This window comes from Tachypleus tridentatus, chromosome 2 (assembly GCF_004210375.1).
Source record: "Tachypleus tridentatus isolate NWPU-2018 chromosome 2, ASM421037v1, whole genome shotgun sequence".
NCBI classification, from domain to species: domain Eukaryota; kingdom Metazoa; phylum Arthropoda; class Merostomata; order Xiphosura; family Limulidae; genus Tachypleus; species Tachypleus tridentatus.
This window is the reverse complement of record NC_134826.1, coordinates 154,889,692-154,947,768: the sequence shown is the minus strand read 5'-3', so window position 1 is coordinate 154,947,768 and position 58,077 is coordinate 154,889,692. Positions and strand designations below refer to the sequence as shown.

General features: G+C 34.4%; 2 protein-coding genes across 8 annotated transcripts in view; one reads left to right on the top strand and one right to left on the bottom strand.

Annotated features, from left to right (window-relative positions):
* Positions 1-4,089: 4,089 nt before the first annotated feature.
* Positions 4,090-46,708, top strand: LOC143245416 (translation factor GUF1 homolog, mitochondrial-like). Of its 5 annotated transcripts, none has more exons than XM_076491748.1 (17): positions 4,090-4,535; positions 5,561-5,603; positions 8,344-8,449; positions 16,836-16,984; positions 18,219-18,299; positions 19,526-19,687; positions 21,401-21,465; positions 23,289-23,492; positions 26,262-26,391; positions 32,784-32,893; positions 34,162-34,289; positions 40,183-40,253; positions 40,378-40,479; positions 40,993-41,126; positions 41,483-41,528; positions 43,287-43,499; positions 46,482-46,708. In XM_076491748.1, exons 1-17 carry the CDS (start codon positions 4,348-4,350, stop codon positions 46,521-46,523), a joined length of 1,974 nt encoding a protein of 657 aa, XP_076347863.1. In that variant the 5' UTR covers positions 4,090-4,347; the 3' UTR covers positions 46,524-46,708. The 5 variants fall into 5 exon arrangements, with proteins under 5 accessions (XP_076347863.1, XP_076347861.1, XP_076347862.1 ...); XM_076491746.1 differs by having other exon boundaries at positions 4,092-4,535; positions 46,496-46,708; XM_076491747.1 differs by lacking the exon at positions 18,219-18,299 and having other exon boundaries at positions 4,092-4,535; positions 46,496-46,708.
* A 1,743-nt stretch (positions 46,709-48,451) lies between these two features.
* Positions 48,452-58,077, bottom strand: part of LOC143245418 (methionine adenosyltransferase 2 subunit beta-like) — an 11,067-nt gene continuing 1,441 nt past the window's right edge. For all 3 annotated transcript variants that reach the window (XM_076491751.1, XM_076491752.1, XM_076491754.1), the window contains exons 2-6: positions 57,102-57,296; positions 56,490-56,604; positions 54,248-54,400; positions 53,562-53,755; positions 48,452-48,942 (exon numbers count right to left, since the gene is read on the bottom strand). In XM_076491751.1, coding sequence (XP_076347866.1) covers positions 48,676-48,942; positions 53,562-53,755; positions 54,248-54,400; positions 56,490-56,604; positions 57,102-57,290 — 918 coding nt within the window. In that variant the 5' untranslated portion in view covers positions 57,291-57,296 and the 3' untranslated portion in view covers positions 48,452-48,675. The remainder of the gene's footprint in view (positions 48,943-53,561; positions 53,756-54,247; positions 54,401-56,489; positions 56,605-57,101; positions 57,297-58,077) is intronic.

The following is a 58,077-nucleotide window of genomic DNA, read 5'->3' as shown; positions in this document are numbered from 1 at the left end:
ATGTTTCCCAATGGAATTTTAGAACAAAGATTTCTGTTGTAACCAAATTATTACAGCAATAACATTCACTTTGACAGGTTTCTCTGACTGATCACTTTATATGTTCATTTATAACGTTTTATACTTGAGATTTAATTCTTAACCATCTTGGCTATATTGTTTGACAGTTGCACATCATCATGTTTGGTTTACCAATTACTTCTGAAGTACTATTAGTAAACATGGATAATACATTTGTTAAGAACTACTTATTTGGAAACTTCACGAATGTGCTTGACTTTATTCCAGTGCCTAAGACCTCCTTGCCTGACTAAACTTTTATTTCAGGAGAACACAACGATGAAGAAGCATTAATGGATGACATATCGGAAATGAGTGGTCTGAAGTCACCAGGTTCACTCAGAAGTTCCCAAACTCACCATATCTCTAAATTAGAATCTGAAAGAGCTGAAAACATTGACTAAATCTAGGCCATTTGATGGCCAGCTTTGTCCTATCAAACCAGGGATATCAATGCAGGAAGTGAGATATAATGTCCAAGCAACACTCAGTGACCATGACTATGAGTTATTCTACAAATCCATCTTTTGAGGTTGTGGTGTAAAAAAGCTTCAATAACATTTTTTATCTCCACCTCTGGGCTTATAATCACAGCTCCCATCCATAAAAGACGTTTTCAGAGCTCAAGTCCTTCAAGAAGCTGTGAAATGTCACTGAAAGCCCACACCATTATAACAATGGTAATGAATAAATCAGTGAGTAAGGGTGTTTCTTTGACAATGAGACAGCAACAGGAGAAATGCCAGTGGATGAGGGCTCTAATGCAGAAGAAAGTAAAACTGTCTAAAATATTTTGAATCAACTCACATTGTTAAAGTTCATATTTTAAAGTACGTTGCTAGGAGTAGGTAACCAAATGATCATAGACCAGGGCATTTTATAACCGTGAAGAAGATGATCTGTTGTAACGTAGAAAGGCTCAATCATGTTAACCCTGTGAAAAACTGACAAAGCGCTTTTCAAAATCACACTAGATCCTTTTCTGGATCACTACAAGGCACCAAAAGCCCACTAATGTGTTGGGGCTCCCAAAGGTGTCACTTGGCACTGATCTATATCCCTATTTTATATGATGTCTTGAAAATTCAGAATAGAAAACTATGATTGATATCGTACTGACAAGCCGAAAAATTACGCGCCTAAGGGTCCGAGATCCGAATCTTTTAAGAGCTCAGTAATACCTCTGGGAACTCCTATTGGCAGTGCTTGAAACAGGTCAGTGCTCGCCGATACTCCTCAATTTTAAATGCTTGGATGGCAGCACTTCATAACTTCAAACATTTGTGCACAAGTACTTAGTTTAAAAGTCCACTTTGGTGCAATGAGTTTGCACTTTTTTAATCTTCTCTGTTATTACGTTTTTTTTTGTTTTCAAATGTTTTGTAAATATTTTAAAACCTTTATTAATGTGATACATCTTCACAATATCGTCCAGAAATGATTAAAATATTTAGAAATGTGTGTCAAATATGTGTTTTTGATGGCAAAGCCATATCTCGCTATCTGCTGTATGCATCAAAGGGAATCAAACCCTTAATTTTATCGTTGGAAATCCATAAACTTTCTGTTGTGTTATCGACAGACATGGATTATGTAGCATCTCATATCTCCCCCCCTCTTCCAAATAAAATGTTTGAATATCGGTACTTTTTCAATCCCTGAACCATGGGTAATGATTTCTTCCATCATTGTAAATTATATAATACGTATACTCACTCATCTGTGTTGTAAAGTGTTTTAATTAAGTTATTTGGTAAATTTACACACACGTGTGTGCACATTTCAATAAAATGGTTTATTTATGTACAATTGTCTCTGCTTTATTCGTCTATTTTTACCATGGGTTTCTCTCAAGTGACCACTTTGTATTTCATGATGTCGTTTCATTCCGACATATTGAAATTACTTTATTTCACAATATCAGCAGGTTATGAATATGTTAAGATGTTTATTTTCAAATTTTACTTTTCATGTTTTAATTTTAAAAGATATTTATTTAATGTATTTGTATTTCTAAAAAGATTCTTTCAGATTTCATTACTAAAAGTAATGAGATACCAAGTAAAACAACTAAAAACGCAGATAAGTGTAGTTACACAATGTTACAATTGCTAGACATGCCGCTGAACACCAAATATCAGTATGTAAAAAAGAAAACGAAAATCGAAAACGCTACAACTGTGGAGAAACACACAGAGCAAACTATAAAGGATGTGAGAAATACAAAAAAATAAAACAACGCATTTATGAAATAAAAACCTCAAAAATAACTGAAAGCACAAAACAAACAAAAACAGCTCCTACACCTGGCAAAACAACATATGCACAAAAGCTTAAGGAAACAAGCGCACAAGAACAATTACAAACAAATTAACAGCAAAAACCAACCAACACAGTAAACAACACTACACAGGAATATTACCAAAACACACACACACCAAATCCCAAGAAAACAACACTTGTACCACAGAAAAAAGCACACCCAACGAAACAAGCTTACAGTAAATTTAATCAAAAATATTATCCCAGACTTCATTGCAGAATACACAAATGTAAATTTGATTTTGATTTCTGTATTTTAAGGTACTTTGACATTCGTTGTGAAGGGTTCATTTTACGCATATCGTTGTTGAGGGTTTTCATATTATGGTTCTAACGTTAGAGGGTTTCGCTATGTTTGTGATATCTTTATTAAATAGATTTTTTTTTAAATATCTGTGTTATTGTCGAGTGGTTATTGCGCTATGATATGTTATCATTGTTAAATTTTGATTGGTGTCATGGTGAAACTGGCCAATGGACAAGGAAAGCGAGTTTATATGCTAAGATTGAGTAAGCTTTCTCACTAGACTGCTAATAATGAGTACTAAGTTTTTTGGCGATAGCGTGTTTAGTTCTTCAAAAGTCTTGAGAGAATGGAGAATTCAGAACTAAACACTCACTTGTAGAAAGTAATGTCCTGGTGTCTTTTTAGACACGTACATAGGTTTTCTCTTTATTTCTATATAAAAAAAAGTTTAATTTTCAACGTTGTTCAGACATTTTATTCTACAAGTAAAAGGAATCCAGTCCAGTTATTTAGCACAGAATCTCTCTTAATTACTGGGTGAATCTCTTGTTACTGTTACCTAATGTTGCTGCTGTTTAGCACAGAGTTCACACAGGGCTATTTGTACTCTGCCCACCACATATATCAAAATCCGGTTTCTAGCAGTATAAGCTCGCAGACATATAACTGTGCTACTGAGGAGCTACCGCTGTCTATGATCCGTTAACATAATATATGTTGAAAATAAGTATACTTAAGAATACCACATTATTTTAATTTGACTCTGTTTTTATACAAAAAAAAAAGGTGATTGTTTGATTTTTGTGTTCAGTCGCATTACTTTGTAGTAGAGTATCTGACGAATCTTCTGTTTTTGGTGGTGTTTTTTTGTTTTGTTTTGCGGTTCATGAAGGGAAATGTGGTTAATTTGGAAATACCACACAGTTGGGCTTGAATTACACATAAAGCTACACGAGGGCTATCTGCGCTAGCCGTCACTACTTTAGCAATGTAAGACTAGAGGAAAGGCAGGTAGTCATCACCACCCACCTGCCAACTCTTGGGTTCTCTTTTACCAACGAATAATGGGATTGACCGTAACATTATAATGCCCTCACAGATTGAAAGGGCAAGCATGTTTGGTGCGATGGGGATTCGAACCTGTGATTCTCGGATTACGAGTCAAGTGCCCTAACCACCTGGCTATACACAGTTAAAAAAGAATCATATCAAGAACATAACTGTTTGGAGCTGAGCACAACATTCACACATGCACATAACGTCCGTGTTTACATACGTGAAGAAAAGGGGAGTCAAGATGTTAGATAACCTGATTTATAATTTATACGAAAAACAAATCGGCTAAAATTGTTGTTAGGTAAACTCACATGTACTACCGATAACATTTTATTTTTATAAGGCGTATTTACAATTAATAGTATTTATTAAAATATGTTTTGCACGACCCAACCGTCGTGAGGTCGCGAACGTATGTTTTAACCAGGTTACATTAACGTGAGTCTCAAAGTAATGGTTAGCAGTTGTGTTCTGGATGTTTGGTTTAACGTGTATATAAAATATCTGCATAACGTCATAAATGCACTTGAATTTAGTATGAACTTAGTTTTTAGTTTTAGCAACTTTATTTCCAAAAGCTTAATTCAGGTTGATTTTGTAAAATTTGGATTCTCGTTTTGTCCCAAGTGTTTTGCTCTCTTCAAATTAAAGTGTTAAACTAAATGCTTTTAAACACTAAGTTAGTTCGGTGCATAAGCAGAAGGCAAGCCCTTCGTTTGTGCTTATTTGACAAATTTTGGAACAACTTTTCTTACGAAAGTCAGGAAGTAATAAATTACAAAGTTATTAAGAATAAAAAAATCGGCCATTTCACTTTCAGACAAAGTCGCAAAAACTTTACGACCTCCACGTAAGTCGTATTTAATAATGTTTCACTTAAGATTAACTTACGAAGTTTAAATTAAATATAACGTTTACAATGTGACATTTAAAATAACGGCTAATGTGTTATTTATGGGATGATGTACAGTTAGCATCGGAATTTACCTTGGTTATTTTGTGTGGTCTCTGATGTTTAGGCTTTACAAATTGCATTTTACTGATGACCAGTGTTTTTTTACATAATTTTTGCAAGATAAGACTTGAATGTGGATAAACTAAATTTTCGCTGTAGATTCACGTAGTCAGTTGCTTGGACAAAATATACCTTAAACTTTGTACTGTTTAACAGTTTAGTATAACTGATATACAGTAAACTGTTTATGTGTTATTAAATCATGGATTGCTTCAAAACCTAAAAAAAAAGGAAGTTTTTCATGTTTTTAAAAATAGGATAATGCCTGTGTTATTATGTTTCATTAAGTACTATAAATATTATTGTAATATTAATAATGTACTGTACCTGACTTTCTGTATCACAAAATTTGCTGGCTGTAGTATTTTTATCAACATCTTTTCAAGTGGAGGGATGGTAGTTGTTAGAAATAAGCTACTGACTGCAAAACAAGTTTTTGTTTCACCAGAACATGTTTCATGTTCGTATTTCCTCTATTTCATTAGAATTTCATCAATGTTCAAGGGGTTTACACCACAGTGGTCTGTGGTATTGATTTTTTAATTTGTATAAAAGAAGGAATTTACAGTCATTGAAAAATAATTTAGCTGTCCAAGTTAATTAACATATAACATATATGTGACATTTTATGTTTTACACAGTGTCATGGGGTTGTGTTAGGTTGTTACCACTTCTTCTCACTAGAATGTTACTGTGATAGTTTTGGAACACTGCAAGTCTGTTTCAAGAAGATTGTTGGTTAGAATATAGATTAGTGTCACCATCTGTCTTATACCATATTACTGGATATTGTTTTCTATAACTGTAAAGATAAAGTACCAGATGTGTTACATTCATAAGATGAAACATTTATTTTTCAGATCTCTTCATCAAGATGTTGATAACAAGAAGAAGAAATATAGCGTAAGAACTTTGCCATGAGGTTAAGATTTTAGCTGTTAATGAACTCATAATTATTGGTGATTTTAATTTTAGACACATCGACTGGGAAATGCTAGAGTAAAACCATGATAGACAAAGGTTTTTGGAAACTTTTCAGGATGGATTTCTTCACCAGTTGGTCAAGGAATCTATTAGGAACAATATTATTATAGGGTTATTGTTAACTTCTAATATAGAAATAATGGAGAGGGTAGAAACTGAGTAACATTTAGGTGCAAGTGATCGTTGCTTTATTAGATTTGATGTTTTGTTGCATATGGAGACAATGAATAGTGATACTTTACTTACAAATGTCAAAAGAGTAAATTTTGAAGAGATAAGTTAGCTAACTGGATAGAAGAGTGGCTGAATGGAAAAGAAAATAGAGGGTTGTTACATATAAAGTTCATTTAAAATGGATTAACGTTACAGTTGAGGTCCTTGGGACTCAGTCTTAGGTCTTTTGCAATTTTTGATTTACATCAATGACATATCAAGGAATAGAGAATAAGTTACTGACATTTACTGATGATATTAAGGTCTAGGTTGTTGCTGGCTGTGAAGTGGATGCTGCTGATTTACAAAAGGATTTAAGATTATTTAGTTAGTTGGCCAAGTAATTGGAAGATGGGTTTTAATTATAAAAAATCTAAGTTAATGGGTTGTCATACTTTGGATGGAAATAACAGTATTTTGAAGGAAAGGGATCTTAGTGTAATAGTTGATCAGTCTCTAAAGCCATCCATCCAAGCAGTTTGCTGTTACTAGCGATAGCTAAACAGGATTTTAGGTTGAATCTACAGAAGTATTGAATACAGTTCTGAAGATGTTATAATTTCACTGGTTAGGTCACATTTGGAATATTGTGCTCAGTCTTGGGCTCTTTACCTTAGGAAGGATATTGAATTGTAAGAATGGGTTCAAGAAGAGTTACTAAAATGGTGTTTGTTATAGAGGGGTTGTCATGTGAGGAGAGCCTGATATCCATCAACTTATTTTCTCATGAAAAAGAAGAGTTGGGGAAGGGGATCTGATTGAGGTGTTTAAGTTAGAGAAGGTGTTCTGATTGAGGTGTTTAAGTTAGGGAAGGTGTTCTGATGGAGGTGTGTAAGTTAGGGAAGGTGTTCTGATTGAGGTGTGTAAGTTAGAGAAGGTGTTCTGATTGAGGTGTGTAAGTTAGAAGGTGTTCTGATTGAGGTGTGTAAGTTAGGAAGGTGTTCTGATTGAGGTGTGTAAGTTAGGAAGGTGTTCTGATTGAGGTATTTAAGTTAGGAAGGGTATTCTGATTGAGTATTTAAGATTAGGGAAGGTGTTCTGATTGAGGTGTTTGCCAGGGAAGGTGTTCTGATTGAAGTGTTTAAGATTAGGGAAGGTGTTGATTGAAGTATTTGGATTAGGAAGCGTCCTGTATTGAAGTATTTAAGTTAGGGAAGGTGTTCTGATTGAAGTGTTTAAGTTAGGGAAGGTCCTGATTGAAGTGTTTAAGTTAGGGAAGGTGTTTGGATTGAAGTGTTTAAGTTAGGGAAGGTGTTCTGATTGAAGTGTTTAAGTTAGGGAAGGTGTTCTGATTGAGGTGTTTAAGTTAGGGAAGGTGTTCTGATTGAAGTGTTTAAGTTAGGGAAGGTGTTCTGATTGAGGTGTGTAAGTTAGGGAAGGTGTTCTGATTGAAGTGTTTAAGTATTGTAAAAGGAATTAATAGTGTTGGTGCTTCACCTTTTTTCATATTTAATAGTAAAAATAGTTGGACTAGAGGACAAAAACATACATTTTGGTTGGACAGTTGGTGGATGCATTAACTTTAAAGAAATTAAAGAGAATGCTGGATAAATACTTAAATGATAGTGGCTGGAATTTAGTGTAATTCTGTTTGTTTAGGTTTAGTTATTTTAGTAGATAGGACATTGTTAGTAGACCCACAAGGTCCTTTGTTTTTGTAAATATTATTAATTGTTCTGTTTTTTATCAAAAGACAATACTGTAAACATTTGACAGAAAAGTTTGAAATAATAAGGCATCTAAAGTGTCTTCCCAATGGAAATGGGCAATTGGATATCCACAGTTGTCATCATTAGTGGCCTGTAGATGTGGTTTGTAAAGACAATGAGACTCCAACTGGTCCATAGGACAGTTAAAATATAGAATGTTTTAAAAACTGCTTAAATATATTGTTTTAAAATGTTTGAAACAGTACTTTAAAAATTACTATTGTTCAAAATAGTATGTGAAATTTTGAGATTCAAACTAGCTATCTGATACAATGATCACTTTCTAAAACATTAAAAATTTATTGCTTAGACAAAAAAAAATGTAAAATTAGATTCATAAAACCTGAAAGAATAAGATGGACCACTAGAGTGCATGTGTGAGTATTTTAATCTGATATTGATCTGTAATTAATTAAAGTTAACCATGCATGTTACATGCAAGTTAAGAAGTCTTATCATGATTTAGTATAACATAATGATGAGGTTGTATACATCTTAAGTTTCTATTCATTATAAGAATTAAATAATTTGAATTATTTAAATTTTGTACAGATTTGTATATTGGATGGTCTGAGAACATTTCTTTATTATTAACGTACTGTACATGTTGAAATATTTCTAGGATAACTTGCCAACTTTAGCAATGACTTTATGGTAATACTAACTAGTGAGTGCTAAGCTTATGTATACTGTGAATTTACATATTTTACTTTCTGTAATTTCTTTTTTATTTCCAGGTTGATATGTCAAAATTCCCACAAAAATATATCAGAAACTTTGGTATCATAGCACATATTGATCATGGGAAAAGTACATTATCAGACAGGCTGTTGGAACATACAGGTTTGATATAAGTATATTTATCAGACAGGCTGTTTTAACATACAGGTTTGATATAAGTGTATTTATTAGACAGGCTGTTTTAACATACAGGTTTGATATAAGTGTATTTATTAGACCAGCTGTTGGAACATACAGGTTTGATATAAGTACATTATCAGACAGGCTGTTGGAACATACAGGTTTGATATAAGTATATTTATCAGACAGGCTGTTTTAACATACAGGTTTGATATAAGTGTATTTATTAGACCAGCTGTTGGAAGTAGTATTGTACAGATGTGCTTGTTTAGCTTGCACATTTGTTGATGTTTTCCTTTATACTTTTTGTTTTAATATTACTTTAATTTTTTTCATTTTTGAATTACAAAAGGTTGCCTTTTCCAACTTTTCTTACCCTCTTTGCTTTCTAATTGTCACTATGTTCTCACAATTCTAGGCTGTCGCAACTATTACAGCTGTTACTGCTGCTGTAGGTTTCTCAATTGATGAGTAATGTTCCTGCTTATGAGACTTTCCCTAACATCACCACCTGTTATGTGTACAGCCTACTCTACTCCCACTCAAGAATATTCTTCCCATTCATGAGTGATATCTGGAAATTTACCTAAACCTCTTTTACCCTCTTTGGAATTCATTAATCATGTTTTTCTTATATTATTCTTATCTTCTGTCTCCTCTGATTTTGAACTTACCTTTTTTGATGGAATATTTAGTGTTGTTCCCTCCATCGCCTGATTTTAAGGTTTATGTTTAAGGGATTGACTTTTGGTTGAGAGTTACTATGTCTCATCTGCTATGTACATCCCAAGATTTTCCTTCCCTTATTTGATTCTCAGTGTTTGGAATTTCTCATTACATTGTGGGGTTCAAAACCTAATGCAGTAGTTAATTTCTCACATTTTCAATTTTCTCATCTAAGACTATTTTGTCCACAATTCTGTGTGCATTATCAACTACACGCTGCTTTAGACAATTAACTTCTTTCTAGAAGAGTTTTTCAGATGATGTTCAAGGTCTTCCATTTACTACAATGGCATGCCTTTCATCTTTTACCCTGGTTCTTCAGATGTGGCTGATATGATATTGGGACTTTCTGAGTTGGAATGTTATTTTCTTCATTTCTACACAGGCTTTCTTTGTGTATGTATATTTCTGTCTTTGGGTTTTTCTTTGTAAAACAGCATGTTTCTATGTGTGTATATATTTCTGTGTTTTGGTTTTCCTTTGAAAAACAGGATTTTTCTGTGTGTGTAAATATTTTTGTCTTTGGGTTTTTCTTTGTAAACAGGATGTTTCTATGCATGTACGTATCTCTGCATTTGGGTTTTCTTTGTAAAACAGGAGTTTCTGTGCATGCACATACTTCTGTGTTTGGGTTCTTTGTAAAACAGGATGTTTCTATGTGTGTGTATATATTTCTCTGTTTGGGTTTTTCTTTGTAAAATAGGAGTTTCTATATATTTCTGTGTTTTTACCCTCATTGTGGATTCCTGTATGTGGTGAGAGTAACTTCCAGGGAAGGTTCTGTTCTTTCAGTTTACTTCCTCTGGGATCTGAACATCCACCCACGTGTTTGTGTTTGCCGTGTGTGGTGACCCGTGAAGGGGAGAAGATCCTGGTGTTTGAAGGGTCTAACTCTAACACACCACTATGGCCTTGAATTCTTTTAGATGGACAGCCTTGGAGTGGGCCTCCCTTGGGTCAATCAGCTGGTCCATTTAAGCTAGGGTCAACCAAGTACCAGTCTTGGATATTCACAACAGGTGTTGTGGACATTGTATCTGATGCTGATGTTTGGGTATAGTGCTCAAGAAACCCTGGCATTGTTGCAGTGTCCTTGTTTGACATTGTAGTGTGTCTCCTCTTATGGCTGCATGGTGGGTGGGGTAAGTGGGCACCGAAACATTTCTTTTTGTTTTTATTGTGGAATCTCCAAATAAAAACTTAAATAGTGAAAACAGTCCATAGGTAAATGATCATGTCTTGAAGATTCCAAGCAGCAGTCTTCAACTATTGTAACACCTGTTGTACCTCATTTCCTTATCCTACCTTCTCTTTTAGACAAATCTTCAGGGCATATGTCTCCATTTTTCATTCAGAAGGGACTAGAAGGACTTGCTGGCTTTCCAAAGTCAGTAAAGAAGCTTCAGTCTGATGACATATTGGTAGAAACATCCACTTCTCAACACAATGAACTCTTCTTTCATTCAAAGGCGATTGGGAATATACCTATTGAGATTACACTTCATGCTACTTTGAATTCATCACGAGTAGTTATTGTTTAGAGGGATTTAAAGAACATCCCTGAGCCAGAGATTCTTGCTGGTTTCTTCAGTCAAGGAGTTTCTGCAGTGAGACATATATCCACTCGCAAAGATGGAATTATGATGCCAACCAACGTCCTCATTCTCACATTTACACAATCACGTCTGCCTGCCACCATCAAGGCAGGTTATCTTAATTGCAGAGTGTGGCCATACATTTCAAACACTCTCTGATGTTTCCAGTGCCAGCTGTTCAGTCACTTGAAGATGTCACGTCATGGTTTTTTGATGTGTGCTCATTGTGGTGGCATGGGCCATGATACTTACGAGTGTGACATGGACCCTCATTGCATCAATTGCAATGGCTCTCACCCGTTCTTGCTTTAAATGGTTGGAAGAAAAAGAGGTGCAGTGTTTGAAAACTACCTACCTCCTCATCGCAAATGTATGCTGCTGCACTTTATTCCATTACTACAGTGGGAATAGAGAAGGATCTTTCTGTGCCTCCGAAAGAATCATTCTCAAAACAAATAAAAAGTCTTTTGATCTCCATGGTTAAAAAAGTTGATGAATCAACTTCAACACTCATCTGTGTCTTTTACAAACATTCCAACAAATCCCAATATTTACTTCCTTTGGTTTTGGGTACAGGCATTTTCTTGGATATATCTTCTTCTCCCACCCCAAGATGCAAAATAATCATTTGTTTATGTCTCCACTCACTGGAATCCTCTTCCAACAGCAAAGACCTCCCTCGAATAAAGACAGTAAAGAAAAAAAAAGCATGGTCATAAACAGAATGGTTCTCCACCCAATTTGCCTACACATAAGTAAAAATGGCCACCTTGATACAATGGAACTGTCGAGATTTATGTTCTAATGTGGATCACATCAAAACACTGATAGCTTCCTACCATTCTGTATGTCTTTCCTTAAGGAAACATTTCTGAAACCTAGCAATACAGTTACTTTTTGGCAGTTTTCGTTATACAGAAATGACAGGCTGTGTGATGGATGAGTGCATGGAGGGGTGGCACTGTTGGTTGATCAGCATGGGCCCACTCGACATGCCCTTGGAGGCCTAGCCATCCGTGTTTCCTTGGGTCATACTATCATTGTTTGTTCTCTCTACCTGTCAACTGGAGAGACTTATGATCAATCAGACCTTTATGCTCTCATCGAGCAGTTGCCATCTACCTTTTTAATTCTGGGGGACTTTAATGGACATCAATCCACTCTTGGGAAGTGCTGACATTGATAGTAGGGGTCGCTCTGTAGAGCGTATGCTCTCTGATCACAACCTTTCTCTTTTCAATACTGGTTCTTCTATTTATTTTCATGTACCTAGTCAGTCTTTTACTGCTGTTGATATCTGAATTTGCTCCCCTTCACTATTTTCCCATTTTTCATGGAGGGTTAAATATAATCCATGAGGCAGTGATCATTTTCCTATAATTTTGAGAGAGACCAGCCATGGTCGATGCCACCCGACCTACGTGCCTTGGTGGAAGCTGGATCATGCAAACTGGACCTCTTTCACTGCTTTCGCAGAACTTGATCCTTCCATCGTCTGTGAGCCATCAATAGATGACTGTGTGGCAGCAGTAACTGACTGTATTATACAAGCAGCTCCTCAATGTATTCCTAAAACCTCGACACGTTTTCCACAATATCCTCCTCCATGGTGGAGTCCTGCCTGCCACATGGCACGGAAGGCTCAAAAACGGGCCTGGGATACTTTCCATAGATCTCCCACACTCTTGAACTCCATTGCTTTCTAGCAGGCCCATGCATGTGCTTGGTGGGTTAGACGTCAAAGCCAGAAGGAATCTTGGATTAAGTTCACAATCAGCATACCTTCTACCACCAGTTCCAAAGTCATATGGGACAAGATTTGAAAGGTCAGCGGACAATATAATTCTCTCCCCCTCTCAGTTTTGCTTTCTGATGGCTAGGAAGTAGCTGATACCCAGAGTATCGCCGATACTCTAGGTGAAAGCTTTTGCCAGGTCTCTAGCACTTCTGATTCATTCTCCATCTTCTTAGCCATCAAGACTCAGGCAGAGCGATCACCTCTTTCCTTTCGAGCTGATTGTCTCTATGACTATAATTGTCCCTTTACACTGGTGGAACTCAAACTAGCCCTTCATTGGTGTGGCAGTACATTGGTTAAACCTGATGATGTACACTATGAAATGTTGCACCATCTATCTCCAGCTTCTCTTGCTATTCTTCTGATTGTTTTTAACTGGTTCTGGCAGGAGATTGTTGTTCTTAATGCCTGGTGCCAGGCTATTGTCCTACCTTTCTCTTAGCCTGGAAAAAACCCCAAGATTCCTTCAAACTACCATCCAATTGCTTTGATGAGCTGTCTCTGTAAGACCTTGGAGAGGATGGTTAATTCTCATCTTATTTGTTTCCTTGAATCAAACAACCTTCTCTTGCTCACCCAGTGTGAGTTCCAACAACAGTGCTCCACCATGGACTACCTAATTTGACTTGAAATGTCAATCAGAGAAGCCTTTCTCAAATGACATCTTGTATCGATATTCTTTGACATTGAGAAGGCTTATGATACAACATGGAAGTATGGCATTTTGCGAGACCTCAATATATATTGGTTATGTGGCAATTTGCTTATTTTTATTAAAAATGTTTTAATGGACAGGAGATTCCAAGTTTGTGTGAGTTTGACACTTTCCTGTTCTTTTCTACATGAACTTGGAGTTCCTGAGGGCTGTGTTTTGAATGTCACACTTTTCAGTATAAAGATTAATGCCATCACTGAACAACTTCCTCTAACTATTGCAAACAGGCTCTATGTCGACAACTTTCACATCTCGTGTCAGTCATCAAACACGAGGTATATTGAGTGGCAACTACAGACTGCCCTCAATCGTTTACTGAAGTGGACCACAGCAAATTGCTTTAACTTCTGTCTAAAACCATTTACATGCACTTTTGTCACCAATGATGGGGTATTCACCCTGATCCTGAACTCCATATCAGTGAAGTTGTGCTGTCTGTGGTTCAGGAGACAAAGTTCTTGGGGCTTATTTTTGACTGTAACTGATCTTTATACCACACATCGGGCAGCTATGGGTAAAATGCACAAGAGCACTGAACATCCTCTGTGTCTTCTCTTTCACCACTTGGGGAGCGGATTGATATTTTATGCTAAAGATGTATCATGCTCTTATTCGATTGAAACTCGACTATGGATCAGTGGTCTATGGCTCTGCCAGAACCTTGGCCTTAAAGAGGCTGGACCCCATTCATCATCAAGGACTTCGGCTCTGCACCGGGGCTTTCCACGCTTCCCAGGTTCATAGTTTATACACAGTCTCAACAATCTTCTTTATACCTTTGCCATTTGCACAGGCCTTTACTATATATTTCAAAACTTTGTTCCTAACCAAAGCATCTCACCTGGGATTCTTTTCCTTTTTCAATAAGCCATACGTTTTCAGAACAATCTGCCATTGCTCCTTGAGTCCTTTGTATTTAGTCACACTTGGATGAGTTGGGTCTGTTCTTGGATAACATTACTGTATATGGTCAGCCCATTCCACCATGGCTTCTTATATTCCCCAAATGTGAAATATCTTTAAATCGCCTGAGAAAAGCAGACACTTCCGATTGGAAATACTCTCTTATGTGCTGAACATCTTTAGAACTATTTTTCCATTCCTATTTATGTGTGGGCTTTGCCATGGTTTGTTGTGATTCAGTGGTTGCATGCAGAATCCCCTCTGTAGCTTCTGTGTTCACTGCTGAACTGTTTATCATTTTTCTTGCCCTGGATCACATAGAAGCTAATCAGTACTCAAACTGCACTATTTATACTGACTCGCTTAGTTCTCTACTGGCCCTGGAATAACTTTATGTTAGTTCACACCCTGTTCTCGCTGATATTCAAAACCGAGTGGCCCATTTCTATTTAACTTCTACTTCTATCCAGTTTTTCTGGATACCGGGCCACATTGGTATTCACAGGAATAATCTTGCTGATACTGCAGCTAAATCTATCTGCTCTGCACTATCATGGCTGTGCATATTCCATACATGGACTATGGTCCTGTATTCAAGGCTTGGCTCTGTGCCAGCTGGCAGTCATCTTGGAGTGAGCAAAGTGAAAACAAGCTTTTTCATGTAAAACCCTATATTGGACTTTGGCCGTTTTGCTTCCTAAGGATTGGAAAGTGGAAGTTGTTCTAACTAGACTAGTCATTGGCCACAATTTTTTAACTCATCCTTTTCTTTTATCTGGAACTGATGCACCAATGTGTAGTTTGTGTAACACTCAGGGCACAATAAGCCACATTTTATTTTCTTGCCATCATTATGGCTCTCAATGACGGCACCATTTTAAACATGTTCTGTCCCAAGGTTTGTCTATTATGTTAGTATTATTGGTGATGGTGACACTGTCCACCTTGGAAATGTTTTTAGTTTTTTAAAGCCATTAATCTTTTTAATGCCTTTTAAATTTTTTAATTTATACATTAGACCTTTTTTAATGAGATTCCCTTTTAAGAATCACAGTCCATCTCATTCAATTTGAAGTTAGAAAATGGCTGTAACGTTAAATAACTTGGAACCAGGGCTAGAAAGGCCAATTTCAGGTGACTAACGCTGCTGTTGGAATTACTTGTTAGACATCCGGGTGAGTTATTATTAAAATTTTGCTACAAGTCTTTTAAAATTTTTATTACTTTTTGAAAATGACCATAACATCAAATAACTCGGAACCAGGACTGGAAAGGCCAACTTCAGGTGACTGATGGTGGTTTTTGTACTTACCTTTTAGTCTTTCTGGTGAGTTATGATAATTCCAGTTACGCTACAGAAAGTCCTTTACAACTTGTATTACTGTAGTTTTTCTCTTAATGTTGTAGACTAAATGTAAACATTGGTTTTATGCTATTTATGTTTTTCTTAAACTTTGTTTTGTTTTACTTTAATTTCCTTTTATGAATTTACTCTAATTTTAACTTTTTATTGGATGTTTTGTGCAGATAGCCTCATTGCTTTGTGCAATAATACAACAAATCAACCAACCAATCTGTGTTTATCAGAATTGTGAGTGTGAGTTACAGCATCGGTGTTCTGCTTTCATTTTGTACCTTATTATTCCATGTCTGTTTTCTGCTAACTGCACGTCTCTTTGTTAATCGACCACATGTAGAGTATGCTAGTTTTGTATTTTCAATTCAATCTTCTCCACTGATATATAGTTGTAGTTTCAGCTTACATATGAACCTTGAAAGTACATTAACTATTTGATTACTGAAATGATAGTGTCATGTGCTCCATTTTGTGTTCTTTTTAATAAAGTGTACTGATTTGTTTTTCAAAACATTTTCATTTATTATTTTCTTATATTAATTTAAAGTTCCATGGAAATAAAATTTAGATTTGGAATAGTATATCCTCATATTGGCTATATACTTTATAATGAAGGACTTAATATGCTATTGATCCCACCATGTGAAACACCTTACATTGTAGATGGTTTATAGTATATCCTCATATTGGCCATATACTTTATAATGAAGGACTTAATGTGTTATCGATCCCACCACATGAAACACCTTACATTGTAGGTGGTTTATAGTATATCCTCATATTGACTATATACTTTATAATGAAGGACTTAATGTGTTATCGATCCCACCACGTGAAACACCTTACATTGTAGATGGTTTATAGTATATCCTCATATTGACCATATACTTTATAATAAAGGACTTAATGTGTTATCGATCCCACTACGTGAAACACCTTACATTGTAGATGGTTTATAGTATATCCTAATATTGACCATATACTTTATAATAAAGGACTTAATGTGTTATCGATCCCACTACGTGAAACATTTTACATTGTGGATGGTTTATTACTTTTCCACCTGTGACACTATTTGATTTTAATGCAGTTGTTTGAAATTAAAAACTAATCCAAGATAATGAGGTGTTAGTTTGCTGTGTCTTGTTTACTACTGAACTTTGCTTGCTTGTTTTATATTTATAACAGCAGGTATATATACAGTGTGCATATTATTAAATGTAAATTATTACTTTGAAGTATGTGTAATTTAATCAGTTTACTTCATTCTTTAGGAACCATATCAAAGAACGATCAGAACAAACAAGTGCTCGACAAATTGCCAGTTGAGAGAGAAAGAGGAATTACTGTTAAAGCTCAAAGTGCCTCCCTTTTCTATGAATATGAAGGGAACACTTATCTTCTCAATCTGATTGACACACCTGTAAGTGAAATTATAATTTTTATAAAAGTTCAATAAATGGTTAAAGAACTTTACTCTGAATCGTTTCACTCCTGCAGTTATAGACGAGCAACACTCCCAGTGTCAGGTTTATAGACGAGCAACTCTCCCAGTGTCAGGTTTATAGACGAGCAACCTCCCAGTGTCAGGTTTATAGACCGAGCAACTCTCCCAGTGTCAGGTTTATAGACGAGCAACTCTCCCAGTGTCAGGTTTATAGACGAGCAACCTCCCAGTGTCAGGTTTATAGACGAGCAACTCTCCCAGTGTCAGGTTTATAGACGAGCAACTCTCCCAGTGTCAGGTTTATAGACGAGCAACCTCCCAGTGTCAGGTTTATAGACTAAGCAACTCTCCCAGTGTCAGGTTTATAGACGAGCAACTCTCCCAGTGTTAGGTTTATAGACGAGCAACTCTCCCAGTGTCAGGTTTATAGACGAGCAACTCTCCCAGTGTCAGGTTTATAGACGAGCAACTCTCCCAGTGTCAGGTTTATAGACGAGCAACTCTCCCAGTGTCAGGTTTATAGGCGAGCAACTCTCCCAGTGTCAGGTTTATAGACGAGCAACTCTCCCAGTGTCAGGTTTATAGACGAGCAACTCTCCCAGTGTCAGGTTTATAGACGAGCAACTCTCCCAGTGTCAGGTTTATAGACGAGCAACTCTCCCAGTGTCAGGTTTATAGACGAGCAACTCTCCCAGTGTCAGGTTTATAGACGAGCAACTCTCCCAGTGTCAGGTTTATAGACGAGCAACTCTCCCAGTGTCAGGTTTATAGACGAGCAACTCTCCCAGTGTCAGGTTTATAGACGAGCAACTCTCCCAGTGTCAGGTTTATAGACGAGCAACTCTCCCAGTGTCAGGTTTATAGACGAGCGACTCTCCCAGTGTCAAGTTGTTTTTTGAGGGTTTGTGACTGTGGTACTAGTTGTTCTGTAGAGCTTTATGATTATCATACAGGTTGTATTTGGATGCTTCTGTTTGAGTGAGAGTTATGTTTTTTCAATTAAAACTACGATGTTTTTACTTTCAACAAGTATTTATAGATTTTACACTATGTGTACTCCTAGTGATAATTTTTTTATATATTCATTTGAAGTGTTTAGATTGGTAATGACTTATGGGCTAAATGTTTCAACAGTAGTAGACTATCTGCTTTTATTAATAAACAGATTTATGTATTTATTAAACAAGTTTCATTAATTATTTGTTAACAGGGCCATGTTGATTTCACATATGAAGTTTCAAGGTCATTATCTTCATGTCAAGGTGTAATACTTTTAGTTGATGCAAATCAAGTAAGATATTTTCTACAGTTACTAATTAGGTTTATTTAGTTGACAAGTTTGTGTATCTTATTAGGTGGAAAGTTTAGATGATAGGTCTCTATTTTAGTATGTGTGAACCCTAGCTGACAAGTTTGTGTATTTTAATGTGTGTGAATCCCAGATGACAGCTTGCTGTAGGTTTGTGGGTGTGAACCCTAGCTGACAAGTTTGTGTATTTTAATGTGTGTGAATCCCAGATGACAGCTTGCTGTAGGTTTGTGGGTGTGAACCTTAGCTGGCAAGTTTGTGTATTTTAATGTGTGTGAATTCTAGATGACAGCTTTGTGTATGTTTGTGGGTGTGAACCCTAGCTGACAAGTTTGTGTATTTTAATGTGTGTGAATCCCAGATGACAGCTTGCTGTATGTTTGTGGGTGTGAACCTTAGCTGGCAAGTTTGTGTATTTTAATGTGTGTGAATTCTAGATGACAGCTTTGTGTATGTTTGTGGGTGTGAACCTTAGCTGACAAGTTTGTGTATTTTAATGTGTGTATGTCCTGGACAACAGGTTTCTGTTTACCTGTAGGTGTAATGTTTAGCTGTGAAGTTTGTATTATATATTATTAGCTTATGTTTCCTTAGGTTTATAGTGTATCTGTTTCTTACATGTTTGTATCAGGAACGATGTTTTGTTTAATGATGCAAGTTGTTTTTCTTGAAGGATAGTATATATATATATATATATGTGTGTGTGTGTGAATTGTGGACAGAAACATATGAAAAATTTTCATTTATTTTCTTATTATTATATGTTTGTAGAAGTAAGGCTCTAACTATTATTAGTTACAGGTTTATTAAGTAAAACCATTTGGTATGGAACAATATGTTAAATATAATAGGTTTGTTTAGGAAGCACAGGTGAGTTTCATTGAGTTTACTTAAAGGGAAGAGAGTGCTACTAATTTAATATAGGGAAAACAGGAAAGTTTTATCAAGTTTAGTTATAGGTTTGTCTAGGAGAGGTAAGCCAGTTATGGTTACATTTTATTGGAAAGACACTCCATTCACTCGTTTTTATACACTTTAGGTGTTTAACGGGCAGGCTAAGAAACTCGTGAGGTCTACTGATGATGTACGTTAACAAAGTTGTATCTGTGTTGTTCAGTCTAACTAGTGTTACTCTGTGTTTTCCTGTTGTTTCAATTATAAGATAAGCATTTCTTAGAAACTATATTCTGGGTTTTATGTTTTTTCAGGGAGTTCAGGCACAAACAGTGGCAAATTTCAACCTGGCATTTCTCTCTGACCTGACCATTATTCCTGTAGTGAACAAGATTGATTTGAAGAATGCTAAACCTGACAGAGTAGTTGAGCAGATAGAGAAGCTCTTCAGTATTGAACCTTCAGAGATTCTCAAGGCGTGTTTTCTTGGGTTTCTTTTTAGGATTTAAGCTATGTCATTTTCTAAGTTTCAAAGTGCTTTTTAACTAAAAACCATTAGAAATCCAGTTCTGGAATAATGGATGATAAAAAATTAATTTTGTTTCAAGGATAAGAACAACAAACAAACTAGATGCAGAACATTGTTAAGTATAATTTGAAGCCATGTGTTTTTTTCTGATAGTGTCTTACCTCCTCTTGCAAAAGCTTTCTCGACTTGTACTGCCCCCTATTTGTGCAACATTTAGCTTGCTACTACCCTTGATAATTCTACTGATTTCTGCTTAGTACCATGTAAATGACTATTCAAACCAATAGAAGCACGACACTGCTGAGATCTTAACTAGCACTATTTTTATTCTTGATCACCAGTCTTACTGATTAGGCGTATATTTGCTTGATGTTCAACCCTTTTGCCAAAGGCTCAGCATCATATACACATTTGAGCATTGAAATTATTTGATACAGCACATGTATCTTGTAGTAAAGATTACAAGTTTTTTTTAATGAAATATTTTTACTAAAGATTTGTTTCTGGAAATATTGAGTGTGTTAGGTACCTCGTCCAAGTGCAAAGTGATTTCATGTTATGATTAAAAAAATATTCTTTATCCCTAAAATATCAAGTGTTATTTGTGTAGTCTCTGAAACCTCCTAAATACATTTCAAACATTTGTTTTAGTAAGACTTTATAATTAATGTTATTTTCTATATCCTATGTGGGGTTTGTCAACTGTCCAATGTTGTAACCATCATGAAAACATTGGGAAATAAATATAAATTGTTTTATTCATTCTGGAATGACTACATATTATAACATATGAAAATACAAATGTTTAGTCCCAGTAGCTTAAATTTTTATAATGTTATGTATTGATTAAAATTTCAATTATATTGACCTTCTAATTGTGCATAGCTAACATTATATAACTTGCATTCATTGCAGAGCATGTGCACTCATGTTACTGTGTCCAGTAATATGAAACTGAGCTTTAGTCTTGGCTGAGATTTAATGCATTTTGTATTTTACAGTAACATTTGAGTTAATATACATTGTAGGCATGCATGTGTGTATTATTACTATTTAGAAATAAATTATGAAACTTACTTTTCTTAAAAATAGAACAATAAATAAATAAGTGAAGCAAATAATTATATCTTCTCTTTACAACCTGAAATGTTGTTCTAGGCAGATTTTATTAATCACGTAACATATTCTATCTTTTGTACTGATGAAATGATGATGCAGTTTTAAACTTTTTGTTCTAACCACATGTTTTTTTTAACCCTTAAATGGCCGTCATCATCAGTTGATACTGCTACCTGCAAAATTCCTGCTGTTTTAGGGTTAAAAGAAATGTGAATCTGAAGAAGGTGAAAATTAACATGTTTTTAAACTTCTGTAACTCCATGTGAAAATGTAAATAAATTACTTTTTAAAAGTCTACAGAATGTAAATTAAGATCTTGTTCACTGTGAAGTTATCCAAACTTCACTCATTAAACTGTCCAAGTAAACTGTACTGAATTGATTACATGGTATTTTGTATAGTGTTGATAAAATACTGAGATATTATAGTAACTCATATCTAGAGATGATCAACAAATTCTTACTACGTGTTTGTAATCAGCATCAACAAAGTACCTCTAATCATACAATTTTAATTAGTGGTTTGGTTTGTGATGTTACAGGTTTCAGCAAAGCTTGGAACTGGAATAGGTGATGTTCTGAGAGCAGTTGTTGAAAGGATTTCACCGTAAGAGTTTTTTAGTATTTGAACAAACTGACAAATTTACAGTAAAATGTTTTAAAAACCTGAAGTGATTGGTCATTTTTATTGATGCTTTATTTCTTGTTGAATCAGTTTTCAAACAAATGACACTGTAACATGCTGCTGTTCCTATATTGTTTAATTTTCATTTACACTATGGAACACCATGTAATTGTTTACACAGTGTTGTAAAATTTCTTATTACATATTAATGTTGTTAGTAAATAATGTATCACTATCACCAGTTAATTTAGTCTAATTTCACAAATATTCTGTATTGATGTTATCAGTAAATAATGTATCACTGCCACCAGTTAATTTAGTCTGATTTCACAATATTCTGTATTGATGTTGTCAGTAAATAATGTATCACTGCCACCAGTTAATTTAGTCTAATTTCACAAATATTCTGTATTAATGTTGCAGGAAATAATGTATCACTGTCACCAGTTAATTTAGTCTGATTTCACAATATTCTGTATTAATGTTGCAGGAAATAATGTATCACTGTCACCAGTTAATTTAGTCTGATTTCACAAATATTCTGTATTAATGTTGTCAGTAAATAATGTATTACTGCCACCAGTTAATTTAGTCTGATTTTACAATATTCTGTATTGATGTTGTCAGTAAATAATGTGTCACTGCCACCAGTTAATTTAGTCTGATTTCACAGTATTCTGTATTGATGTTGTCAGTAAATAATGTATTACTGCCACCAGTTAATTTAGTCTGATTTTACAATATTCTGTATTGATGTTGTCAGTAAATAATGTATTACTGCCACCAGTTACTTTTGTCTGATTTCACAATATTCTGTATTGATGTTGTCAGTAAAAATGTATTACTGCCACCAGCTAATTTAGTCTGATTTCACAAATATTCTGTATTAATGTTGTCAGTAAATAATGTATTACTGCCACCAGTTTATTTAGTCTGATTTCACAAATATTCTGTATTAATGTTGTCAGTAAATAATGTATTACTGCCACCAATTAATTTGGTCTGATATCGCAAATATTCTGTATTAATGTTGTCAGTAAATAATGTATCACTGCCACCAGCTAATTTAGTCTGATTTCATGAATATTCTGTATTAATGTTGTCAGTAAATAATGTATTACTGTCACCAGCTAATTTAGTCTAATTTCATGAATATACTGTTTGTGCTGAATGATCTTTAATTTTCTTCCTTTTCAAAGTAACAGAAGTTAAAACTGACATTTTTTTATGTCAACATTCATTAGTTTTCTGATGAAGGATCTCACAATGGCTGAGATGAAAGTCATAACACTAAAAACAGGGTTTTGGTACAAATGGGTTTTCCATTGGCTCAGCTGAAAGGCTAATAGTTCCTAATCCTAAAAATTGGGTTTAAATAGCCATGGATTTTCCTGTGGCTCAGTAATAAGTATGACAGCTCATACTATTACAGGCGAGGTTTTGGTTCTTGTGTTGGTCATAGCACTGAAAGTCCATTGTGGAGCTTTGAACTTAACAATAAACAAATCTGATGAAAGTTTTGTTTTTCTAGGTTTTTTTTATGAGCCTCAATCAGTTTAATTTAATAACAATCAGAAGAAACTACCAACTTAATTTGAGAGTTCCAACCTATCCAGATAGGATGTTGTAAAAATTACTTGTTTGTCACACAAGCACAGTTCCTAAGGTTGCTAGTATTTATCTTTGAAAAATGCTGACTAACTAAATACAAAATTGAAGATTTAAAATAATTTTCTTTAAATAGTTTAAAATATTTTTATATTTCTTTGTATTTATTATTTTCAAGCATTACTTCAACTTTACAGGCCCCCTGGGGACCCACAAAAACCTTTTCGTGCACTTCTATTTGATTCTTGGTTTGACCACTTTCGAGGAGCTATAGCTCTTGTAGAAGTTATTGATGGATCTATCAAGATTGGGGATTACATTTCATCACATTTCACTAGCCAGTCATATGAAGTCCGTGAACTGAGTATTCTTCATCCTGAAGAAACCCTGGTAACCAGATTGTAAGTTCAGTTCTATACAGAACAGCTACTTCTAGGTAGCACTCGGTTATAGTATCAAATCACAAGGTGTGAATTGTATGCAGATATGGTTTGTGTGAACTGTTATCCACTCAGATTTAGTATCAAATCACAAGGTGTGAATTACATGCAGACATGGTTTGTGTGAACTGTTATCCACTCAGATTTAGTATCAAATCACAAGATGTGAATTACACGCAGACATGGTTTGTGTGAACTGTTATCCACTTAGATTTAGTATCAAATCACAAGATGTGAATTACACGCAGACATGGTTTGTGTGAACTGTTATCCACTCAGATTTAGTATCAAATCACAAGATGTGAATTACACGCAGACATGGTTTGTGTGAACTGTTATCCACTCAGATTTAGTATCAAATCACAAGGTGTGAATTACATTCAGATATGGTTTGTGTGAACTGTTATCCACTCAGATTTAGTATCAAATCACAAGGTGTGAATTACATGCAGACATGGTTTGTGTGAACTGTTATCCACTCAGATTTAGTATCAAATCACAAGGTGTGAATTACATGCAGACATGGTTTGTGTGAACTGTTATCCACTCAGATTTAGTATCAAATCACAAGGTGTGAATTACATGCAGACATGGTTTGTGTGAACTGTTATCCACTCAGATTTAGTATCAAATCACAAGGTGTGAATTACATGCAGACATGGTTTGTGTGAACTGTTATCCACTCAGATTTAGTATCAAATCACAAGGTGTGAATTACATGCAGACATGGTTTGTGTGAACTGTTATCCACTCAGATTTAGTATCAAATCACAAGATGTGAATTACATGCAGACATGGTTTGTGTGAACTGTTATCCACTCAGATTTAGTATCAAATCACAAGATGTGAATTACATGCAGACATGGTTTGTGTGAACTGTTATCCACTCAGATTTAGTATCAAATCACAAGGTGTGAATTACATGCAGACATGGTTTGTGTGAACTGTTATCCACTCAGATTTAGTATCAAATCACAAGGTGTGAATTACATGCAGACATGGTTTGTGTGAACTGTTATCCACTCAGATTTAGTATCAAATCACAAGGTGTGAATTATATGCAGATATGGTTTGTGTGAACTGTTATCCACTCAGATTTAGTATCAAATCACAAGATGTGAATTACATGCAGACATGGTTTGTGTGAACTGTTATCCACTCAGATTTAGTATCAAATCACAAGGTGTGAATTACATGCAGACATGGTTTGTGTGAACTGTTATCCACTCAGATTTAGTATCAAATCACAAGGTGTGAATTACATGCAGACATGGTTTGTGTGAACTGTTATCCACTCAGATTTAGTATCAAATCACTAAGTGTTGATTACCATCAGACTTTGTTATCATACTTCTTGTAATATATTTTTACAAAAGTGAATAATTTAGGATGTTATTCATATCTTCAAGGCTTTTCATAAACTGTGACAACTTAAATTATTCTAGTAGATATATAGACCTGGTATAGGTGTATCGAAGAACTGTTAACATGTATAGAAATGTTAAGGTGTAGATATATAGACCTGGTATAGGTGTATACAAGAACTGTTAACATGTATAGAAGTGTAAAGGTGTAGATATATAGACCTGGTATAGGTGTATAGAAGAACCGTTAACATGTATAGAAGTGTTAAGGTGTAGATATATAGACCTGGTATAGGTGTATAGAAGAACTGTTAACATGTATAGAAGTGTTAAGGTGTAGATATATAGACCTGGTATAGGTGTATAGAAGAACTGTTAACATGTATAGAAGTGTTAAGGTGTAGATATATAGGCCTGGTATAGGTGTATAGAAGTGTTAAGGTGTGGATGTATAGACCTGGTATAGGTGTATAGAAGAACTGTTAACATGTATAGAAGTGTTAAGGTGTAGATATATAGACCTGGTATAGGTGTATAGAAGAATTGTTAACATGTATAGAAGTGTTAAGGTGTAGATATATAGACCTGGTATAGGTGTATAGAAGAACTGTTAACATGTATAGAAGTGTTAAGGTGTAGATATATAGACCTGGTATAGGTGTACAGAAGAACTGTTAAGGTGTAGATATACAGACCCGGTATAGGTGTATAGAAAACCGTTAACATGTATAGAAGTGTTAAGGTGTAGATATATAGACCTGGTATAGGTGTATAGAAGAACCGTTAACATGTATAGAAGTGTTAAGGCGTAGATGTATAGACCTGGTATAGGTGTATAGAAGAACTGTTAACATGTATAGAAATGTTAAGGTGTAGATGTATAGACCTGGTATAGGTGTATAGAAGAACTGTTAACATGTATAGAAATGTTAAGGTGTAGATGTATAGACCTGGTATAGGTGTATAGAAGAACTGTTAACATGTATAGAAGTGTTAAGGTGTAGATGTATAGACCTGGTATAGGTGTATAGAAGAACTGTTAACATGTATAGAAGTGTTAAGGTGTAGATATATAGACCTGGTATAGGTGTATAGAAGAACTGTTAACATGTATAGAAGTGTTAAGGTGTAGATATATAGACCTGGTATAGGTGTATAGAAGAACCGTTAACATGTATAGAAGTGTTAAGGTGCAGATGTATAGACCTGGTATAGGTGTATAGAAGAACCGTTAACATGTATAGAAGTGTTAAGGTGTAGATGTATAGACCAGGTTTAAATGAACGTGCTGTATGTAGGTCCATAAATGGTAGATAAATCAGCTTGTACTGTAATATGTGTTTAAGTAAGTTTTTTTATATTTAAGATTTACTGGCCAAGTGGGATGTCTTGTTGCTGGTATGAGGTCACCTGAAGATGCTAAAGTTGGCGATACTTTGTTCTTGAAAGATGCTAATGTCTCTCACCTTCCAGGTTTCAAACCTGCTAAACCTATGGTAGGTTATTTTCAGCATCTTTTTGCCATTAGTGTAGGTTTGGATAGTTCTTCATTAAATAGAAAGTGTTATTTATCAATTTTGTAGCAGTTGGTTAGTGAATAAAAATAAAAGTGCATTGGCTTAATGGTGGCCAGAATTCAATAAATGTTTGTCAGTCAAATGTATATGTTTTACATAATTTTAGAAAACACTGTGTTAACACACAACGTGTAGTCTTCAAACACTTACTGACCAAAGTTGTGCTGCATCATTTTATAGAAAATAGTTTTCTGCTTCTTATATACTCTCTAAACACTACTTATATGACTGTGGTCAGTTTAGGCTATCTTCTACTACACATTCTCAGCTGTGATTGTTGCTTCAACCTTATAAACTGTTCTGTGGTTTCAACATTTTAATACTTCCATGATGCATGATATTTGTTTCTGTCCTACCACAGTGCCTGTCAAAGTGGACTCCTGTACATGGTGAGGGGACCTCCCAGAGAAGGTTCTCTATTTTCAATTTACTCCCTTTGAGAATGTGTATGTCATGTTTGGAGAAGGACAAGATCCTGGTGGTTGAAAGGTACAACCTCAACATGCCACTTTTGCCTTGAATTCCTGTGGATGGGCAGTCTTGAACCCACATCCCCCAGGTTCTGTTGGTTGGTCGTGTTGAGCTAGGTTCAGTTTTGGATGTTCTCAGCAGGTATTGTCGACATTGTGTCTGATTGATGCAGGTGTTTGAGTATAGTGCTAATGAAACCCTGGCATTACTGTTGTGTCCTTGTTTGGCATTATAGTGCATCCCCTTATAGGGCTCCATGGTGGGTGGGATTATTGGTCACTGAATCTTTCTCTACTCATTATGGATTCTCCAATCTTTGAAAAAAATAATAAAGTAGTAAAAAACAAAACAATAACAGCTTATTGGAAAATAACCATGTATGGATGACTATTGTTCAGTCACCATCACAGTTGGATTCCATACCTCGTTTTCTTATCCTTCATTTGTTATCTGAGAAATTCTAAGGGTAGAAGTTTCCTTTTTTCTTTCAAAAGGTATTCAAGGGGCTTGCTGGTTTATCAAAGTCATTCAGGAAATTGCACTCTGGAGATACTTTGGTGGAAACATATGCACCACAACACACTGAAATCCTCCTGAATTCAAAGGCCATCAGGGTTATTCCCCAGCTACTTTGAATTTTTCAAGAGGAGATATTGTTGAGAAATATGTAAAGAATATTTCTGAGTCAGAGATCCTTGTTGGTTTCTCAAGCCAAGGCACTTCTGTAGTTTGCTGTATCTCTACTCTTAAGGACAAAATTTTGCTGCCAACAAATGTCCTTATTTTGATGTTAACGTTGCCACGTCCACCTGACATTATCAAAGTAGGTTACTTGAACTGTAAGTATGGCTATATATTCCCAACCTTCTCTGATGTTTTCTGTGTTATGGTTTGGTCATTCAAAGGTATCTTGTGATGGTTCTTTGACGTGTGCTCGTTGTGGTGGCAAAGACCACAATGCATACGAGTGTGAACTGGAATCTCACTGTGTTAACGGTAGCGATTTCTACCTCTCTTCTTTAGATTTTACCATGAGTGGGTGGAGGAGAAAAATGTACAATATTTAAAGACTAAAGCACATCTACTACCCATAGGCTCAGAAGCTATTGTCCCTCACTCCACCTTGGACTTATGCTGCTGCACTCTGTTCCACTGCTACAGTGGGAGTGCAGACAGATCTTTTTGTGCCTCTGACAGCTGTTCACCTACCATATGAAAAATCTTTTGCCCTTCATTCTATCTCTCTCCTCACCATTTCTTCCAGTGGCTCCTCACTCGGATCTACTTCCTTTAGCCATGGCTTCTGGAGTCCACGTGAGTCCATCTTCTTTGGCTCCGAAATGCAGAATGATTATTTGTTCATGCTCCTAGTCACTAGAATCTATGTCTATTGACAGAGAGTTTCACACTCAGCTAAGGACAGACTAAAGAAAAATGGTATGGTTGAAATCAGAAGAGTTTTTCTCCACCTATGTAAAAATGACAACTTTAATACAGGGTTTCTGTTCTGATGTGGACAACATTAAGGCTTTGATTGATTTTTTATCATCATGTGTGTATTTTCTTGCAGGAAACCTGCCTATCTTTCAGCAGTTTTCTTTATACTGAAATGATAGGTTGCGTGATGGAGTAGTGGCACTGCCGGTGATCAGTAAGTGCCTACCCTGTCTTTGCCACTCATTACACTCTTGGAGGCTGTAGTCATCCATGTTTCCTTGGGTTGTATCATCCCTTGTTGTATCATCTCTACCTGTCTCCAGGAGAGACCTATAATCAGTCAGACTTTGATGCTCTCATTGAACAGTTGCCTTCTCCCTTTTTAATCCTGTGGGATTTTAATGGAAAATAATCCCCTCTGGATTGGTGCTGATATTGAGGGGAAGGATTGTTCCATAGGGTGCATGCTCTCAGATCACAGCCTTTCTCTCTTTAGTACCACTTCTTATACTTATTTCATGCACCTAGTCAGTCTTTTACTGCTGTTAATCTCTGTATCTGCTCCATTTTACTTTTCACTCACTTTTCTTGGAGGGTTGACATTGATCCATGGGGCAATAATCATTATCTTATCATTTTGAGGGAGAATGGCCATGGTCAATGCCAGCCAACCCACATGCTTTGGTGGAAGTTGGCATGGTCCAACTATCCGTCTTTTACTGCTCTCGTGGAACTTGATCCTACCATCGTCTGTATGCAATCGATAGACGACTGCATGGTAGCAACGACTGACTATATTATCCAGACAGCTGTTCATTCTATACCTTAAATCTCAACATATTTTCCACAGTATCTTTGTCCATTGGTGGAATCCTGCCTGCCAAAAGGAATGGAAGGTTCAGAAACAGGTCTGGATACCTTTCATAAATATCCCACACTTTCGAAATTCATTGCTTTCCAGTAGGCTTGTGCCCATGCTCAGCAGGTAAGATTTCAAAGCCAGAAGAAATCATCAATTAAGTTTGTAATTATCATTTCTTCTGCCACCAGTTTCAAAATCATATGAGAGAAGATTTGGAAGGTCAGTGGGCAGTATGCTTTTGCCCCACCTTTTGATCTTGCTTTCCAATGGATGGGAAGTTGTTGATGCCCAAAACATTGCTGATGCTCTCAGTAAGAACATTTCTCATTCATCTATTACTTGGCCATTATATCTTGGGCAAAGAGATTACCTCTTTCCTTTCAGGCCAGTTGTCTCTATGACTATAATTGCACATTTACACTTGTGGAACTCAAACTTGGTCTTTATTGATCTAGCAGTATATCATTTGGACCTGATGATGTTCACTGTGAGATGCTATGTCATCTTTCTCCTGCTTCTTTTGCTGTTATTCTGGTTGCTTTAACCAAATTTAACATGAGAATGTTTTTCCTGATGCTTGGCATCAGGCTGTTGTCCTCTATCTCACTAACCCTAGGAGGGATCCTAAGATTCATTCTCATTATCACCAGTTGTTTTGACAAGCTGTTTCTGTAAGACCTTAGAGAGGATGGTTAATGCTCATCTTGTTTGGTACCTCATATCAAACAATCTCATTTTTTCACACCCAGTGTGGGCCCTTGGATGGCCTAATTCGACTCGAAACATCAATCAGGGAAGTCTTTCTCAAGTGACATCTTTCTGTATTCTCTAACTTTGAGAAGGCTTAGGACACTGTTTAGGTATGACAATTTGTGAGACCTCCACTCATATGAGTTTTTATCTGGAACTTTTTAATGACCAATGATTCAAAATCTTTATTGGCTTGATGCTTCCCACTCTTTTCCACAGGAACTTGGAGTCCGTCAAAACTGTCTTGAGTGTCACTCTTTTCAATATCGGAAATAATGCTATCACTGTACAATTTCCTCTTTTGTTGGAAGTGAGTTCTATTTCAATAACTTCCACACGTTGTGTCACTTATTGAGCATAAGATTTACTGAGAGACTAATTCAGATTGCCATTAGTTGTTTGTTGGAGTGAACCGTGGCAAATGGTTTGATCTCTTCTTTCTCCAAAACCATTTACATACACTTTTGCACCAATGGGGTATTCACCCCAATCACGAGCTCTATCTTGGTGATGGTATTCTTTCCATAGTTCCTGAGGCAAAGTTCTTGGGCTTATCTCTGACTGTGTGTCAAGTATACAAAGGCATTGAACATCTGTGTCCTTTCTTTCACCTCTTGGAGATTGGATTAATGTTCTGTGCTCAAGATCAAGATCTTATGCCCTCACTTGATCCACATTGGACTATTGTATTTTGGTCTATAGTTCTGCCAGTACCTCAGCCTTCAAGATATTGGACCCCAATATCCATCTGGGGCTTCGGCTGTACATGAGGGGCACTCCACACTTCTCCAGTCCAAGGTTTCTATTCCAAATTCCATGAACCTCCTTTTCACCTCTACCCTTGAAACTTTCTTTTACAGTATGTTTTAAAACTTTAAACCTTACCTCAGCATCCTAATTGGGGTTGTCTTTCTTCATCAGTGGCGATACTCATTTAGAACAGACAGTCTGCCATTCTTCCTTTTGTCTTTGTATCCAGATGCAGCTGGGTCTGTTCTTGAGTGATGATGTTGTCTCTACTGGTTAGCTCATCCCCACCTATGATATTTCTTTGAGCTATCTGAGGAAGGCAGATTGGAAGTTGTACCATCTTCTGTTTGCTTAACATCTTTCAAACCATTCTTTCATTCCTGTTTATACTGATGTTTTGAAATCAAGTGGCTCTGTGTGTTCTGCTGTGGTTTGTGGTTGCTCTCAGGATCCTCTCTCTGTTTTCTGTGTTTCACTGCCTAGTTGTATGCCATTTCTGTTGGCCTAGGTCACACAGAAATTATGGAGTACATCAATTGTGCTATTTATATCAACTCTCTTAGCTCTCTGCTGTCCCTGGAATTGCTTCATGTTAGTTCTCACCCTGTTCTTGTTGATATTCAAAACTGACTGGCCCATTTTTTGTTATCTTCCATTTCAATGAGCTTGCTGACACCATGAATAAGTCTGTCTACTCTGGTGGTATCATTACTGTGCTTCTCCCATATAGAGATTACTGTTCCGTATTCGAGGCTCAGCTCAATGATAACAAGCGTATCAAGATCAAACCTTTTATTGCTCTCCAGAAATTTTGTTTCCATGATGATCAGAAGCTGTCCTGGTTAGGCTATAAATTAGTAGTAGTTTTTCAACCTATCTTTTTCTTTTATCTGGAACTGATCCACCTATGTGTGGCTTTTGTGACACTCAAATCATAATAGCCCACATGCTACTGTCATTACAATTTTGAATGATGGCACAATTTTTTTTCATGGGTTTAACCTTGACTTTGGACACCATCTTTGGTGATTGTAATGCTATATAAATTGCATTTTTAAATTTTTAAGTGCCATTGACATTTATAACTCTATTCATGTTTTCAGCTCCTTTTTGAACTTAAATTCACTTTATAACAAATTTATTTTTATGGGTGTTTTTTTAACCAGTTGTTTAGCACAGGTAACTACTTGCTTTCTGCCATTAAATGCCAACTAACCAACTCACTACAGTGTCCATTTCTATTCCACCACGATATTTGTTTTTCTCCACTGCAAAATCCATTTCTATTCCACCATAGTATCCACTTCAATCACACCATGGTATTTGTTTTTATCCTACGAGAGTATATACTTCAATCACACCATGGTATTTGTTTCTATCCTATGAGAGTATCTACTTCAATCACACCATGGTATTTGTTTATATCCCACCATTCCAACACTCGGTTACACAACCCCTTTCAAACATGTGGTCAGCTTTCGGTCAGTTACCTCTCTCTTTTTTTGTGAACCTGACGATGACCAAAGAAGGTCAAAACGTTGTTCACTCCTCTACGTAAAAAAAAAAAATCTCAACCCAAACGAGCCGTTTTTACAAATATATTCATCAGAATATCTGTTTCTATTCTACCCACAGTATCAGTTTCCATTCATCAGAATATCTGTTTCTATTTCAAGACAGTACCAGTTTCCATTCATCAGAATATCTGTTTATATTCTACCCACAGTATCAGTTTCCATTCATCAGAATATCTGTTTCTATTTCAACACAGTATCAGTTTCCATTCATCAGAATATCTGTTACTATTTCAACACAGTATCAGTTTTCATTCATCAGAATATCTGTTTCTATTTCAACACAGTATCAGTTTCCATTCATCAGAATATCTGTTTCTATTTCAACACAGTATCAGTTTCCATTCACCAGAATATCTGTTTCTATCCAACCATAACTAATGAGAGAATAATATTTATCTATACTATTCTATATTTTTGTTTCTAATGCACAGATTGGTTATTTTAATTGTATCTTATTTTCTTAGGTTTATGCTGGATTATATCCGCTTGACCAGTCACAGAATCCTTCTCTGAGAAGTGCAATAGAAAAGCTATGTCTCAATGATTCCAGTGTATCAGTAAGTATTGACTCAAGGTAAGCTATTACTTTCAAGATTTAAATATGTATATATAGAAATGCTGCTCCTATTATACGAGCCTGTTTTAATGGTTAATTTCTTATTTTTATTTTTAAACTTTCTCAGTGCAATGTGTTGTGGAGCAATAAAAAAATTGGTTTTCAAAAAGTTGTAATAGTTTCAAACAGAGAACAATAATTCTCATGAGAAATGAGTAAGAGAATTTTCACAGCCTCAAATTTCATGTAAAAATGGATGCTGTTTCTATAAAGCCTCAAAAATTACAAACATTTCATTTCATTACATTTGTTGATGTCCCCCGCTAGCACAGCAGTATGTCTCCGGATTTACAATGCTAAAATCAGGGGTTCGATTCCCCTTGGTGGGCTCAGCAGATAGCCCGATGTGGCTTTGCTATAAGAAAACACACACACACATTTGTTGATGTGGCATTTTAATAACGGGAATTACTAATTTCCATTATTCTATCATATATTTTCTCGTTGGAGTTTTCATGTGAGTATGGTACACTGAGAAATTTAAATTAAGAGTTTATACTTATGTTGAACTACGTGTGTTATACCAGTTAATCAAACTTCCAAGACACAACATAACATTGTGAAATATATGAGACACTCGACTATCAAGCAGCAAGTGACAACGTGAGGTTTTATATTGGGTAATCACATTACAGTAATGACAAATGTCTTTAATCAGGTCTTCAAACTTGTAAAGTAACAATGTAACAATCTGAAGTGTTATATCAGGTAATTAAACTTCCAAACAACACCATAACTGTCTTGTGTGTTTTATCAGGTTATCAAACTTCCATACAACACCATAACTGTCTAATGTGTTACATCATGTGGCCAAACTGTCAAATGACATGTTAACTTGATATGTTACTTAAGACTCAGACATTGTGGTGAAGGTTTACATGATACCAACAATGTGAAAAATCTGAGGTTCAGGTTTATATGTGTGTGACTGAAATTGTAAAATTAATGAATACAAATTAAATGAAGGTTTGTTCAGGTAGGTTTTACTTTTTACTTCCAAAACACTTGATTTTAAATACTAAAAGGTTAAAATTCTGTAGAAATGTACAAAAATAAACGAAACTGGAAGATGTCACTTTGGTATTTTGTTCTGCTTTAGGTTTAGTTGCTAAAGCAGTGACATAATTTTTGGTGTATTTGTATTACTCTTTCTTCATCTGTTAGCATCTTTTCGTTGCTAAGAATCATCTTAAGATACTTAAATAATTCACCCCAAATGCTTTTAGCCCTGCCTTAGGTCAAGGTTGGAGGCTAGGATTCCTAGGATTACTTCATATGGAAGTATTTTCACAGCGACTTGATCAAGAATTTGATACTCAGGTTGTTATAACTTCCCCAAATGTCCCTTACAAAGGTACAGTATTAATTAAATACTAAAGAATAGTGATGTTTGACTCTCTTATTTTCTCTAACGTGAAGTAAGAGAGACGTACACTATCTTACCAAAAGTCATGGAACATGAGTAGTTATGAATAAATAATTTCTTCATCACATTACTCATTGTTGTCCTGGTGTTGTACAGTAGCACATATAGACATTTTCCCCAAATATCCTTCTCATCTGAAACTATTAGGTCTTTCCATGTACTCATTTGGTGTACAAGTTTGAAGTGACTTCAGATTTAACTGCCAGTCACCTTTATAGGCTAAAATATTTCCATATTTTGTTGTCACATCATTTTTTCCTGCAATCAGAAGTGTGTCTCATGACATTTGGTAGGAGAGTGTGTATTTTGTTTGTGAATTTTGCTTCATCAGTTGATTACTTTATAGATTTCTCAAAACATTTATTGTTTCTTTGTAAAAGCACACTTTAAGCCTAATTCTATAGTCTTTTCTGTAACAGTTATTTGTATTTGTTAGCTTCTACATTCTCATAGGCTGTCCAACAGATTTCCAGGTGTTTAAGTGCTTTCTCAGAAGGGTTGAATGTGACAAAAACCTGTTCCATGAATTTGATATCAGATTACTAAATATGACTTGTTTATAAAATGTTGAGACGTACATTATAACTTGGAATGTTACACCTTAAGGAGGGATAAACAAAATTGAAGCTAAATTGAAGAAACCACAAAACTATCATGTATATTGCCCTGATTCTTGAGTAATGATACGGTAAATGCTACTTGTCTTAATGCACCACAAATAGCTCTTACCTTGCCACGCAATTTCCTGCATGTGCCCCAATATTTGAACAAAGCTCCAATCCCTACATGTGTCAATGTACCGCACCAGCCGATGATGTGATCTTCATTATATTATAGACTTTCACCAGTAGTAGGACAACACATTCTACATGCACTGCTTGTTTTCAGATGTTTTATCCTATTAAGTTTACTGGAAGTTATGCATTTATTTTTTAACCTTTCATTAGTATTTCTCGTGTATTTTTACCCCTAATTCTTCTGATTATATGGAAGAACAATATAAAATGTTTAACTATTGGTGTTAACCTTAATTTCAGTTATCTTTACTTTGATATTCCTTTAATCTAGTGTTTACTTTGGGATGCATGTCCCATTGCTCAAGTTTTGGGCCTTTCATGGTCTGTTGGTTTGAGCAGTTGACTCTCAGTCTCTGGGTTCCAATCCTGCTCACTATTTCAACTGTGAGGGTGTCATAAAGTAATGTTCAATTCTGCTGTTAGATGGTAATAGAGTAGCTCAAGAGTTGATGTTGTTGACTAGTTGTCTTCCCTCCAGTCTATTACTTCTAAATTAGAGATACCTGGTACACATTTGGGTCTTGAGAAATTATGCACAAACTTCAATAATGGAAGCTGTTCTCATTGTTTAAATCCAGACTTATTCTGGGTCTTCATTAGACTTATGTACCATTGCCATATCTAGTTCATTTCTAAATAGTGACAAAAATTATTTTACAAAAATAGATTACTAAAGAAGTTTTATGGATTGAGGATGAACTCGATAATGGTTTCACATTCTTATATTTCTGACATCTCCCAAGGTTTTTAACATGAGTTATCCTGTCACTTGAGAGACTGATGGTCAGTGATATTACTACCATGATGCACCACTTCGTTTGTACCATTCTGACTTCAGATCCAGGATTTCCATGATGTTACTACCATGATGCACCACTTGGTTGGTACCATTCTGACCTCAGATCCAGGATCTCCACGATGTTACTACCATGATGCACCACTTGGTTGATACCATTCTGACCTTAGACTTAGGATCTTCATTATATTACTATCATGATGCACCATTCTGTTTTACCACCTACTGCTTCATTCAGTTGTTTCACAATGGTTAAATAATTGGTCCTCAGTTCTTCCCTTTGAGTTGGATATGACTTCATCTTTTTCATCGACTCCAATGGGTGTTTACTTGGAGGTTATATTCTTAATGCTTTTTGTTTTACTATTCTATGGATATTTGGCCATATTTGTCCATTCGAACATGGCTTTCTCTGTTACAATCTCCTTTCTCTTTAAGTATTTATCTTATTTGGGATGGCTGGTTTGTCTTTTTTTTTTTTTAAATCCCACCTTGTACTTCATTCACTTTCACATTTCATACAGAGAAGAATCAGTCTACTCCCTTGTCTTTATGACATGGAATGTTTGATACCATATCTCCTTCACTTCCTGCACAAGTCCTTCTTCAGTGATTTTTCTCTTGAGTTCTTTGTTCCTCTTGGATGTGTCCATATGTATCTTATTCAGTAGTTTATGGCCAATGCAGGTATCTCCGTAGATGGGTTGTCTTCTTTTTACCTCTTGTAGTTGTGGTGACGTACTCAATCCCATGCAACCTTCGACATCCCTCTTCTTATATCTTACCCAGAGTTGCATCTGTTCGGAGCTCTCAAAGGCTTACAAACCAGTAGGTGAGCAATTTACATATTTGAGTTCCCATATCTGTGGTGTATAAAGTATAGGTGGTACTTTTTCTTGGTTGTGTACTAGAAGACAACCAATATTATTATCATACCTCTTTGTTTTCTCTATTCCAGTGTGGTGCAGTTCTGGATGCCTGTTCATTTCTGGCATCTGATCTCCAGGGTGATGATTTTCTGTCTGCATAGATGCAAAGAGTTCAAGAATGTACAGAGTTATTATATTCTTTCTGGTTTGTGTGGTGGTCTTTTCATGATGCATTCAGGTATCTTTGTTTTTTCTTTCTTTTCCTGACCTCTTGTTTTCTTGGCTTTGGACTTTCTTTTTGGGTTTCATGACCACCATATTCAGTTGTCAATCTTTCATATCTCTTGGATCATGGTGGCAGATGGAGTATTTCATCTACATATAGATCCATCCCACCAAGTGACTTCTCCATCTTTTAATGTTTTCAGTGGGTTTAATCCCACTAATGTTCTCCTATTGTCACTGAATTTCCACCTCTCATCCATTCTTTGCCTCTAGTCATTTGCTATCCAATCCCAGACTTCATCTATGGTTGAATATACTCTGTGCTTGATGTGGTTTAATGTTCTTTTATATGTTTCAGATGTATTACATTCTCTTCTCTTTTATAAAAGCAATGACTAGTTTTTGTTTTGACTTCATCCCACACTATTAACCACAGGAAGAGGTTCTTAATTTCACGTGGAGACTTTCTCCGTAGGCAGTGCAATCCACTGCTACAAGTGTGAGTGGATGTAGTGGGAAGTAGTGTAGTATAGGGCACTCCCATTACATTATGAATCAAGGTGTTAGTTACAGCCAGATGTCTCAGGTACACCTTGTGACATAGGTGGGATGCTATTCATTGTGTTACCTTATATAAGTATTTCTAAAATGTGAAAGAACTTATTGTCATAGCCAAACAACACACTCCATGCTAGGTTATCTACTAGTAAGATGATAGATGGTTGATCATTCTACCAATCTGTCCACTGTGGCAACACTTTAGCACTCAACAAAAACTTTAGTGACAGCACCTTTTGGTCTATCACCTCCAGAAGAGAAGATTATTTCTGATTTTAGATAAATCCAGTCTATCTCAAAGTTCTGCTACACGTGACTACCTATAGCCTCATGGATGTCACACTCTGACATCTCAAAGTTCTACACTTGACTACCCTCAGTCTTATGGATATCACACTCTGACATCTCAAAGTTCTACACTTGACTACCCTCAGTCTTATGGATATCACACTCTGACATCTCAAAGTTCTACACTTGACTACCCTCAGTCTTATGGATGTCACACTCTGACATCTCAAAGCTCTGCTACACTTGACTACCCTCAGTCTTATGGATGTCACACTCTGACATCTAAAAGTTCTACACTTGACTACCCTCAGTCTTATGGATGTCACACTTTGACATCTCAAAGCTCTGCTACACTTGACTACCCTCAGTCTTATGGATGTCACACTCTGACATCTCAAAGCTCTGCTACACTTGACTACCCTCAGTCTTATGGATGTCACACTCTGACATCTCAAAGCTCTGCTACACTTGACTACCCTCAGTCTTATGGATGTCACATTCTGACAAATCTCAAAGCTCTGCTACACTTGACTACCCTCAGTCTTATGGATGTCACACTCTGACATCTCAAAGCTCTGCTACACTTGACTACCCTCAGTCTTATGGATATCACACTCTGACATCTCAAAGTTCTACACTTGACTACCCTCAGTCTTATGGATGTCACACTCTGACATCTCAAAGCTCTGCTACACTTGACTACCCTCAGTCTTATGGATGTCACACTCTGACATCTCAAAGCTCTGCTACACTTGACTACCCTCAGTCTTATGGATGTCACTATTTTTCTGACACCATTTCCAGGAAGGAGCTAACCTTTATCATTTCTCTGTATTGATTCCACCACCATTCTAGTTCTTTGTGAAGGTGAGTAGCATTTCTCTTGTTAACATTTCCCTTACCTGAGAACTTATTTCATAGACACCCATCTTTCTGTGCCACCTCCCACCCTACCTTCCCAGTTCTGGTACATTCACTTTGCTTTATCAAGAATACACCTGTGTTGACATGTTCAGTAGGTTTACTGCACATGAAAGATGTGCTCCTCGTGGTTATAATTTAAAAACAAGTGTATTACAGACTGGTGCAATACACGTTAAGTGTGTCAGGATGGGAGCTTTTCTCAAGGTATGTGCCCTGTGTAGAAAGTAACACAAGATGATAGCTGTTTCTAGTGCAGACAGGTCTGAATGAAGTACATTTTGTGACAATGTAAATGTTGACACTTGCACTATATTACACTATTATTGAGTACTGATACACTATAAACTATTGTATTACATTATTCTAGTTTTATGTAATGATACAGTATAAATTGTTGTATTACATTACCCTAATTTTATGTAATGATACAGTATAAACTGTTGTATTACAAGTATTACATTACCCTAGTTTTATTTTATGTAATGATACAGTATAGACTGTTGTATTACATTAACCTAGTTTTATTTTATGTAATGATACAGTATAAACTGTTGTATTACATTAACCTAGTTTTATTTTATGTAATGATACAGTGTAAACTGTTGTATTACATTAACCTAGTTTTATTTTATGTAATGATACAGTATAAACTGTTGTATTACATTAACCTAGTTTTATTTTATGTAATGATACAGTATAAAATATTGTATCACATTACCCTAGTTTTATTTTGTGTAATGATGTGGCACAAACTGTTATATTAGATTACTTTAACACAATATAAGCCTAAAAAGTAATGTCATAGCAGTTTCTTTCAAATGTCATGTTTCTCTAGAGTTGCATTCTCAGAACTATTTAACAAGTTCAATATTTTTGGGAAGCTTGTGGAATGTTTTGTTTATACACAGATCATACAAATTTAACATTGTTCAATAAACACTACAAATGTTAAGGTTACTACAGTTATTGAAGCTGACAAGTGTAGTTCATGTTTGATAAATGAGATGTTCTCAGTTCAATATTACTTTCATTAACAGTACTGGATAGAAAGTGTAATATATCTAGTTTTATTTCAAACTTATCTTTATTGTAAATAATGTTTAGTATATTGTATGGACTTAAGACTAATCTTTACCTTGAAACATGTGTTATGGTTTTATCACTAATTTTAAGCCTATATTTTCTAAACCTTCTAAGCTGGCTGTTATTGTGTTTACTTGTGGTCAAAAATATCCTTAACACCAAGCATGCATAACTGATAAGACAATGCATTCTGATCTCTATAAGTAAGATCATAATAAATGTGAGTTTAGTAGCTAACTTGCTTTGATCAGAAGTTAATTACTTAAAAACATTCTTTACAGCAATTATAAAGGGGGAGAAAAATATAAAGTTATATGGAAGAAAAGAAGTTATAATTACAAACCCACTTAAGGTAAGAATGACATTACCTGTGTTAGTTACTAGTACTCAATAAAGTGTTTACAACTATTAATGTCAAAAATAGTGTAACACTCGTGGTTTTTATCTGTATGTAAAAACTGGTTTTATTAACATAGTTTCCAGAATCTACCATAGTAGAAGAATACCTGGAACCAATGGTGACTGGAACAATAATCACTCCTGATTCATATCTTGGCTGTGTAATCTCTCTGTGTATGGTGAGTGATTAGTATATCTTGTTATTAATGAAAAACTTACTGATGTATGTGTTTGTTTTAGGAATTTTGGTTAGGGTTCAGTCTTTGTTTTAATTTGTTTTTACTAATCTCTGTATCATTCAAGCCCTTATGTGGAAAATGTTCGGGGTTTTTGTCAATTCTAGTTATGAAAGTACGTTGGTTTGATGACACACAAAAACGTGGAGTTTTATGGATCACGACCATTAAATGATGTGAAATACAATAGCTAAGTATGTTTAAAATAGTATAAAAATGTTCATAGAAAAATATTTGATTTGTGTGTTCATATAATTATGTAAAAACAACCATAAAAAATCAATATATTGATATAAAGAATATTTATATCATTTTTATTTTTTTTATACATCTGTGAAAGTAAACAGATTAAATCTAATTATGGACTTAACAACAAAGAGGCCAGTTTGACAATGTCATCGCTGCTAAATGTCAGATTCGACAGAGTCATTGCTGCTAACGTCTTTGTTTCTGTAGGAAAGACGAGGTGTTCAATTGTCATCTGTAAACATTGACAACAGTACAATCATGCTACAATATAAATTTCCACTTGGAGAAATTATTGTGGACTTTTTTGATGAATTGAAATCTCTCTCTTCAGGTTATGCCAGGTATAGATATAATACTTTAAATTCTGCATTTTCAAACTCCATTTACTTTTGTTTTAAATTTATGTACATTTTTAATAGCATTTCAAAATGTTTGTTCAAACATAAAACAACAGTATTTCAACTAATCATCTGAATTGAAACCTGTTCCAAGATAAAAGATTTACTTAACCCAACTGTTCTTTTCTGTCAAGTATTGATTTCTAAATATTACAGCTTCTACTTTTTTATTAGATTTAAAAGATTAATCATTCTTCATGTAAACCTGAAGAATAAATCTAATTTTATTCAATATAAAAATGTACAGGAAATATGTAATAAAATCAAAAACTTACTTTATTTTTGAATGTTTTTGCTAGTTTTGACTATGAAGAAAGTGGTTATGAGCCAAGTAGTCTGGTTAAGGTAAGTAGTTGTTAATTTTGATCTGTTTTATCTTGTGCACGCTATCCAGCTTGTTATATTAATTTTGGTTGGTTTTATCTTGTGCACGTTATCCAGCTTGTTATATTCATTTTGATCTGTTTTATCTTGTGCACATTATCCAACTTGTTATATTCATTTTGGTTGGTTTATCTTGTGCATGTTATCCAGTTTGTTATATTAATTTTGATCTGTTTTATCTTATGCACGTTATCCAGCTTGTTATATTCATTTTGATCTGTTTTATCTTGTGCACGTTATCCAGCTTGTTATATTCATTTTGATCTGTTTTATCTTGTGCACGTTATCCAGCTTGTTATATTCATTTTGATCTGTTTTATCTTGTGCATGTTATCCAGCTTGTTATATTCATTTTGATCTGTTTTATCTTGTGCACATTATCCAGCTTGTTATATTCATATTGGTTGGTTTTATCTTGTGCATGCTATCCAGCTTGTTATATTCATTTTGGTTGGTTTTATCTTGTGCACGTTATCCAGCTTGTTATATTCATTTTGATCTGTTTTATCTTGTGCACGTTATCCAGCTTGTTATATTAATTTTGGTTGGTTTTATCTTGTGCATGCTATCCAGCTTGTTATATTCATTTTGGTTGGTTTTATCTTGTGCATGCTATCCAGCTTGTTATATTCATTTTGGTTGGTTTTATCTTGTGCACGTTATACAGCTTGTTATATTCATTTTGATCGGTTTTATCTTGTGCACGTTATCCAGTTTGTTAGAGTTGCTTTGAAAGATATTGATGCCTTACATCGGAACAGGTTGCACAAGATAAATCATATTTATAACTGTAGGTTAGCTTGTAAAATATCTGGTATGTGCTATTACACAGTTTACTTTTATGATCTTCTACTCTGAGAGAAGGCTTCAATCAATATGAAAACATGTATATAACCAACAGTTGGAAAAAACTTATAACAAAACACAACATTCCAGTAAACACCAATTTCATTCAAAATCCAGGTACAAAACTAAAGTCCGTACTATGTAAAAACTACACTGACAAACACAACACCAACATTATTTATCAAATACAATGCAACAACTGCCACAACTTTTATATTGGACAAACAAGTAGAAAAAGGGAAACCAGCTTCACAGAACACAAAGAGAACACCTTCACACGTTTTTGAACACTGCAGATCAAATAAACACAACACAACCATAGAAAACACCCAGATATTAAGAATAAACAAAAATATATATACACATGCAAAATAAAAGAAGTCCTACTTATACAGAAACTAAAACCTAAATTAAACCAATATATAGGAACACCATACATGTACATATACTAATAACCTTAACATCCAACTGCAATGCCCCCTACAGTCCTCTCATCCCTAAAACCTGGCAATGATCAGTTGCAAACTCTTTGTTAAACTGAAGATAACTTAAGAATGTCAAAACAGTGTTCTCTGCTTTATTAGTAAAAGTGTTAATACCCATACCAGCCATCCTGAGATACATATAGTCTGACTGGAGACTTCAAACCACATCTAAAACACCAAAAGTCCTAACCAGTTTCTTGTATTTTCGTTTTTTTAATTAAATGTTTTCTCTGCTTTAAAGTTTTTATGTTATGTCTTTAAAAATGTTTACTTAAATGAAGACTGCACATCTTAATGGAAAGGTAAAATTCAATAATATTACATTTTAGTAGCTGTAAAACCAAACTAGCTTTTATTTAAGAAATTGATTACTCTGAATACTTTTCAGATGAATATTCTGTTAAATGGTCAACTAGTTGAAGAGTTAACTACCATTGCTCATTCGTCACGAGCACAGACTGTTGGTCGGAACATGTGCCAGAGACTTAAGGACACCATCCCTGCACAGTTGTTTCAGATTAGTATTCAGGCTGCTGTTGGTGGGAAAATTTTGGCCAGAGAAAACATTAAACCTCTGAAGAAAAATGTTCTGGCCAAGTGTGTAAGTTGGACTTTCACTGTATAAATAAAGAAATAACAACATTAGATAAATCAAAAAATTCAAACTTGTATTCAATTTCTTGGTTTATTAAAATGGAAATGTAAGTAATATTTAAATTTAGCCTTCAAATTCATACTTTATATGTTGAATTTTTTACATAATGAAATATTATTGTCTCGTTGGTTAACGCTTTCTCTGTGGGCCGGGTCACATTTGTTGACTTGCATTCATAACTTTATTCAACTACTATTTTATGAATTTATGTCAATAACTTTGAAATTAAATCACAAGTTAAACATTATATGAGTTAATTTCTTAATTTAGATGTTTCTGATGTAAAGTACTAAGTCTGTAGTTTCATACAAATTAGGAACTTGAATTACTATTGGGTTGAGGAATAATTCATGAGCGTTTTTTCAAGTTAAAAAAATATATTCATAAATGAAACGGTTTTGCAAAATATTTCATGTCATTTGGTAGATAAATTTTTGCTCTAATAAATGGTGTGTTTGATTTTCATATGTCTTTAATTTTTGCTTTCATTTTTAGCTCATTAAATGGAATGTCAAGTGGACAAAATCGAGCATCTTCGACACCATCTACTTTTCGCATTTAATTTCTTGCAATTTCGTTTAAAACAATGCATACTATATACCTAGGTATTACATGATATAAAGTATCATAATAAATGTTTTGGGTGTAATGTGTTCATGCATTGAAGTATTGTATAGTCTTGCATGTAATGCTTGAATGAAATTATTTAAAAACGCTCACGAATTATTCCTCAACCTAATAATATTGACAAGTTAGAATATAGAATAAGAACCTCATATCGTTTTATTTTGCTGAGATACAACTAATGTACTGAACCAAACCTAGTGGCTTTGTTAACCTCTTTCCATTTTTGGAAACAGTCCATTATGTAAACTTACTTCAATATATAACATGTGAATAACCAATAAATGGCTCAGAATGTCCCCTGGTGTTTTTCTCAGACATTTTAATTTGTGGAAAGGCTACCATGATCCAAGATTTAGAGGTGGTAGGTTGTGTCTTTAGTCTGCTCGAAGTTTCATGTTTTGTTAAACCTAAATACATCTTAGTTATTAAACGTAATAAATTACAGTGGAATTCTATGGTATCAGTATAGTTAATTATGATTTTTTGGTTATCCAACTGTTTATATAAAACCTAAAAAAAAATGTTTGATATTCTACATGTGCAGAATCTTAAAAGGCTTAGCAACAGAGTTCAAAAGTCATAACTAGAAGAGATAATTGTTTGCTACACTTAATTTTGAGACAAATAAGCTTAATAATGTACTTCTAAATATTAACAGTCTATATACGTGTATATAATATATAATAATTGAAATGTGACTGTACATTACAAAATACTAGTCCACTAAAACACAGAGCAGACTAAAGTTCAGTTTTATATTACTGGATACGTCAGTGCACATGCACCATATCAGTATGAGTTATGTAATGTTAGCTACACATGACTGGAAAGTCAGTATAATAAATATATAGTGTTATGATACTTAATCTAGGTAGACAAAACATTTGTATTTTCATGTTATAATATGTAGTCATTCTAGCACAAAAAAGCATAATTTATATTTATTCCATAATTTTGTATGATGGTTCTGAGGTTGGTTAACTGACAGAACCCATATTGTTATGACTTGTTATTTTCTATACTATAAAGTCTAACTGAAAACAGACATTTGAAATGTATTTAAAAGGTTTGAGAGATTTTTGGCAGGAAGAGTTTTGTTAATCATTACATGAAATGACTTTGCACATGGCCTAGTAATGAAACACTGTTTTAACAAAAAAATATTTTCTGAAAGTCTACCAAATTTTGTGAAGATAGATGTGCTGTATCAAAGGTTGTAGTGCAAACAGTTAATGTGTGCATCTGTGTAGATGAACTAGTATATTATACTGAGCCTGTCAAGAAAGGGTTAATAGAAGTTCTTATTTATTATCTTGAACAGATTAAAACAAAGTTGAAGACAAATGTATAAATTCCAACTTTTTTAAAATAAAATTTAGAAGTTTCAAGAAGTATAAGGACTCCTGGGCCAGATAATATTTTCCCAAGGATTGGATATGTGAGCCACTTACTACAATTTTGAGTAGTAGCCATGTATCAACAGATTGGAAATTAGCTAATACAACTCCACATGAGATGATGAACTAGCCAAGTAATGATAGATCTGTTAGTCTTACATCAGTTCTTCTAAAATATACTTTGTGAAGTCATTTAACAAAGTCTAGAGTTTCATTGGATGGTTGACAACATGGTTTCACGAAGGGAAAATATTGCCTTACAAATATTTTAACATTCTTTGAAAACTTTAACACTGCTAATGCAGATGAATCTGAGTGAGGTGTTTTAAAATCATAAAAAACTCAATAATAATAATGTATACACAGTTTTCATACTTAATAGCAAGCATTATAGAACTATGGAGCAAAAATAAAATTTAGATAAGATAAAAGCTGTCTCCAGCTAAGACAGTTTTATCTTTCTACTAGAGTGGTATAAAAGCTGTCTTGACTATAGAGTGGTTGGCCTTTGAATGTGGTAAATTTGAGTTTTAAAAGAAAGCTTGACATATATGAATAATAAGTGTAGTTGTTTTTTTGAAATAGTTTTAGTTTAGAGGATGGGAGAACCAAGATGGACCTACGGGTCCTTTGTTGTCCCTAAACATTGTTACATTCATATCTGAACTGCAGTTTGTATCACGTCACAGTTCTGTTCACCTAACTAGTCAAGTGTCCACTACAGAATGAAAATATTTTACAGTTAAGTAGAATTAAAAAGCGTTTCTGGACAAAACATGTCTTTTAATGAAATTTTGCAAGAGTTGAGAAGAATTAATGATGTAATGACTGATTCTCTTCATGTTGTTATCAAACTTAATTTGTTTACTCACAAATTGTTACAGTCTTGTTATTTTGATGGTAGATTTTGTTTTACAGTATGGAGGAGACATTACCCGCAAGATGAAACTGCTTCGTCGGCAGGCGGAAGGAAAGAAAAAAATGAGAATGATTGGAAACATACATGTACCGAGAGAAGCTTTCATCAAAGTTTTAAAAAAGTAACTAAAGGAATATCTAGTGAAACAAATTTTACTGTAAATACAGAAACCAGCCAGTTTGACATCAATAAAACAAAGATTTATGTATCAACATATCTTACACATTTCTCATCTAATATTTAATAAATATCTTGCAATGGATTATTTACACATGTACTTAACAAGTAGCTGCTGTTTACACCAAAAATTAAACTGAATTCTCACAAGGCTTGACTCTTACAGAATCTGTTTTTCTTTAAATGGTGATTTGATCTTACCCACAAATATATGCCAGTGGTTTGTGATAAAATATATTAAAACATCAATTGTTATGATATGAATGGTTTTGCAGCTAGCATAGAACTAATGCTATCTGTCATAAGACTTTATAATTAGGCCTATTATTTTTAACATTCCATTCTTTACTCTCAGATTTTCAAGAGTTAGTAGAATTTATTATAAAGTATCCCAATGACATGATTCAGTCAAGCCAAAGCCCAACAATATTTAGCAGCCACAACACTCCTTATATAAAAGCCAGTTGTTACAATAATAATTTGTGTGTCCCAGATGGTCTAACAAGGTCTGGATTAAATGAATTGTTCCACTAACAATGGAGAAATGCTGCTCTTTGTCCTTGTACGGAAAATACGCAGTTCTTTATATGGTAAGCTCAACAGTGATATTTAAGGTAACAGAGAAATCATATAGATAGCTTTTCAGCTATCTAGTGTCATAGGACACTTCAATATAACATTGTATCCAGGAGAAAATTAAGCATCTTAACTTTGGATTCCTGCATCTTGTTATGTAAAGATCTAGTGAAAATGACAATTCAGTAAGATAAAATCTAACCTTGTAATAAGGGGACAAGTTCTATAAACTTTCCAGATTGAACAGTGCAGTAGGTTAAGAACCCTTTTAACTGTTTTAACACTCCTATGAAAAGTGGGGCCTAATAGGCCCCAGAGCAACTTGAAAGGTTATTAATATTAGGCTAATAATTTTGTATTTAAATGAAATTGCCATTTAAATCCATTAATGAATGGATTAACGAGATTCCCACTGTCCCTATCTACTATCTAGTGAAACCACAGCCAGGGAATGGGCTTGGAGAAATCAGGACTAGAAGCATCTTTTCGTAGGAGTGTTAACAGAATCAAAGTAAAGCTAACATTCTTATAATTTAGTCAGTACTGAGTTAACAGAAAGACAATGGGTGGGAAGTGCTATATCAAAAGGGATACGAGGTATCAGCACAGTGTTAGTCCATTTTGTTACCTTGGTTTCCATTATAAGAGATGTATGGCATAAGGCTTTTAAATCTAAAGTACATCATTCCTCCATCATACTTTCCATAATCCAACATTTGTTTTAAGAAGCTAACTGAATAGAAATGCATAAATATATCTGGAAACGGGAACACCCTTCTCCCAACTGCTTGAAGTATGTGGAAATTGAACATGTGTTAAGCAATATGTGTCAGTTTAACGAAAGGTAACATTTCATTTTGCCACTGACCTGCCTTCTCTCTGGTGACAAGACTCTTTCTTTTGCCCAGGTTATAACTTGTTGTAGGTCTGTGTATTGAATGAAATTGAATAATAATGTCACACATCTAACTATATGAATTTATGGAATTATTTTAATAGTTGCTCAATGGAAAAAGAATGAATTTACATAGCCATACCATACTTCAATACCAGCATTTTGTTTGTTACACCTTATAAGATAGTCAGCCTAACTTGAACTAAATTAAGTGGTTACTAATTTAACTTGGGTCAAATTTTAATTTGAAAAAGTATCGACAGCACATGAAAGATTTACAAGTACCATTTAACAAAGCAGGTGAGACTTCACTAGCAAGATAATTTTATTATTTGTAAAGATGATGATGTATACACCAACACTGCTGAACATGTTCCATACAAATTAAATTAACAGTTGAGACTGAGCTACAAAGAAAGCTGCTTTTATTAGATGCTAGTTGTTGAACTTTTGATTCAAACTCCAAAAACACAAATTTCAATATGCAAATCCTGATTTCTGAAAACAGCCACAGGTCAGGGTCAGCATTTGTCAGCTAAGGTCATGGTTTGGCACAAACTTGCAGAAACTGCGACGGATTCCGGCTCGGAATGGAGTGTGGTGGCCAATGCCCAAGGACTCCAGCCTCCCTCGACAGAGCTGTGTGTTGTGAGGGCGGGCAGCTGTGTGACTTGGAGTAGGGTCAGCAGTGATATTGTCCATTGGCAAGTTAAACACTTCAGAGATGATCTTGGTCATTCCATACTTGGTCAAAGGCTCTGACCCACACCACTGATAGACACCATTCAATCCTGGCTCCTGAAAAACAAAATTCATTATTTCCTTACAGTTCAATGTAATAATACAGCTGTGGACTAGAGTATAACACAGCTTTCAGAGGTGGCCTTGAAAAGCTAGTCTAAGGACATGGGCACCCTCCAGTAAAGGAATACAACAACGTTGCTTGACACACGTGTTGGTAGAACAGTAGTGGATGATGCCTGGCAAGGTAATCCAACAATGTTTTAAAACTACAAGGCAACAACACTGTTTGATACATGGATAGGAGATGGTGAATGCTCTAATAATGAAATGATCCCCAAAGATGCAACGTACAACATGGACCCTGCGTATATAAACCTTCACAGCTGGAGTAGTCAGCATTGTAGCTTGTAGATAACTTTGGCATAATGACATTCCATTATGAAAATATATTCTTTTACCAGCTGTATTGTAATGTATTATTAATAATAACAAATTCTACAGTGTTATCCATGTAGGTTTTATGAAAGACAACAAAAGCCATATGATAAGAGCCACAATTTACTTAAATATCTTGTGAAGTTTTAACAGGATCATTCAGTAGTTGCTGAATTATTGAAACTTTAACAATTTTTACTTTACTATATGAAAACCATTAGTACAGAGTAAACAACACTTTACCTTTCAACAGGTCATTATATTTTGACTTCTAATAGATAGACAGAACTTAGTTGCTGTTGTGAAATGAAATATTTAACAAGTCTGCTCCTGTTATGTCAAATATTTACTGAAGCAACGTTTTTTGATACGTGTGCTTCAACAAGTATGTACAAACCTTTCATCTGCTAACATTAAACTGAGTGCACACACACGTATTCTTTTACATCTACAAAATATTTACTGATCCACAGTACATACACCTATACAACGTACTTATCTTTTTGCAGGATATAGGTGCAGGTTTGTTTGTCGATGAGGTTGTAACATTATACTTAAAAGCAACCAAACAGCAAAGTTTAATTGTAAGTTTGGACATTTGATAAATAGAATGTGATCTGTTGATAAAACACCTATAGTATTTATATTTCTGTACCATTGTGATGCACAATTATACAAGCTATGGTAACAAGTAAAGCCGCAAATGTTACTCTGTGCGAACACGTCCACCATTGGCAGTGGTATTCTATTATAGTGCTACATTACTAAAGTGTCACATTTTTCATGTTTCTATGTAATGTTCTTGCTACATGAAATAAAGCTAATGCCAAATACAACCTTTTGTAAAGTATATTCCTTGGATATATATAGAGTAACACGACAGCCACACTAGCACTAACAAATAACAAGTTATCATTATACCTACAGGACATTTCATATGCTTATAGAACTTCCACAGTATTAATAGTTGTGTTATTTCTAAGTCATCACAACTGTTCTTCATACTTACATTACTCTCATTCAGTTATAGACCTTAAGGTCTGTAAAAGAAGGAAAGTATTGTAAGTATTTTTAGTAAATGTTTTATAAACTCTAAGAGTTTAAAAAGATTCCAAACACTAACACATCAACCATACAAACAAATAACTATCAAGAGGATACCAACATTTAACAGCTCATAGTTTCAAATCAAATGTATCAATACAATCTGCAACTTGAGCACATTCAGCCTTATCTTCATTCTTTCCTTCTTGACAAACAGTAAACTCTACTAACATATTATCATTAAAGTACAGTTTATTAAGTAATCACAAAGTATTATTTAATCCTGAAAGTTCATCTGTCTCTACAAAACAGCCCTACTCTTGGAAAGCTTACATATTCTGTAATATTAGTTACTTCCAATGAAACAGCCTAACATATTACTATTTTGTTCCAAAGTTCATTGTTATCTTCAACTTATTGATATTACATATTTTGTTTTATATAGGTTTACCTTAACTTCTACTGGAGATATTCTATATGCATATTTGAGATACTGCTTCTTGAAAAAACCCTGCCTAAGCTGTACTACATATTATGACGTCTTGTGCTATAGGAAATGTACATTTTGTTCTGTAATAAATTTTAAATAGATTATTGCTCCATATCACTATTACAGTTAGTTTTAATAATTAGATGAATATAAGTACAAACATTACATTCTTTATCTAGTCCCTTACGGCACTTTAAGTATTAGAAGTGACCACAATAACAGTGTTAAACCAAACAATGTTTGCCACATCCATTGAGTTTCACTGAACCCAGAACTCATCCAGTTGGCTAAGAGACATATACAGTATGGGTTCAAATACCCTTATTATCAGAAACTAGAAAGAGAATGCAGTGTTAAAATACAATAGCCCTAATTCTAGTGTCTTATACCACATATAATTAATTATAATAATTTTTATCCAGTTTGTAGAAGATATTAACACCATAATAACTGTTGTTGTAGCAAATGGTTTATACAAATAGTATTCCAACCATGAGTGTGTTACAAGTTCCAGGCAACTTCATGAGCTCTGTATACCATGTTACAACACACTACACAGTTCTATGTGGTATAGTTTTACATCCACACGAATAGTATTTATATAACAATGTATACCGTGTTACTACACATTATACAGTTCTACGTGGTGTAGTTTTACATCCACATTAATAGTATTTTAATAACAACAATGTATGCCGTGTTACTACACATTATACAGTTCTACGTGGTGTAGTTTTACATCCACATTAATAGTATTTTAATAACAACAATGTATACCGTGTTACTACACATTATAGTTCTACGTGGTATAGTTTTACATCCACATTAATAGTATTTTAATAACAACAATGTATACCATGTTACTACACATTATACTGTTCTATGTGGTGTAGTTTTACATCCACCTTAATAGTATTTTAATAACAACAATGTATACCATGTTACTACACATTATACAGTCCTACATGGTGTAGTTTTACATCCACACGAATAGTATTTATATAACAATGTATACCATGTTACTACACATTATACTGTTCTATGTGGTGTAGTTTTACATCCACATTAATAGTATTTTAATAACAACAATGTATACCATGTTACTACACATTATACAGTCCTACGTGGTGTAGTTTTACATCCACATTAATAGTATTTATATAACAATGTATACCGTGTTACTACACATTATACAGTTCTACATGGTGTAGTTTTACATCCACATTAATAGTATTTTAATAACAACAATGTATACCATGTTACTACACATTATACTGTTCTATGTGGTGTAGTTTTACATCCACATTAATAGTATTTTAATAACAACAATGTATACTATGTTACTACACATTATACTGTTCTATGTGGTGTAGTTTTACATCCACATTAATAGTATTTTAATAACAACAATGTATACCATGTTACTACACATTATACAGTCCTACATGGTGTAGTTTTACATCCACACAAATAGTATTTATATAACAATGTATACCATGTTACTACACATTATACAGTCCTACATGGTGTAGTTTTACATCCACATTAATAGTATTTTAATAACAACAATGTATACCATGTTACTACACATTATACAGTTCTACATGGTGTAGTTTTACATCCACATTAATAGTATTTTAATAACAACAATGTATACCATGTTACTACACATTATACAGTTCTACATGGTGTAGTTTTACATCCACATTAATAGTATTTTAATAACAACAATGTATACCATGTTACTACACATTAATAGTATTTTATTAACAACAATGTATACCATGTTATTGGGTTGAGGAATAATTTGTGAGCATTTTTTCAAGTTAAAAAAATATATTCATAAATGAAACGCTTTCGCAAAATATTTCATGTCATTTGGTAGATAATTTTTTGCTCTAATAGATGGTGTGTTTGATTTTCATATGTCTTTAATTTTTGTTTTCATTTTCAGCTCATTAAATGGAATGTCAAGTGGACAAAATTGAGCATTTTCGACACCATCTGCTTTTCGCATTTAATTTCTTGCAATTTCGTTTAAAACAATGCATACTATATACCTAGGTATTACATGAAATAAAGTATCATAATAAATGTTTTGGGTGTAATGTGTTCATGCATTGAAGTATTGTATAGTCTTGCATGTAATGCTTGAATGAAATTATTTAAAAACGCTCAAGAATTATTCCTCAACCTAATACAACACATTATACAGTTCTATGTGGTATAGTTTTATATCTTCATTAACAGTATTTTAATAACAACAATGTATACCATGTTACAACACAGTACACAGTTCTATTTGGTATAGTTTTGTATTTTCATCAACAGTATTTTAACAACAACAGTGTATTCCTAGTTACAATGTATTTTCTACTTCTAATCAATATAATGTTTATATTAGTAGCTTTATCTGGTTCTACATGCTATAGTGTATATATCAGTATATTAAACGGGTTCTACATATATTGGTATCAGTAACATTATCTGGTTATGCATTGTGTAGTATTTATATAAATGAATTTAACTAGCTCTGTCTTTTGTTTGTACTCTTAACTTAAGTGGTTTTATACAGAATAGTTGACACCATGTTACACAATAACTGGTTCTACACACAACAGTGGATACCATGCTACATAACAAGAACTGGTACTACACAGTATTGTGTTTATACAAGTAAACTCACAATGAACTTAAGGCCCACCTGAAACTTTTTTTCTACCAGCTGATACAGTATAGCGGCAATATCATCACAGTGAGATGGAAAACGAATCTCATAATCAGACACTACGTGGCATTTAGAAGAATCTAGGAGATTAGTTAACAAGACAGACAAAGCACTCTCACCGAGGAACTCTTCGTCTCCATAAAGAACAGGGATTCTCAGGATACAAACATCTGAAAACAACACTGGGATAATCATCTGGTAGGTACATTTTTACAATAAAACCTTTAGACAAAGAAACTATTTAATGTCACATAAAGAAAGTCTGCTCTACAGTTAAGGAACTCAAAAGCCCTTCATCTAGAGAGACTGTTTAATGATCTCTCCCCATTAACACAGTCTTTATCTTGGTCACAAGAACTTCTACATACAGAATATTTCTTTCAGTAAAGACATTCCTTTAAACTCTGTTGAACACAAGAAGGTAAGCATGAATACAATTTGTAAATTCCACACCAGTGATATGTTTTTTTTTTTTATATCCTGCTACACTTGATCTGCATGTTTATAAATTATCATTACAATGAATCTTAGTTTTAATTTCAACTTAGTCTTTGATGACTATGTTTAATTTCTTCTCAATCTATTTATGTACCACTTCTGTTATTAAAACCTTTGATATATTATTCCAAAGCCACACTGACAAGTATCAAGGTTCTGAGTACCTGGATTTGCTGAGATTATAGCCTCTTCTGCCTTAACTTTTGTCATTCCGTACTTGTTGAGTGGGTTAGTCTTGTCCGTCTCCTTGTAGGGTGGATTACTACCATCAAACGCATAGTCTGTACTGATAAAGAAAAAAGAAATTCCTTCTCGATCTGGAAAACAACAACATGTATATGAGCTTATTTGTGAAGTAATTAAAACATGTTTATATTTTAGTTTTGATGACTCTAGAAAAAATAGGGAAATATTATAATGATTAGATGTGATTCATCTTATAATTAAAATAAAATAATTACATTTATATTAATAAATTGTGAAAAATGGAATACAATTAACAAATGATACCAGGCTGCAACAGAACATAAATATTAACAAATAATACCAGGCTCAGACGCAAAAAAAACAAATGATACCAGACTTTAAAGAACATAAACATTAACAAATAATATAAGGCTGAGATGCAAAACAAATGTTAACAAACGATACCAGGCTGAGACGCAAAAAAAAAACAAATGATACCAGACTTTAAAGAACATAAACATTAACACAATATCGGACTGTGACACAACAAAAACACTAACAAACGATACCAGAAGGTGACACAACCATTAACAAATGATATTAGACTGTGACACAACATAAAAATTAACAAATGATACGAGACTGAGACGCAACACAAACATCAAGAAACGACACCAGGCTGAGACGCAACACAAACATCAAGAAACGACACCAGGCTGAGACGCAACACAAACATCAAGAAACGACACCAGGCTGAGACGCAACACAAACATCAAGAAACGACACCAGGCTGAGATGCAACACAAACATCAAGAAACGACACCACACTGAGGTGCAACATAAGCATTAACAAATTATACCAGATGGTAAAGAACATAGACATTAACATGATACCAGGCTGAGACACAACACAAACATTAACAAATGATACGAGACTGAGACGCAACACAAACATTAACAAATGATACGAGACTGAGACGCAACACAAACATCAAGAAACGACACCACACTGAGGTGCAACATAAGCATTAACAAATTATACCAGATGGTAAAGAACATAGACATTAACATGATACCAGGCTGAGACACAACATAAACATTAACAAATGATACCAGCCTGAGACACAATGTAAACATTAACAAATGATACCAGGCTAAAACGCAACACAAACATTAACATCTGACATCAGGCTGAAACACAACACAAAAATTAACAACTGACATCAGGCTGAAACGACACCAGGCTGAGACGCAACACAAACATTAACAAATGATACGAGACTGAGACGCAACACAAACATTAACAAATGATACGAGACTGAGACGCAACACAAACATCAAGAAACGACACCACACTGAGGTGCAACATAAGCATTAACAAATTATACCAGATGGTAAAGAACATAGACATTAACATGATACCAGGCTGAGACACAACACAAACATTAACAAATGATACGAGACTGAGACGCAACACAAACATTAACAAATGATACCAGAGACTGAGACAACACAAACATCAAGAAACGACACCACACTGAGGTGCAACATAAGCATTAACAAATTATACCAGATGGTAAAGAACATAGACATTAACATGATACCAGGCTGAGACACAACATAAACATTAACAAATAATACCAGGCTGAAACACAATGTAAACATTAACAAATGATACCAGCCTGAGATACAATGTAAACATTAACAAATGATACCAGGCTAAAACGCAACACAAACATTAACAACTGACATCAGGCTGAAACACAACACAAAAATTAACAACTGACATCAGGCTGAAATACAACACAAAAATTAACAACTGATACCAGGCTGAAACACAACACAAAAATTAACAACTGATACCAGGCTGAAACACAACACAAAAATTAACAACTGACATCAGACTGTGACACAACATGAACATTAACAACTGACATCAGACTGTGACACAACATAAATATTAACAAATGATACCAGACTGAGACACAACATAAACATTAACAAAAAATATATAATTTATATATATATAAACAGAGTGTTGATCTAAAGTCACAGCCATTATATTCGTCTTTGTTTTATTTTCATGGAAGAAATTATTTCTGTTACTTTGATTTTTGTTATCATGAATTGATAATTATAAGCTAGACTAACCCTAAATTTAACTACAATTCATACTTTATAAATGTTTCACATTGCTTATTTCTACAATTATATAACAACCTGAAATTCTGGCAAGTAGCTCTGAAGATTCCACATTCAGTTTTAAAGCTTGTTCATAATTTTTCTCCACCTGGTCTGGATATCTCTGGGCTGCAGCATGAATCAGAACAGATGGCTGAAGTTTCATAAAATAAAAATGTATTACCTTCACTTCACTACAAAGCTGTTAGTTTTTTAACAGACATAATTACATGTTTGAAGTAAAATTGAAAAGTGTTTACTGTTTACTTACATGCTTATTACTCATTAGTAAACACAAGTGGAAAATGATTTATTAAAAATAATACTGATTTGAATAAATGAAACATCTAAAGAAGGGACAATCACTGATGGAGTATTTTTAAACACAGATGAACTTGCAGCTTCTCAAGTATAATACCTGATGAGGTGTTTTTAAATGTAGAGGTACTAGCAGTTTCTAAAGAAACTATAATAACTGATTTAGTGTTTTTAAATGTAGAGGTACTAGCAGCTTCTAAACAAACTATACTAATTAATTTAATGTTTTTAAATGTAGAGGTACTAGCAGCTTTTAAAGAAACTAAAGTAATTAATTTAGTGTTTTCAAATGTAAAACTACATTTGTTTATAAGGAAAGTTTAAGGTATTTACTTTAGACTTCTTCACAAATTCTTCAACTTCTTCTGGTTTTGTCAAATCTAATTTTACAAGTTGGTCAGTATTTCGAGAAAATGCAGTTCCAACAACTTCCCAGGATCCTTCAAGAAACCGTTTATGAACTGCTCTACCTAGGAGCCCTGACGCACCAGTAAGTAGTAATTTTCTGGATGAACTTGTCATTTCTACCTGTAAAACAGATTTTATAATACTAATTTATATTTAGATGATTTCTTCATGGAATAAAGATAACATATGAATCAAGCAAAATGATAATTAATTTGATCTCTTGAATTTATTTTACCAAAAGCCCTTACAGAAGTACTTTGAATTTCTAAAGATTTTATTTTTTGTACCTGAGATACAATTAAAATAACAAACCATTAATATACATATATAGGAAAAGATTTCTTCCCATTTATAATAAATAATATTTGATTTTTCATTAAATTGTATTTAGCTATGGATTTCTTTCATCAGTCTATCCTGAATGAGCATTCAACAGTATTCTTTCTATAGTACGTAGAGAAGCCATAAATCACAAGATTTGCCCATGACAATGGTCACAATGTAGGGTGAAACTGATATTACCATAAGTAAGACTGCACAATCTTATCTTTAACATGTGGACCATTCACCTACACCATTTAGAACAATCTTTTGGGTCTGAGTTTGTGTAGTATGCACTCTCGAAAGAACAGCTGATTATAGGTCTGGATTAACTTTGTTGGGAGCCTGTGGTTTCTTGTTGGGCCTTTAAGCATTTTTAGTTTTACCTTTACCGACTTATTACCCTTTGCCCAATTTTAAGCACTAGTCCAGCATCAAATAGGAACTTTTTACATTATATAAAAATATTATTTTGGAATGGATAAAGCAATTAAATTTTTATTTATTTATTTGGAATACAAAATGATTTAGCAGGTTTATAGATATCAAAATCCATACATACAACATTAGTAATATCTCT

What these genes read in the sequence shown, in the direction of transcription:
- LOC143245416 (XM_076491746.1), top strand. Translation starts at nt 4,348, where the DNA reads ATGCTTTTAAACACTAAGTTAGTTCGGTGCATAAGCAGAAGGCAAGCC. An exon ending in TTTTAGTTGATGCAAATCAA is followed by an intron (nt 18,300 to 19,525) that starts GTAAGATATTTT and finishes ATGTTTTTTCAG; the next exon opens with GGAGTTCAGGCACAAACAGT. An exon ending in CCCAAATGTCCCTTACAAAG is followed by an intron (nt 34,290 to 40,182) that starts GTACAGTATTAA and finishes CATTCTTTACAG; the next exon opens with CAATTATAAAGGGGGAGAAA.